The following is a 72,089-nucleotide window of genomic DNA, read 5'->3' as shown; positions in this document are numbered from 1 at the left end:
TATAACTCTATGCACGCTTAACATTCGCTTTACCTAGTGAAAGTGCTTTATATCGACTAGAGGGGGGGTGAATAGGCGATTTTTGTGAAAGTCTTCAAAACGTGGGAGTTATGAAGACATACAGTGAAGATTATGCCTATTACTATGCAGCGGAAGTTAGATTACACTAGGCCAGCCATGGTCAGGTATTCAATAGAGTGAAAGCACAATGACAAACAGCTGCAGTGTAATAAGGATCAGGTAGGAAGAAGTTATGAAGCCAAACAGATCATATATTCACGTTGTGAAGACAAAAGATAAAGCAAGCATGCAATGGCTTCATAATGAATAATAGTAAGTCAAAGGAAGTGAAGATGAAACCAGTGACTCATTGAAGACAATGATATGTTTGACCAGTTCCAGTTGCTGTGACAACTGTACGTCTGGTTGGAGCGGCTAGGTATTTAAACCAAAGGACACACAGTCCCGGACACCCAGTCAAGGACACTTAGTCCAAGACACCCAGTCCTCACCGTTTTCTCCTTGAGCTAAGGTCACACAGACCTCGCCCAATCACTCTGGTAAGTCTTCAAGGTAGACTCCCAAACCTTCACAGACTTCGTTCACTGGCAATCCACAATGTCTCTTGGATGCTCAGAACGCGACGCCTAACCTTCTGGAGGATGCACAGTCCTCAAGTGTAATAAGTCTTCAGATCACACAGACAAGAAGACTTAAGTGATGCCCAATTTACTCTGGCTCTGGGTGGTTAGGGCTTTTCTCCTCACTAGGAATTTTTCTTTCGAAGGCTTCGAGGTGGGTTGCTCTCAAACGACAAAAGCCATGCACTGAAATCTGAGCAGCCAACCGTTTATGGTTGTGGGGGTGGACTATTTATAGCCACTTGGCAACCCGACCTGATTTGTCCGAAATGACCCTGGGTCACTAAGGAACTGACATGTGTACCAACGGTCGTATTTTGAACTCACACGGCAACTTTACTTGGGCTACAAGTAAAGCTGACTTGTCTGACTCTGGACAAGATTTGCTCTCATAGTCTTCGCTCGAAGACATAGGATTTGAGTTAGGCATCACTTCAGTCATTCTGTCTGGTTCTCTTGGACCCCACTTAACAGTACGGTGGTTCCTACGACACAACATAAATGAAATGAAACTACGAAGGATCTAAGTCTTCGAGTTCCATAAGCTTCATAGGGAGTCTTCTCATGTCATTGTCTTCAATATGAATGTCTTCATAAACCACCATTGTCTTCAACGTCTTCGTACATTTTTAGGGGTCATTTCTGGTGGTAAAACCGAATCAATAAGGGACTTCTACCTGTGTTTTCCTGCAATTCTCACAAACACATTAGTCCCTCAACTAGGTTTGTCGTCAATACTCCAAAACCAACTAGGGGTGGCACTAGATGCACTTACAATCTCCCCCTTTTTGGTGATTGATGACAAACTAGTTGAAGTTTTCAACGGGGAACATAATTTGTGAAATTGTAAAGGAATTGTCTTCATAAGTTGCAAGGGCTCCCCCTGAAGATGTGCATATAAGTAATTTGCTTCTTGAATGCAAATGCACATGGCAGGTTGTACTTGTGGAGATCCACTTCAACTTATGATGAGAATCCATTATGCATGTGAAAGTATATGAAGATAATGACATGCATAATGAAAAATGGACGTCTGCAGAATGAGATGAGTGCGGAATTTATCGTCGCACATGCGGAATTTATCTTCGCAAAACGAAGTGACAAACAGGTAGCAGACGACCATCAAGGCTAAGTGTTACAACTCAATGAAGCAAATGTAGCAAAAACGGGAGTTGTAAGCACGAAGCAAAATGTAGCAAAGTATGAAGGCACCCGCCCATAGTGACCCGCTTGAAGACTATAAACATCATATGCTTCTCCCCCTTTTGTCAGTGATGACCAAAAAGGTTTAAAGACATAGAGGTTTCTACGCGTTCCCAGGCATAGCAGGGTCGGTGGAGTTGTTTGGTGGCGGTGCAGAGGAGCTTGGTGCAGATTCGATGCATGTTGAAGCAGGTGGAGATGATGTCGCGTCGTCTTCTTCTTCAATAATCCGGGCAGACACGGTGGCAGCAGAAGAAGAGAACTCTGACTCTTCAAGTGATGGTGTGCTTCGCATCACAGCTCTTCTTGGAGGCGTGGAGTCAAATTTGAATCTCTCTTTGAAGCCATCCTCATGCAGGTCAGCTTCAGAGCTCATCATGGTGAGGCCTTTCCAAGTGCGGCGACAGGTCTCGTGTGCCACAAATGCATTTTTGGTTGCCAGATTTCTGATGCGATTGACGTCCTGCATGATGCTTCTCATCTGCCTCTTGAGCCAGTCGTGATGCCTATCATGCTTTTGGTGGAGAGCCACAAGAAGCTCTCGGTCATTGAGTGCACGAGCGCGCTTCTTGGGTCTCTTTGCAGCTGTGCTATTAGTGGCTTCAGTTGATGCAGGGGCACGTGTGGTGCCAGCCATTGGATACACTCGGGAGAGAGCTTCAACACCTTCAATATTTTGAGTGAAGCTCTGGTGTTCTGCATTCTGAAGACTTAATGGTTGCTTGGTAGGCTCTGGATATATTGCTTCAGCAGATGTGTCCACATCTGGCAAAAATATCCTATGGTTGCGTGCTGAGGGTTGATAGGAGATTGCAGAGTGAAGCTTGATCAGCCTCATAACCCAAGGAGCATAGAACTTTAATCCAAACAATTCTGAGGCAGACGCTGCAAGTTGACGGATGAAGAGATCCTGTGCGTTGAAGCATTTTCCATGAAGAATGCAGAAGATGAGAGTCTTCATAGCACCTTCAATTGTTGCATATCGAGAGTGTCCCTTAACGGGCCAGAGAGTCCGCCTTATGATGTGATATATTGTTCTGGGCAGGTACTCTAAGTCTTCAACGAAGAACCGAGTTGGATAGGGTGTATTAGGAGGTAAGGGCTTCATCATTGAGAGCATCTGACTCATATCTGGCTCAGGACGCTGAAATATGCTCTCAATTGCTTCAGCATGGAGTTGGCAGCCTTCTTCAAAGAATTCGCCAGGAGTGGGAAGGCCGGTAAGCTCAATTATGTCGAAAGCATTGGCTTCATGATGGACACTGCCGGTCATCCACTCCAGGATCCATGTCTTCGGATCTCTGTTATAGCCTTTGATATGCAGGGTGGCATAGAACTGGAGCAGAAGCTCTTCGTTCCAGTGCTCTTCATCGGTGATAAACGGCAGCAGACCCACTTGCTTGAAGCAATCCAGTGCTTCTTCCAGACCAGGCAGACCAGCAACAGCTTCAACCTCAAGGCGCTTGTGAGGAAAGATGCGGCCTTGGTTGTATAGGATGCATGAATAATAGCTGCGCTGTTGATGGCTCCAGAACCTATCTGATACAATCCGTTCCCTTGAATAAGGGTTCTTGGAGCAGTTGAAAAATGTGTTGTCTGCCCTGAAGCTGTTGATGTTGAAGGAGCCAGGAGCTGATGCAGGACCTAGGAACCTTGGCAGTCGTGGGATCGGCTTCTGGACCTGGGGCCTGTGCGCAACATGATAGTTGAATTGGGGTCCCGCAGCAGACTCAGGCACAGAAGGTTCAGGAGCAGTGTCTTCATTGTCTTCTGAAGCTGTTGTTGGGGTGGGCTCCACATTTGCTTCGGCGTTGTTTGTGGCAGCCTCCACACGTGTAGTTGGAGGGACGAACTCAGGCACGTTCTCCTTGAGAACTGCTTCTTGTTGATGCGGTGAAGTTTGAGCTTTTGGTATTTCTGCATGCTCTTCGGCTGATGCAGCCGGAATGTCGTCAGCAGCCTGAGCCCTTGGCCCTCTGCGAAGCCTACGAAATTTAGGCAACGCCGGTGGAGTTGCAGTGGGCTGGGGTTCATTATGTTCCTCCTGTGGGCGATCTGCCCACGATGCATCTTGTGTGATTGGCGTCAATGGATGACCAATGCTGATCAGTTCGCTTGTCTCAAGCTGAGGAAGGGCTGCATCACCTTGAACATTGTCTTGGAGACCAATGTCTTCAGCAGCATTGGGGTCGGCTGCTGGAATGTCTTCAGCGTGCGGAGCCTCTATGAAAGCAGGCTCATGCACTGTTAACTGACGATCTGCGTCAGGATAGCGGACGGAGAGGGGTTCAACTATCAAGGGCTCTGTGGGAGCAGCCCGAGATTTCTTGGTCTTGCGCTTCTTGATAACGGGGTTAGAAGGAGAGGCTTCAGATTGTTTTCTCTTCCTAGCTTCAGCCTCTGCAGTCCGTGTCTTCTTGAGTTCTAAGGCGGTTGATCGACTCTTTGGCTTCGAGCCAGTCGTTGCAGTGGGGAAGACAGTCGGAGCAATTTCTGACCTTGGCGCCTCTGGTTCAGGCACAGCAGGCTTCTTTTTCTTCTTTGCGGCCATCCTGGGGTCAATGCCTGGACGCCCAAGTGCCTTGCGCTTCTCGGCCTCATTGTAGGCCTGCACGCAACGATCAGCCAGAGTCTTCATGCGCTCTCGCGAGCCTTGAGCTTCGGCACGCGTCTTCAGGAAGTTCTCTTTCATCTCGTGCAACATGATCTTGAAGTTTTTCACTTCTTGCACGCTAAGCTTGGCCACGTGCTTCTTGAACTGAGCCTTTTCGAAATCAATTTTCTGCTTCAGCTCAACAATGCGCTGAGCAATGGCCAGTTCTGAAGCAATTGCGCCTTGGAAGGCAATGCTGAGGCCTATGGGCAGCTGCAGATCATCGAAGCTCATATCTGGAGTGTCAAACCATTCATCAATGAAGCTGTGGATGATGGCGACATCAAACAGAGGCAGATTGTTGAAGATTTCAGCCTCCTCCTTGCTCTTGATGAGCTACTCAAGAGCTTCATCTCCAAGATCTTCATCGCTTGACAGATCAATGGTTTCGCAGCGCAGAATGGCGGCAGCTGTGAGCTCTTTGCCTGTGTGTGGCTGGGGCTCCTTATCCTTCAGGGGCTTGGAGATGCGTGATACATCTTCAGATTGCACACTGACTTCAGGAGGTGCAGTTTTCAATGGCTTTGCCCTTGAGATTTTTGAGGCAGGGGCCGGCTTCGAAGCTTTTGGTTTCTTCTGCTTTGGCTTCGGCACAGCAGGGGCTTCATCAGACCCAGTATCTGCTGGAGGGTCATTCACGGCAGTCCCTTGGACTAGGATGCGGGTGATGAGGCCTGCAAGATTGGCATACGGCCCGATGATATTGGGATCGGCGTCGCGTGTGCCATCTGCCCTTGGTTCAGAAGGACCAGGGTTGAAGTCTAATCCCAGCTTCTTCTTGTTTTGCTTTGCAGAGTTCTGAGCAAATTGGAAGTTGCGCTTGAACAGATTGTCATCGCGACACCAGAGAAGTGATGACGGATGAGCTTCAGCTGGCTGTGGTCCTCTCACCATGCATGGATAGAAGCCTTGAGCAATGGCTTCGTCTCTGAACCTGGGTACGAGATTTTTGTATAATACGTCTCCCCACGGTCTCTTGATGGCGCACTTTTCGGCATACTCCTGAGTGACGAAGCAGTATTGAAACCATTGCTCTGCCCAATATCTTCGAATCCATTGGATTCGTGTCTTGCGCTGACCATAGCTTTCTTCAGGATCAGTTTTGTACATCTCTGCCAACTCATCAGGCAGATCTTTGGACGTTTCACCACGTCTCTGTCTGCCTCCCTTCCTTGCTGCTGTTTCTGAAGCCATGAATCTTAACTTGGAAGGCTTCAAGACGTTCAAAGTCTTCAAAGGCTTCCTTTTGCTTGACCAACAAGAACTGGCTTCAGGAGAGTTGATGTGATGCTGCAAGTACTCTGCAAATGAATGCAGACTATGAGAACCAAAGGATTCTCCCACGGACATGTACCTGTGACAGCATTAAGGTGCGAGGGAAGGGGAAGAGGTCATATGCATTCTCAGAAGATTTTGAAGATAAATCGGTTTAGAAGACATTGACCTCATCGTGCGAAGACATTCACTTATAGATAAGAAGTTGGTTCCAGATTTGTACGAACCCATAGATCAGTACAAGTGAGGAATCTAACTACTTTATGAAGCACAAGTGAATATACTAGGCATGTTATGAGTTGCAGCGAGAGATCTAACTGGTGTGAAGAGAAACTTCTTATGGTTGAAAGTGACAGAACCACGAGATCAAAAGAAGCTGTAAAAAGAAGTTTTATTTACCCCACTGGAACTGCTAGACGAAGTGGGAGTTGAGGCCAAGCAGTTCGATCCTCCGTGCCCTAACTTGGCGACGGAAGACACCTACGGCGACGGCGGAGAGAGCGATGTCCGCTGTCGGCGTGAAAACGGCGTCGGAGAGGTTGCGGCAGTGAAGCGCTTCGTCGCCAGCGTTGTCGAGAGCTAGCGGTGGCGCTAGGGTTCGTGCGAGGGTGGAAGAAGAGATAATGACCGCAGTGAATCGTGTATTTATAAGGATATAGGCGGCACTGCGCTATTACTCCAGTGCCCCTGGCGGTTCGCATTTGAGGCACGTGTGGCCAGTTAGAGGATATTGGGGTTTGTTCCACGTTCCACGCACGCCTAAATTGTCGGGCGGTCGTTCCTGCTTCTCCGGATCTTATGTGGAGGAATGAGCATAAAAAACGGACTTTTATGGTTGTCTCTATGTCTTCGGCTGGCAAGGACACAGTGAAGACATTCGACAGTTTCAACAGAATGCATATGACTTGGAGAGATAGAGTTTGAGATAGACAGCATAGAGAGGTTAGGGTCCGATCACATTCACTTAGTTCAAAAAATTCAACCAAGAAGACATAGCTATAAGTGAATGCTGTAGAGGACAGAACACTAGTATATATATATATATATATAATCAACGCAGTGAAGATAATCATGAAGACATATTGAGATTGAAGCCAAACCAAATGTGAAGACATTGCGAGGTAACGCCATGAGTGAAACACTTCAAAATAGAACGTTTGGTGGTGGCGTTACCCACCGTATAGGAAGTATTAGATCCAGACACGGCGCACAATTATCGTGGCGCTCCGAAGTCAAATTCCACATTAATGTATTCACACTTAGAATGTACGTCTTCATTGATTGAAGATATACGTTACTTTGTGTGTTGTACATCTAAGTCATCAATATGCATAAGTGTTAGGATGTGTGCCTGATCACAGGACATTTGAGGATTCCAAGATATTTAGCTCACACCGTAACTTGCAAAACCTCTTCTCATCCAAGGGCTTGGTGAAGATATCCGCCAATTGCTCTTCAGTGTTGACGTGTATGATATCAATGTATTCCTTCACAACATGATCTCTGAGAAAGTGATGACGAATTTCAATGTGCTTTGTCTTCGAGTGCTGAACTGGGTTGTTGGCAATCTTGATGGCGCTTTCGTTGTCGCAGTAAAGTGGCACTTGCTTCAGATGGATGCCATAATCCTTGAGTGTTTGCTTCATCCACAAAAGCTGAGCGCAGCAAGATCCAGCAGCAATGTATTCTGATTCAGCAGTGGAGAGAGATACACAGTTCTGCTTCTTTGAAGACCAACATACAAGTGATCGTCCCAGAAAGTGACATGTGCCTGATGTAGACTTGCGATCAACTTTGTCACCAGCATAATCAGCATCCGAAAATCCAATCAAATCAAACTCTGAGCCCTTTGGATACCATAATCCTAGAGTTGGGGTGTGAGCCAAATATCGAAGAATTCGCTTCACAGCTAAGTGATGCGACTCCTTTGGTGCCGCTTGAAATCGAGCGCACATGCAAACACTAAGCATGATATCTGTCCTAGATGCACATAAATAAAGCAAAGACCCAATCATGGAGTGGTATACCTTTTGATCGAACTCTTTACCATTGTCGTCAGGACCTAGATGATGTTTGGCTGGCATTGGTGTTGTGAAGCCTTTGCAATCTTGCATACCGAACTTCTTCAGGCACTCTTTAAGATATTTCTCTTGAGATATGAAGATGCCGTTGCGTTGTTGCCATATCTGAAGACTGAGGAAGAACTTCAGCTCCCCCATCATGGACATCTGATATTGCTCTTGCATCATGTATCCAAACTCTTCACTGTACTTCTGATTGGTGCAGCCGAAGATAATGTCATCCACATATATTTGGCACACAAACAGTTCACCATCGTATGTCTTCGTGAAAAGAGTGGGATCCAGTGAACCAGGTATGAAGCCTTTGCTCTTCAGAAAGTACTTGAGTGTATCATACCAGGCCCTAGGGGCTTGTTTGAGGCCATACAGTGCCTTGTTGAGCTTGTATACCATATCAGGATGTTTTGGATTTGCAAAGCCAGGTGGTTGTGCAACATACACTTCTTCTTCAATCTTGCCATTGAGAAATGCACTTTTCACATCCATTTGATATAGAAGTATGTTATGATGATTTGCATAGGCCAGCAGTATGCGTATGGCTTCAAGCCTAGCCACAGGAGCAAATGTTTCATCGAAGTCAATGCCCTCCACTTGAGTATATCCTTGAGCAACGAGACGAGCTTTGTTTCTGACAACTTGACCATGCTCATCTTGCTTGTTGCGGTATATCCATTTGGTGCCTATTATGTTGTGCTTCCGTGGATCAGGACGCTTAACCAGTTCCCATACATTATTCAGCTCAAACTGTTGAAGCTCTTCTTGCATAGCTTGAATCCATTCCGGTTCCATGAAGGCTTCTTCAACTTTCTTGGGTTCTGATATTGAGACGAATGCGAAATTCCCATAGAAGTTTGTTAGCTGAGTTGCCCTTGAACGAGTGAGTGGACCAGGTGCATTGATGCTGTCAAGTATTCTGTCAATCTGTACTTCATTTGCAACACGAGGATGTATGGGGCGAAGACTTTGCTCTTGCTGATCTGCGTTGTCGTTTGGAGGAATGTCTTCATGCTGAGCATTGTCTTCATGCTGAGCATTGTCTTCATGTTGATCAGGTGCTGAGATGATGAGTTCTTCTTCAGGATGAGCTTCAGAAGGCATGATCTCTCCAGTTCCCATAAGCTTGATTGATTCACTAGCTGGGACTTCATCTAGCACATTTGGCAGTTGCTCTCTTTGTGAATCATTTGTTTCATCAAACCGCACATCCACTGTTTCGACCACTTTGTAATGGAAGAGATTGAAGACTCTGTAGGAGTGTGAATCCTTTCCATATCCAAGCATAAAGCCCTCATGTGCTTTTGGTGCAAACTTTGAGGTGTGGTGTGGGTCCTTGATCCAGCACTTTGCGCCAAATACTCTGAAGTAACTGACATTTGGCTTCTTGCCAGTTAGGAGTTCATAAGATGTCTTGTTCAGAAGCTTGTGAAGATAAACACGATTGATTGTATGACATGCAGTATCAATGGCCTCAGTCCAGAATTTTCTTGGAGTCTTGTATTCATCTAGCATTGTTCTGGCCATCTCAATGAGTGTTCTGTTCTTGCGTTCGACGACGCCATTCTGCTGTGGCGTGTATGGAGCTGAGAATTCATGTGTGATGCCCAAGGTATCCAGATATGTATCAAGGCCAGTGTTCTTGAATTCAGTGCCATTGTCACTTCTGATGTGCTTTATCTTGGCGCCAAAATTGTTCATGGCTCGATTGGCGAAGCGTCTGAAGACATCCTGCACTTCAGTCTTGTAAAGGATTATGTGTACCCAAGTATATCTAGAGTAATCATCAACAATGACGAAGCCATAGAGGCAAGCTGAAGTAGTAAAAGTTGAGTAGTGAGTGGGACCGAAAAGATCCATGTGAAGCAGTTCGAAGGGTTGTGTAGTAGTCATGATTGTCTTCGAAGGATGTTTTGCCCTTGTCATTTTCCCTGCTTCACAGGCACCGCATAAATGATCTTTTTTGAACTTGACGCCCTCGATGCCTATGACGTGCTTTTTCTTCGCAAGAGTGTGGAGGTTCCTCATGCCAGCATGCCCAAGCCTTCGATGCCAAAGCCAGCATTCTGAAGCTTTTGCAAGAAGACATACTGCAAGTTGTGGTCCTGCTGAGAAATCTACCACGTACAAATCCCCTTTCCGATACCCTTCAAACACTAGAGATTTGTCAGATTCCATCAGCACCAGGCAACGATATTTTCCAAACATTACAATCATATTCAAATCGCAAAGCATTGAGACAGACATTAAGTTGAAGCCAAGGGATTCAACAAGCATGACTTTATCCATGTGTTGATCCTTTGAGATTGCAACTCTACCTAGACCCAATACCTTACTTTTACCAGTGTCAGCAAATGTGATGTGACTCTTGTCGGATGGACGTAAGGTTGAGTCCATAAGAAGACTTCTTCTGCCAGTCATGTGATTTGTACACCCACTGTCAATAATCCATTCTGAAGACTTTGAAGTCGCTGGTATCGTACCCTACAGTGCAGTTAGGGGGATAGGCTTCACGAAGAGAGTTGTGAAGCATAAACATTTGACGAACCAGTGGGTTATGAAAACTTAGATCTAGATTAGGACTAATAGGGAGAGTAGCATGCGATTCAGGAGCAAAGTACATAATGATGCCATTCGGGCATTTTATCTTGCGCCCTACAAGATTTTTAAGGTCCCCAGCAATAGCATCAGAAGATTTTGTTTTTCTGCTGGAGACCTTTCCCTGCAAAAGAGAGTTAAGCTTTCTTAACCACCCACATCTTCAAGGGTGGCTTAGAAGCAATAAGTCTAAGTGCAGCATCTGAGAATTTTGGCTTTGGAGCCCTAGCAAACAGTCTAGCAGGGGGACAATAATACTCATAGGAATAAGCAGAATAATTTTTGGTCATATGAGCATGACGGTTCGACGAACCGCTCTCATATTCATATGCCTGAGTATGGTTTCCCTGCAAAACATTTGTGTTAGTGTAACTCAGGTGAGTCCTCTGTTTGTATGAAGCCATTGGACCGTATGAAGCCTTTGGTCTGAGGTTTGTCTTCTTTAAGTGAGGTGTCATGAAGACATTCACAGGAAGATTTTCCAGACACTTTTTCGGAACCCAGATCTTCTTCATAGGCGGTCCATTCCTGCAGTTAGTACCAATGTACCTGGCAAATACTTCACCATTCTGACTCTTAAACAGTTTGTAGTTTGCATCAAAGGATTCATCAATGATAATGGGGTTGGCACAAGCGAAGCCAGATAGATTCGATGGATCTGTTGAGGATTCCTTTGCAGCAACCCATGTGGTTTTGGGGTACTGCTCAGGTTTCCAGTAAGAGCCATCTACATTAATTTTCCTCACGAACCCAACACCCTCTTTCCTAGGGTTTCGGTCCAAAATCTGCTTCTTAAGGACATCACATAGTGTTTGATGCCCTTTCAGACTTTTGTACATCCCTGTTTCAAACAATGTCTTCAACCTAGCATTCTCATCAGCAATAGCAGTGGTATCCTCAGCAGAGGGGTTAGTTACCACATCAACAGTTGAAGATATTGGAATAGCAGTAGAAGTGGAACATTCGGCAACAGAAGTAGCATTATCACGCTCAATGCATTTAAGGCATGGTGGTTCAAATCCTTCCTGAGCGGAACTGATCTGTTCGGCTCGAAGTGACTCATTTTCCTTTTGAAGATCTTCATGATCCGCTCTCAACTTCTCAAGATCTTGCTTCTTTTGAAGATAATCATAGGAAAGCTTTTCATGAGTAGTTGAGAGAGTCTCAAGACGATCTTCAAGTTCCTGATACTTAACGTGAAGATTTTTTATGTCTTCAATTAAGGATTCAGAACGAGTCATTTCAGCACCCAACAGATCATCGCTTCTGTCTAACAGTTTTTGAATATGTTCCATAGCTTTCTGTTGTTCAGTTGCAATTTTAGCAAGTGTTTTGTAGCTAGGTTTTGAATCACATTCAGAGTCATCGTCACTAGATGTTTCATAGCGAGTAGTGCGTGTGTTTACCTTGGCACCGCGTGCCATGAAGCAGTAGGTAGGAGTGGAGTCGTTCTTGTCATTTGCGTCGGTGTCGGTGATGCAGTCATTGTCTTCAGTGTTGAAGATGGACTTGGCGACGTATGCTGTAGCCAGACTCGCAATGCCAGAATCAGACTCCTCCTCAGACTCCACCTCTGCATCTTCAGATGCGGACTCCTCCTCTGAATCCATCTCCTTTCCAACAAATGCACGTGCCTTGCCAGATGAGCTCTTCTTGTGTGATGAAGACTTCGATGAAGACTTGGAAGAAGACTTTGAGTATTTCTTCTTCTTCTTGTCGTCAGAATCATATTCCTTGCTCTTCTTCTTCCTTCTGTTCTCATTGTCCCACTGTGGACACTCAGAGATGAAGTGTCCAGTTTTCTTGCACTTGTGACATGTTTTCTTCTTGTAGTCATGAGCAGAAGCTTCATCATTCCTTGAGCTTGATCGTGAAGATTTTCTGAAGCCTTTTTTCTTGGTGAATTTTTGGAACTTCTTTACTAGCATTGCAAGTTCTCTTCCAATGTCTTCAGGATCATCATAACTGCAGTCAGATTCTTATTCAGATGAGGAGACGGCTTTTGCCTTCAAGGCGCGAGTTCGCCCATAGTTTGGACCGTATATATCTCTTTTCTCAGAAAGCTGAAACTCATGTGTGTTGAGCCTCTCAAGTATGTCAGACGGATCGAGTGTCTTGAAATCAGGACGTTCTTGAATCATCAGGGCCAGAATGTCAAATGAACTATCAAGTGATCTCAGCAGCGTCTTGACGATTTCATGTTTGGTGATCTCAGTGGTGCCGAGGGCTTGAAGCTCATTTGTGATGTCAGTGAGCCGATCAAAGGTGTGCTGAACATTCTCATTGTCATTTCGCTTGAAGCGGTTGAAGAGGTTGCGAAGAACACTGATTCTCTGATCTCTCTGGGTTGAGATGCCTTCATTAACCTTGGAGAGCCAGTCCCAGACTAGCTTGGATGTCTTCAAGGCACTCACACGGCCATACTGTCCTTTGGTCAGATGACCACAGATGATATTCTTGGCAGTAGAGTCCAGTTGAGTGAACTTCTTGACATCAGCAGCAGTGACACCTTCTCCAGCCTTGGGAACGCCGTTTTCGACAACATACCATAGGTCGACCTCAATGGCTTCAAGATGCATGCGCATATTATTCTTCCATTAGGGATATTCAGTTCCATCGAATACGGGGCACGCAGCGGAGACTTTGATTATCCCTGCAGTCGACATAGCTAAAACTCCAGGTGGTTAAACCAAATCACATAGAACAAGGGAGCACCTCGCTCTGATACCAATTGAAAGTGCTTTATATCGACTAGAGGGGGGGTGAATAGGCGATTTTTGTGAAAGTCTTCAAAACGTGGGAGTTATGAAGACATACAGTGAAGATTATGCCTATTACTATGCAGCGGAAGTTAGATTACACTAGGCCAGCCATGGTCGGGTATTCAATAGAGTGAAAGCACAATGACAAACAGCTGCAGTGTAATAAGGATCAGGTAGGAAGAAGTTATGAAGCCAAACAGATCATATATTCACGTTGTGAAGACAAAAGATAAAGCAAGCATGCAATGGCTTCATAATGAATAATAGTAAGTCAAAGGAAGTGAAGATGAAACCAGTGACTCGTTGAAGACAATGATATGTTGGACCAGTTCCAGTTGCTGTGACAACTGTACGTCTGGTTGGAGCGGCTAGGTATTTAAACCAAAGGACACACAGTCCCGGACACCTAGTCAAGGACACTTAGTCCAAGACACCCAGTCCTCACCATTTTCTCCTTGAGCTAAGGTCACACAGACCTCGCCCAATCACTCTGGTAAGTCTTCAAGGTAGACTCCCAAACCTTCACAGACTTCATTCACTGGCAATCCACAATGTCTCTTGGATGCTCAGAACGCGACGCCTAACCGTCTGGAGGATGCACAGTCCTCAAGTGTAATAAGTCTTCAGATCACACAGACAAGAAGACTTAAGTGATGCCCAATTTACTCTGGCTCTGGGTGGTTAGGGCTTTTCTCCTCACTAGGAATTTTTCTTTCGAAGGCTTCGAGGTGGGTTGCTCTCAAACGACAAAAGCCGTGCACTAAAATCTGAGCAGCCAACCGTTTATGGTTGTGGGGGTGGACTATTTATAGCCACTTGGCAACCCGACCTGATTTGTCCGAAATGACCCTGGGTCACTAAGGAACTGACACGTGTACCAACGGTCGTATTTTGAACTCACACGGCAACTTTACTTGGGCTACAAGTAAAGCTGACTTGTCTGACTCTGGACAAGATTTGCTCTCATAGTCTTCGCTCGAAGACATAGGATTTGAGTTAGGCATCACTTCAGTCATTCTGTCTGGTTCTCTTGGACCCCACTTAACAGTACGGTGGTTCCTACGACACAACATAAATGAAATGAAACTACGAAGGATCTAAGTCTTCGAGTTCCATAAGCTTCATAGGGAGTCTTCTCATGTCATTGTCTTCAATATGAATATCTTCATAAACCACCATTGTCTTCAACGTCTTCGTACATTTTTAGGGGTCATCTCTGGTGGTAAAACCGAATCAATAAGGGACTTCTACCTGTGTTTTCCTGCAATTCTCACAAACACATTAGTCCCTCAACTAGGTTTGTCGTCAATACTCCAAAACCAACTAGGGGTGGCACTAGATGCACTTACACCTAGAACAAGCATGAAACTATAAGTACTTTATAGGTGTAATGGGATAGGTTTGCAAGATAATAAAGAACACGTAAATAAAAGTTATGGCTGTTTAGATAAAGAAACAATTAAGTTAGTTTTAGTAGAGAGCTTTTTGTAACAAGAAAGTTATTTTTCCCTAGGCAATCGATAACTAGACCGGTAATCATTATTGTAATTTTATATGAGGGAGAGGCATAAGCTAACATACTTTCTCTACTTGGATCATATGCACTTACGATTGGAACTCTAGCAAGCATTCGCAACTACTAAAGATCATTAAGGTAAAACCAACCATAGCATTAAAGTATCGAGTTCTCTTTACTCCCATACACAAACAACCTACTTACTCGGGTTTGTGCTTCTGTCACTCACGGCACCCACCATAAGCAAATCATGAACATTGCAAACCCTACAGCGGGGATCCCTCACGCCTCCGCGACACGAAGAGCACGATAGGACAACACCAATAATAAAACATACAACTCAGACCAATCACGATCATCAATCAACCCATAGGACAAAAATGGATCTACTCAAACATCATAGGATAGCCATACATCATTGGGAAATAATATATAGTGTTGAGCACCGTGTTTAAGTAGAGATCACAACATGGAGAAGAGGTGTTACACCACTACATAGAGTGGGAGAGAATTGGTGATGACAGCGGCGAAGTTGTTGGTGTAGATCGCCATCAAGATGATGGCCCCGGCGGCGTTCCCGCGCCACCAGGAGAGGGGGGAGAGAGCACCCCTCCTTCTTCTTCTTCCTTGGCCTCCCCCCTAGATGGGAGGAGGGTTTCCCCTCTGGTACTTGGCCTCCATGGCGGCGGAGGGACAAGTGTAGGATCGAAAGTATGTCTAGAGGGGGGTGATTAGACTACTTGACCAAATAAAAGCTTAACCTTTTCTCAATTTTAGTTCTTGGCAGATTTTAGCTATTTTAGGACAAATCAAGCAATCATCACATAATTCAAGCAAGCATGCAAAGAGTATATTGGCAGAGGAAAGTAAAGCATGCAACTTGCAAGAATGTAAAGGGAAGGGTTTGGAGAATTCAAACGCAATATGAGACACAGATGTTTTTCCCGTGGTTCGGATAGGTGGTGCTATCCTACATCCACGTTGATGGAGACTTCAACCCACAAAGGGTAACGGTTGCGAGAGTCCACACAGGGCTCCACCCACAAAGGGTAATGGTTGCGCGAGTCCACACAGGGCTCCACCCACGAAGGGTCCACGAAGAAGCAACCACCCACAAAGGGTCCACGAAGAAGCAACCTTGTCTATCCCACCATGGCCATCGCCCACACAGGACTTGCCTCACTAGCGGTAGATCTTCACGAAGTAGGCGATCTCCTTGCCCTTACAAACTTCTTGGTTCAACTCCACAATCTTGTCGGAGGCTCCCAAGTGACACCTAGCCAATCTAGGAGACACCACTCTCCAAGAAGTAACAAATGGTGTGTAGGTAATGAACTCCTTGCTCTTGTGCTTCAAATGATAGTCTCCCCAACACTCAACTCTCTCTCATAGGATTTGGATTTGGTGGATAGAAGATTTGAGTGGAAAGCAACTTGGGAAGGCTAGAGATCAAGATTCATATGGTAGGAATGGAATATCTTGGTCTCAACACATGAGTAGGTGGTTCTCTCTCAGAACATACGAGTTGGAATGGTGTATGTGTTCTGATGGCTCTCTCCTCGAATGAAGAGGAGGTGGAGGGGTATATATAGCCTCCACACAAAATCCAACCGTTACACACAGTTTTCCAATCTCGGTGGGACCGAATCAACAAACTCGGTCGGACCAAAAATGTAAACCTAGTGACCGTTAGAGATTTTCGGTGGGACTGACATGCAACTCGGCAGGACCGATATGGTTAGGGTTTGGGCATAACGTAATCTCGGTGAGACCGATTACACAAACTCGGTGAGACCGAATTTGGTAATTAGCTAACCAGAGAGTTGGTCAGGCAAACTCGGTGGGACCGATTTGCTCTTTCGGTGAGACCGAAAAGTTACAAAGGGGAAACACTGAATTTACATTGCAATCTCGGTGGGACCGATTCGCTCTTTCGGTGAGACCGAAAAGTTACGAAAGGGAAACAGAGAGTTTGCAATCCCATCTCAGTGAGACCGAGATCCCTATCGGTAGAACCGAATTGCTAGGGTTTGGCAGTGGCTAATGACAAGTGAAACTCGATGGCGCCGGATAGGAAGAATCGGTAGAACCGAGTTTGGCTTAGGGTTTAGGTCAAATGTGGATATGGGAAAGTAGTTGAGGGTTTTTGGAGCATATCACTAAGCACATGAAGCAAGAGGCTCATTAAGCAACACCTCATCCCTCCTTGATAGTATTGGCTTTTCCTGAAGACTCAATGTGATCTTGGATCACTAAAATATAAAATGAAGAGTCTTGAGCTTTTGAGCTTGAGCCAATCCTTTTTCCTTAGCATTTTGAGGGTTCCACTTTCACATCCATGCCATGCCAATCATTGAGCTTTCCTGAAATAATCATCTTGGAATAGCATTAGCTCAATGAGCTATATGTTGTTATGAATTACCAAAACCACCTAGGGATAGTTGCACTTTCAATCTCCCCCTTTTTGATAATTGATGACAACATATAGATCAAAGCTTCGACAAATGATAATAAGCATGAAATATATCGTTGCTTTGAGAAGTATGTGATAAGTAAGAGCTCCCCCTAAATTTGTGCATATTTAAAATTTGCTTTGGACTGCAAATGCACAAGGAGTTAGAGTCATGGGTTACTCTTCCATGTCACATACATCTTGGTGGAGCGCTTAAAATGATAAGAATGAAATACATGCACTCATCACCAAGAATAATGAAAGATCACATAAGATAGATAAGATAATAGCATTAAGCAAGCATTAAGTGTAGCTTATGATCAAGCACATGATCATCAATGTCTCACAAATAATGACGTAGTATCTCAAGCACTCAAAAGCAAACAAGTTTGAAAAACCACCAAATAAAGCAAGAGAGAAAAGCAACACTCTCTCTCGAAGCCTATGATCTATACATTTTTCTCCCCCTTTGGCAACAAGTTACCAAAAAGTTCCTAGAAAATGCATAGTACTAGATCGACGCTCAGGCTTGATCTTCTGGTGGTGGTGGAGTCCGGATCACTCCAAGGACGAAGGCTTCTGTAGATGCTGAAGTAGACGCTGGAGTTGGAGCTGAAGTAGATGCTGGAGCTGGTGGAACTGAGGCTGTAGCTGGTGCTGAGGTGGTGGCTCTTGTGTCAGCAACTGGCATGGCAGACGACCTCGGACCTCGTGGCACTCTGGCAAAGGCATGAGTGGTAGTCCTGCCTCTCCTCTCCTGCATATCATCTTGGAGCTGCTCCACTGCAGTCTGAATCTCCGCTACCTTGACATCCAATTCATAGAACTTTTGTTCCATGATTCTCTCTAGGCTTTCCTGGTTTTGAGTTAGGGTAGCTAGTCCTTGCTCAATCCGCAGGGTGGATGCAATCAGGTAACCAAGCTGCTCTTGTTTGTTCTTCAAGAAATACTCAGATGCCTCCTCTTGAGTTGGCATCTTGGCAGCTTTCTCCTTCCTTGCCTTCTCCTTGTTTGCGTATGCTTGGGCAGATGATGGCTCATTCTCAGTCATGACAACTTGATTGTCCTCAAAATCTGGACGGATGGGCAGGTGTTCCTTGTCCAATAAATATATGCCCGTGCCCATCTTGGAGTTAATGAGTTCCTGGATCTGAGGGGCATATCCGCAACTCCTCTTCTGATCTGCTGCAGTCCTTTTGATAGTTTCCACTATGAGGCTCATCACCTTGAACTTCTGAGGTACATCAAATACATGTAGTAAGTTGATAGCATGGCCTCTGATCATCTTGTGATCTCCAGACTTGGGCAATAAGGTGTGCCTCAAGATCCAATTGATAGTTGGCAGCCCTGACAGAAGGTAATGCACAGACCCAAATTTGAAGGTGTCAAGAGCTTCATTGGGAATTTCCTTGTACATATTGGACATAGAGTTATGGTCCATCTTCTTCTTGGCATATATGTCCAAGTCATCATCATGCTCCTCTGGGGCATTAATGATCTGTGCCCACTCAGCAACTGTGGATTGGTACCTTGTACCCTCAGACATCCATGTGATCCTCCCATCTGAATAAAAATGTGCTGTGGAGTAGAACTGCATTATAAGCTCCTCATTCCACTTTGTGAGCTTCTGCCCAACAAAGTCAGCTACTCCACAAGCTATGAAGCTGTCTTGCACTCCAGGATAGTGCTCCTCATTGTCCTTGATGTACTACCAGTCAACCCATCTCATATCACAGACTATTGGCTTCTTATCAAGCAGCACTGTCTCATAGAAGTCCTGCTGTTCCTTAGTGTGGAATCTGTAGTCAACAGCAGTCCTCCTCCTTGAAGCATACGGGTCTGCTTATCTCCACTTCCTCAGCCCTGAATCTCTCCTGAGCTTCATGTCCTCAGCCACAGGATGCGCATCATTGTGGTCTGGGATCTTGGGCTTGAGCTTTCTCAGAACTTGCTCTTCATCCTCTTCTTCAGCAACAGTCTCAGGCACTGGGGCCTTGTTCTTCTTAGCTGCAAGAATGCTCCTTGTATTCCTCTTTGGTTTTGGCTTGGAGGCAGCTTTGGGCTTAGATGCAGTAGCCCCTGATCTTATGGCATCACCCATCAGCTTGGGTGCCTTGGGTGCTGGTGCAGCTACCTCTTCTTCCTCTTCCTCTTCCATGATGGAAGCCTTTCCTAGCACTCTGGCTACGGTCTTCTTGACCCTTTTCTTTCTTTTCTTTCCCTCAGCAGCAACTGGCTCTTTGGGTGCAGGCTTCTCAGTTGAAGCTCTTGCCTTTGACATGGGCTGCCTGCCTGTTGGCCTTTTGATTTTCAGCCCTGGCTTTGTGCCTTGAGCTGGCTCAACTCTCTTTGATGTGGCCTCTTCCTCTGCCACATAATCTTCATCTTCGGAATCAGAAGTTCTCTTCTTCCTCTGTCTGGTGGCAACTTTTGGCAAGTTGCTAGGGGTGCTCCTACTGCCCTCATTTGAAGAGCTGGAGGGACTAGTGCCCTCACTCATGTGCACCTGCTGCTCTGACATGTTCTGGCTGTCACTTTGATCAGACATGCTGCAAACTCTGACTGCTGACCCTGTGAACAGTTTATAGATGAGGTAGAAAAGATGAGCATCACAAAATGCAGAGATTTTTGCAAAAGAATGATCCAAAAACTTAGTTTTAGTTTCCCACTGAAATCATCTCGGATCTACCAATTTTCAAACTCGGTGATACCGAAGCAGTTTTGGAACCTAAACTAGTGAACTCGGTAGGACCGAGTCACAGTTCGGTGGCACCGAGACTGCTAGGGTTTCACAGAGTTCCAAAATCGGTCACACCGATAAGTAATTCTCGGTCAGACCGAGTCTCACTTGTGCAATGTCATAAGCCAAATCGGTGGGACCGAGTTTTTCAACTCGGTGGGTCCGAGATGGTTTCGGCGGAAACCTAACCCTAAAATTTTCGAATCCAAGCTAATCTACGGGCGTATTGACTGGATAGGAGTGTTTCAATCGTGGCAAGAATCATGAAGAACACAATGTGCTAGGAATCGGACGGGGAATAGCACTGTGATCGAGTCCATACCCTAGTTCGGCGGAGACTCGCTACGGCGGCAACGGCAGGGCAGAATTCCCGTTGACAGCGACGAAGACCAGCGACTGGAGGCGACTGGCGGCGAGAAGACGATCCGGAGACCACGTTGGCAGAGCAGGCTATCGCGCGGGCGAAGGGGTTCGGAGAAATTTCCAAATTTTGCCCGTGACTATATATAGCCCGACCCTATCGGTGTGACCGAGTGGAACAACTCGGTGGCACCGAGATTCATAACTGCAGGCAGTTACTGAAACTCGGTGTGACCGAAATGTTCAAATCGGTTGCACCGAGATCGAAAACCTAGATCAACTTAATGATCTCGGTAGGACCGAAAGTGGGGTATCGGTCAGACCGAGAATCATAAAGAGGTTTTGGAAGTTTAAGTCTATGACGAATCGGGGACTCCGAGCGCTCCTCACATAGAGTGGTTCGAATCTGACTTGATCAAATTTTGTGATGCAACATGAATAGAGTTTGAGACGAGAAAAGCATAGATAGCTAGAGGAGGTACTTAGGCATTCTTGTCCATCCACTTGGAAAAAGAAAATAAAACCAAACAATCAAAACAACAAGTGGATGTCCTCGAATGAGCAAAATATGCAACCAGCATGCTCACACAATAAGATGGCAAATGAAATATGTGGCAAGGCATGCACAACCAATTCTAGCATCTATCAAGCAATTTGCGATGACGAGGTCATCTATATATGAGTATATTGGCTTAGGAGTCAAGTGAGAGCACTTGATCATAGGTCATACTCATCGTTTAAGCTCAAGTGGGGTTACCACTTTTACATAAAGCATTGTTGCGTTCACATCTTTAGAGTTGCTTTAGCTCAAGTCTTAGGGTAAATCTCCCCCTAGATGTGATATCCCCCCTAAGAGGGATGAACTAACCTTGGGTTTTGTCGATGATGACTTCATGTAGATGTTGAAGATGTGGATGCTCAATGTTGATGTAGATCACTTGGAGCTATCCATTTGAGTGAATTGCACTTTCAATACCTACATGGGTTAGTCCCACAAGGAACAAACAAGGATATCCATAGACATAGAGTGATGCACACAAAAGATGATGTCCATGAAAACTTTTAGGTTACCTTGTCCCTTGTCTTACCAACAAGAGGGTTTGTGACTCCTTGAACTAGTGCAAGATGTGGAAGTTGATTGCACTTGTTCTTGCCAAAATGATAAGAGTGAAGTATGTTGGCGGAGTCACCCTCAAGAACTCTCTAGTTCTTCTTCTTTTGGATCCACATCATCTTGATGGGAATCCTTGGAGTTGTAGTCGTACTTGATGAAGTGGAACTTGAAGTAGTCTTGGGAATCCACTTGACTAAGGTCTTAGGAGCTTCTTCAAATGCGTCAATTTCCTCTTGAAGCTTGTCCTTGCCTTTTTGCTTGTAGTCTTGTGGTGGAAGATCATCTTGAGCTTGTGTCCCCTTGAAAGAAGTATACTTCTCTTGTTGAGGAACAAACTTTGTCTTGGGGTATTGATCTTCTTCCCACTCAACTCCATTGGCATTGAACTTTCGTTCAAAACCAACACCTTGATTCTTCCGGTGCATTCCTTGCTTGCGCACAATTTCCTCGAATTGCTTACTCCCGGCAAGGCTTTTGTACACTCCTTTCTCTATAATTCCCTTCAATAAACTATTTTCTTGCTCAAGTGTAACTTGGCTAAGAGAATCATTAGTGGAATCAAGAGAACTACTAGAAGCAACAATATTGGATTTAGCATGATCATTGTTACTGCTAGAGGAAGAATCTTTCTTGTTCTTGTTACTAGACTTGACTTGAGGCATGTAAGTGGATAAGAGTAAACGCTTGGCAATGTAAGAAGAGCTTTTCTTGTGGAGATCATCATTGATTGCTTTTAAGAACTCATGCTCTTGCTCAAGATTGAGCTTTTCAAAGCGTAATTTCTCATGATCTCTTAAAAGTTCTCGATGATCTTCGAAGATAGTTTCATGAGCTAACTTAAGAGTGTTTAGTTCTTTAGTTAGAGCCTCAATCTTCTCCTTATCATTGTCATTCGTTTTATCTTGATTAGCATGTTTAATTGACATTTCATCATAGTATTCATCACTAGAGTTGTCAACAAGCAAATCATCACCTAACAAGTCATCTTCATCACTATTGAAATCAACATACTCGGGGTGTGTTACCTTAGGACCTTTGGCCATGAAGCATCTTCCAATTCCTTCATTTGGTGAGTCAAATATGTCGTAGGAGTTGGTTGACACAAGTGCTAGACCGGCAACACCTTCATCTTGAGTATCTTCGGAGTCGGAGTGATAACTTCTCTCGGAGTGGCTGTCGGAGTCGGAGCCGGATACCCATTCACCAACATGATCTTGATGTCTTCGTCTTGTGTAGCTCCTTGATGATTTTTCCTTCCTTTCCGAATCCTTGCTTCTCCGTGAGTATCTTCGTTCATAACGATCATCTCTACTCCTCCTCTCTCTTGGTGGTGATTCTTTGCTTCTTCTTTTTGGAGAATCTTCTCTTCTCTTGTAGGGAGCCGTACACTCATTGGAATAGTGTCCGGGTCTTCCACAACTGTAGCAGTTTCGCTCTCGACTAGAAGATCTTTTGTCATTGTAGGACATTGACTTGAAGCTTCTATCTTTGCTTCTACTCTTGTAGAACTTGTTGAAGTTCTTCACCATTAAGCTCAATTCTTCATTGAAGTCTTGTTTCTCACTTGATGATGTAGGGGCTTCACATGAGGCTTTATAGGCACCACTTGATTTGTTGTGAAGTTCCTCTTTATCCTTAAGTGACATCTCATGAGCAACAATTCTTCCAATCACCTACGTTGGCTTGAGATCTTTGTAATTGGGCATCATTTGGATCAATGTGCACACGGTATCATATTTTCCATCCAAGGCTCTTGGAATCTTCTTGATGATGAATCTGTCGGTCATCTCTTCACTTCCTAAGCCGGCAATCTCATTTGTGATGAGAGCAAGCCTAGAGTACATTTCAGCGACACCTTCACCATCCTTCATCTTGAACTTGTCAAGTTGGCTTTGAAGCACATACAACTTGGATTCCTTGACGGAGTCGGTACCTTCGTGCATATCAATCAAAGTGTCCCAAATTTCCTTCGCATTCTCAAGACGGCTGATTTTGTTGAATTCTTCGGGGCATAATCTGTTGAAGAGAATATCACAAGCTTGAGCATTGTATTGCAACATCTTCAACTCATCCGCGGTAGCTTCATGATTTGGTTCTCTCCCATCAAAGAAGTCACCTTGCAAACCAACACACACAATAGCCCAAACGGCGGGGTTATGTCCAAGAATATGCATTTTCATTTTATGCTTCCAACTAGCAAAATTAGTACCATCAAAGTAGGGACCTCTATGGTGGTAATTTCCCTTGCTAGACGCCATACTCTCCTAGGTTGTGAAACCAAGGCTATGACCACCAAAGCTATGGAGATCAAAGCAAATGGAGACCAAAGCTCTGATACCACTTGTAGGATCGAAAGTATGTCTAGAGGGGGGTGATTAGACTACTTGACCAAATAAAAGCTTAACCTTTTCTCAATTTTAGTTCTTGGCAGATTTTTGGCTATTTTAGGACAAATCAAGCAATCATCACATAATTCAAGCAAGCATGCAAAGAGTATATTGGCAGCGGAAAGTAAAGCATGCAACTTGCAAGAATGTAAAGGGAAGGGTTTGGAGAATTCAAACGCAATATGAGACACAGATGTTTTTCCCGTGGTTCGGATAGGTGGTGCTATCCTACATCCACGTTGATGGAGACTTCAACCCACAAAGGGTAACGGTTGCGAGAGTCCACACAGGGCTCCACCCACAAAGGGTAATGGTTGCGCGAGTCCACACAAGGCTCCACCCACGAAGGGTCCACGAAGAAGCAACCACCCACAAAGGGTCCACGAAGAAGCAACCTTGTCTATCCCACCATGGCCATCGCCCACACAGGACTTGCCTCACTAGCGGTAGATCTTCACGAAGTAGGCGATCTCCTTGCCCTTACAAACTTCTTGGTTCAACTCCACAATCTTGTCGGAGGCTCCCAAGTGACACCTAGCCAATCTAGGAGACACCACTCTCCAAGAAGTAACAAATGGTGTGTAGGTAATGAACTCCTTGCTCTTGTGCTTCAAATGATAGTCTCCCCAACACTCAACTCTCTCTCATAGGATTTGGATTTGGTGGAAAGAAGATTTGAGTGGAAAGAAACTTGGGAAGGCTAGAGATCAAGATTCATATGGTAGGAATGGAATATCTTGGTCTCAACACATGAGTAGGTGGTTCTCTCTCAGAACATACGAGTTGGAATGGTGTATGTGTTCTGATGGCTCTCTCCTCGAATGAAGAGGAGGTGGAGGGGTATATATAGCCTCCACACAAAATCCAACCGTTACACACATTTTTCCAATCTCGGTGGGACCGAATCAACAAACTCGGTCGGACCGAAAATGTAAACCTAGTGACCGTTAGAGATTTTCGGTGGGACTGACATGCAACTCGGTAGGACCGATATGGTTAGGATTTGGGCATAATGTAATCTCGGTGAGACCGATTACACAAACTCGGTGAGACCGAATTTGGTAATTAGCTAACCAGAGAGTTGGTCAGGCGCTCTTTCGGTGAGACCGAAAAGTTACAAAGGGGAAACACTGAATTTACATTGCAATCTCGGTGGGACCGATTCGCTCTTTCGGTGAGACCGAAAAGTTACGAAAGGGAAACAGAGAGTTTGCAATCCCATCTCAGTGAGACCGAGATCCCTATCGGTAGAACCGAATTGCTAGGGTTTGGCAGTGGCTAATGACAAGTGAAACTCGATGGCGCCGGATAGGAAGAATCGGTAGAACCGAGTTTGGCTTAGGGTTTAGGTCAAATGTGGATATGGGAAAGTAGTTGAGGGTTTTTGGAGCATATCACTAAGCACATGAAGCAAGAGGCTCATTAAGCAACACCTCATCCCTCCTTGATAGTATTGGCTTTTCCTGAAGACTCAATGTGATCTTGGATCACTAAAATATAAAATGAAGAGTCTTGAGCTTTTGAGCTTGAGCCAATCCTTTTTCCTTAGCATTTTGAGGGTTCCACTTTCACATCCATGCCATGCCAATCATTGAGCTTTCCTGAAATAATCATCTTGGAATAGCATTAGCTCAATGAGCTATATGTTGTTATGAATTACCAAAACCACCTAGGGATAGTTGCACTTTCAACAAGAGCCCCTCCGAGATTGGATCTCTCTCTGTTTCCTTCTGTTTCTACGTTCCCAGATTCTGGCTTTCACCGTTTCTTAAATTCCTGGAGATCCGTAACTCCGATTAGGCTGAAATTTTGGCATGATTTTTATCCGGATATTAGCTTTCTTGCAGCCGAAGAAGGGCACCAACCGCCTTACAGGGTGGCCACAAGCCCCCTGGCCGTGCCCTGGGTAGGGGGCGCGCCTCAAGGGCTTGTGGGCCCCTCAGGCATCGTATCGCGTTGATTCCTTTTCCCCAAATCATATATATTCTGAAAAAAAATCTTCAAAAGTTTTTATCGCGTTTGGACTCCATTTGATATGGATATTCTACGAAACAAAAAACATGCAACAAACAGGAACTGTCACTGGGCACTGGATCAATATGTTAGTCCCAAAAATAATATAAAAAGTTGCCAAATGTGTATCAAAGTTGTAGGATATTGGCATGAAAAAATCAAAAATTATAGATATGATGGGACGTATCAGTGTCGTACGTTCGGTACTTGATCGGGCAGATCGTGAAGGTGTATGACTACATCAACCGTGTTGATAAACGCTTCCGCTTTTTGATCCACGAGGGTGTGTAGACACACTCTCCCCTCTCGTAGCTATGCATCTCCATGGATAGATCTTGCTTATGCGTAGAATTTTTTTTTGTTTTCCATGCAACGTTACCCAACAATTAGAGTGTGCAGAAATGCGTCATCAGTATGACACCTGTTGTTTGCTGATGATTCTTTGATTCTAATGAAAGCAAATACTTTAAATGCAGCTTCCTTACAGCATGTTCTGGATACCTACTGTCAGTGTTCGGGACAATTGGTGAGCTTGTCGTAATCTAGTGTCTTTTTCAGTCCAAACATTCCTATTGTATCTAGGACTGAAATTTGCCAACAGCTAAACATTGACACTGAAGCTTTATCTGACAAGTATCTCGGGCTTCCAGCAATGGTGGGAGCAGATAGAAGTGAGTGTTTCATACACTTTTGTGAAGAATTAAAGAAAGGCTAAGAGGGTGAATGGATAAACAATTGTCCACTGGTGGCAAGGAAATTCTTACTAAATTTGTAGCCCAAGCAATCCCGTTTTTGCCATGTTAGCTTTTAGTATACCTAAAGTTATTTGCAAAGAGATCACTAGTTTGATTGCTTAGTTTTGGTGGGGGGATGAGGAGGAACACAAAAGGATGCATTGCTACACTCAGTGGAAACTGTGCTATCAAAAAAAATGAAGGTGGGATGGGCTTTAGGGACCTCCACTCTTTCAATTTGGCAATGCTCTCGAAACAATGTTCGCGACTTATAATGAACCCAGATCCTCTTTGTGCCTGAGTTTTGAAAGCATGATATTATCCAAATGTAAGTTTACTCCAAACAGCGCTGAAGAATGGAGCATCCTTTACATGGCAAAGTATTATGAAGGGGCTAGAAACCTTTAAGCTGAGATATATTTGGCGCATCAGAATTGGAGAGAATATGAATATATGGAGTGACCCTTGGGTGCCAGCCAACCCGGATAGGAAGGTTATCTCAAACCGAGGTCAAACTATTCTCTCGGTTGTCAGTGATCTCATCGACCCTCATATGGGAGCATGGGATGAGCCCCTGATCATTCTATTTTTAACCATGTCTACATCAGAAGGATCATGCAAATCCCAATTAATCACAATGCATTTGATGATTTTATTGCCTGGAACCTAGATCAGAGGGGTGTTTTTTTAGTTCGTTTGGTGTACCGATTACAATGGATTCAATCTTTTCGGGTGCATGCAAATGTATTGGCACGCCCAGCTGGATCAAACTAATCAAAAGTATGGCCTACACTGTGGAAATTGCAGGTTCCATGTAAGATTCAGATTTTTTTGTTGGCATGCACTTCATAGAATTACCCCCCTAAGATACATACTCACTAATAGACGTGTGGGTACCAATGGCTCATGTCTGATTTGTCACCAAGGCGCGGAAGATGTACGCCATCTGCTTTTTTACTGTACACATGCCAAGGAACTGTGGATCCAGCTGGGTATACTGGACATTGTTGAAGAAGTGAAGTTAATTGATTCGCTCTGGTTCAATCATACTCGAATACCTGATCCCTATAAAGCCTAATTTGGATGTCAAATAGCTGATAGCAGTTGGGGCTTGGTACTTATGGTGGGTGCATCGTGAGCTCACCCATGATGGATCACCGCCACCTCCCTCGAGAAGGCCTATTTCGGTCCTGGCAATTGCAAACAATTTTCATCAAGCTAACTTAAAAATTCATGGTGTACAGGAACATAATAAATGGAGTAAGCCAGAACCCAAGTTTGTGAAGCTAAACGTGGATGCCTCGTTCCATATGGATGAAGGTGCAAGAGCCACTGTAGCTGTTCTTAGAGACGGTAAGGGTAATTTTTTGGCGGCACAATGTTTATTTATACCTTATGCAGCAGATGTGGTGACAACGGAGGCTATGCCTATGCGTGATAGACTAATCTTTGCAAACTCTCTGGGGTTCCCTCGAGTGGAAGTTGAGTCTGACTCCTTGACAACGATTGATTACTGTACTGGACAGACAAGATGGTGGGACGCCGCGGCGGTGATCTTTGCGGAATGTGTGGACGTGTCTTCGTCAATCGGGAAGGTCAAATTTAAACATTGTTATCGTTCTTCTCATCAAGCGGCGCATGTGCTAGTTAATCAGGGTTTTCGTAATAAGATTTCTAGTAGTTGGACGGTGGAGCCTCCGAACTGCCTAGTTCACAACCTTGTGGACGATGTGATCCCTATTTAATTTTTAATAAAGCTAGTCATGATGGCTTTCCTAAAAAAAGTACTTCCTCCGTCTCCAAATAGGATATATAGCTTTTTCTCATATCAAACCATGCCAAGTTTGACCAAATTTGCACGGAAAAGCACCATCGACTACAATACTAAATGGATACAATATAAAATATATTTTATTATATATTTAATGATAGTAATTTGTTTTTATAGTTGTTGATAGTTTTTTCTATAAACTTGATCAAACGTTACACCGTTCGACTTGAGACAAAATTTATAGACCTTCTGCAGATGGAGTGGAATAGGGACATGTAACACCCCGGATATGACTTTCCCAATTTGTACTCCAACTCTTGCCGTTTCCGACGTTAAGTTATTTTATTTTCTCGGGTTCGGGTTTTTGTCTCCGTGTGTTGTTATCATTGTCATGCATCTCATATCATGTCATCATGTGCATTGCATTTGCATACATGTTCATCTCATGCATTCGAGCATTTTCCCCGTTGTCCGTTTTGCATTCCGGCGTTTCGTTCTCCTCCGGTGGTCATTTCTACCTTTCTTTCGTGTGTGGGGATTAAACATTTCCGGATTGGACCGAGACTTGCCAAGCGGCCTTGGTTTACTACCGGTAGACCGCCTGTCAAGTTTCGTACCATTTGACTTCGTTTGATACTCCAACGGTTAACCGAGGGACCGAAAAGGCCTCGTGTGTGTTGCAGCCCAACACCCCTCCAATTTGGCCCAAAACCCATCTAAACCTGCTCCATCATCTAGAGCGTTCGATCACGATCGTGTGGCCGAAAACCGCACCTCATTTGGACTCTCCTAGCTCCCTCTATGCCTATATATAGGTCCTCCTCGAAAATCCGGATCCTCCCCCGTCCTAACCCTAAATTTCGGATCTCCGCCGCCGCCGGACACGTCCGGACGGAGCCGGACGCATCCGGATCCGCCACCGCCAACCGCCGCCTGCCACGTGGCGCGCCGCCACCCGCCGCCGCCGAGGCCCGCGCGGCCCAGCGCCAGCCCCCGTGGCCCGGGTCTCCTCCGTCGCCGCCCGACCCTTCTCCTTCCTCCCGTGCCGCTCGCCGGCTCCCCGCCGCCACCGCGCCGGCGCCGCACCTCCGCAGCTCTGCCGCCTCGCCATCACCGCCCGAAGCCGCCACGCCACCTCGACGCCGGCGCTCGCCGCCCCGGCCACCGTCGCCCGTCCTCGCCGCTGCCGCCGCAGGGGAAGGCCGGCGACCCCTCCGTCGAACTCCTCCCTCTCCACCGACGAGCTCGTTCCCCTCCGGCGAACTCCGGCGCCGATCTACTACAGTGCCCCGACCGTGCCTCGTTTTCCATGCAAACCCTAGATCTAAGAGAGGTTGATTTTTTTTCCCTAAGTCCCCGGAATTTCCTAGTCCAAGTGCCCATGTTCATAGCATCGTATCTCCTCATCCGTAGCTCCGATTTTGGCATATAGCATATCAAAATGTTCATCTGAGAGAGTACATCATTTCATTCCATTGTATCATTTTCATTTGAGTTCATCTTGATGCCCGAAATGCTGTTAGAAGAGGGCTACTTGAGATAATTGTCAGATCTGCTGCTCCATTTAGCTTTTTGTCATTTTTGCCATCATTATTGTGTGCATGATATGCCCTGATGTTCTACATATGTTTTGTTAAGGGTTTTATCATCTTTCTAGAGGTGCAACCCATATATTTTTGTGATGTATGTGGTGACTAGCACGAGCTTGCAAAGTGGTGCACTTGGTAATTCTGTTTTCAGGGACTTAGCATTTTCACTAAGTCCTTGATCTGTTTATTCATGTTGCCATATGTTCTTGTTGTTTCTTAGTGATCCGTGCCTCTTTTGAGGATGATCAGTAAGGATGTTTTGTTAATCTTGTAGTGCTCTATCCATCCATGTCTTTGTTTGCAATTATGGAGCACCCTAGCTTGAGTCAATCGAGCTCTACTTTTACTACTTTGTGAATCTGGGCAGATTGTCAACTTGTTTGCAATTTTGCCGATGATGTTGTAGTTGATCTGTGCATGCTATGCTATTGTTCTTGCCATGTCTAGCTTGCATTTTGTGTGTTCTTGATAGATGTATGCTTAGATTGTCATGTCTTGCTCCGTAGTGAGTGCATCGAGCTCGTAAACATGCCTACTTGATATCTGTTTTCAGCATGCTCCAGTTTTCACTAAGTCTGTTATCTGATTATGTTTTTGCCATGTTCACATGCTTGCAATTGTATTTTCTGATCCCTTTTGGCTCAAGGTCACTAAGGGACTTTTGTTAAGACCTTTGAGTAGCTCCATGCCATGCTTTACTTTGCCATGTTCAGGTCCTGTAGCATGTAGTTTTATTGCTCCGAAGAGTGCTACCTGATCTGAAATTCCAGACAAGTGTTAATTTCACTAAGTCTGAGATCTGTTTGCCATATGCATTTTTGCCATGCTTGTTTGAACCTGTTAATGGATAATTTGGCCGTAGCTCAGTGCTACACTTTTGTTAAGCATCTTGAATGCATCCCTGCCATGTATTTTGTTGTCATGTTTGGGTGTTGTAGCATGTTCATCTCATTGCATTTAGATGACTACTTGTTGTAAATCGCAGACCGGTGTCGTATTTGTTTTGCTCGCCATTTCCAAACCGTAACTCCGATTCCAGCGTTCTTTATATCGTTTTCAAGCGATTTCATCTCATCTTTCCAGTGGCACACTTGGATTCCCAAGTCAAGGCCAGATTCATGCATTCCTTGTCAATTCTTGCATATGCATCCCGCATCACATCCCGCATAGCATACCACCCTTGCATCATATTGTTTGATCCTTACACGTGGTTGATTGTGTCCTTGTTGCTTGTTTGTCTTGTTTGGGTAGAGCCGGGAGACGAGTTCGCTAACGAGGAGCCCATTGAGTTTGCTTTCGAGGATCCAGTCAACTCTGACAACTTTGCAGGCAAGATGATCATACCTCGAAATCACTACTATCTTTGCTATGCTAGATTGCTCGCTCTTTTGCTATGCCAATGCTACGATGCCTACCATTTGCTTTCAAGCCTCCCAAATTTCCATGTCAAACCTCTAACCCACCATGTCCTAGCAAACCGTTGTTTGGCTATGTTACCGCTTTGCTCAGCCCCTCTTATAGCGTTGCTAGTTGCAGGTGAAGATTGGAGGATGTTCCTTGTTGGAACATTTATTTACTTGTTGGGATATCATTATATTATTTTGTTATCTTAATGCATCTATACACTTGGTAAAGGGTGGAAGGCTCGGCCTCTCGCCTAGTGTTTTGTTCCACTCTTGCCGCCCTAGTTTTCCGTCATATCGGTGTTATGTTCCCGGATTTTGCGTTCCTTACGCGGTTGGGTTATAATGGGAACCCCTTGATAGTTCGCCTTGATTAAAGATTTTCCAGCAATGCCCATCCTTGGTTTTACCATTTGCCACCTAGCCCCTTTTTCCCTTGGGTTTCCGGAGCCCGAGGGTCATCTTATTTTAACCCCCCCCCCCCGGGCCAGTGCTCCTCTGAGTGTTGGTCCGAACCAGGCAGCCTGCGGGGCCACCTCGGGGAAACTCGAGGGTTGGTTTTACTCGTAGCTTGAGCTATCTGAGTGTGCCCTGAGAACGAGATATGTGCAGCTCCTATCGGGATTTGTCGGCACATTCGGGTGGTGTTGCTGGTCTTGTTTTAACCTATCAAAGTGTCTTGAAGAACCGAGATACCGAGTCTGATTGGAACGTCTTGGGAGGAGGTCTATTCCTTCGTTGATCGTGAGAGCTTGTCATGGGCTAAGTTGGGACTCCCCTGCAGGGATTTGAACTTTCGAAAGCCGTGCCCGCGGTTATGGGCAGATGGGAATTTGTTAATGTCCGGTTGTAGATAACTTGAACCTTAACTTAATTAAAATGAATCAACTGAGTGTGTTACCGTGATGGCCTCTTCTGGCGGAGTCCGGGAAGTGGACACGGTGTTGGAGTAATGCTTGCGCAGGTTGTTCTCTAGTTTCTCGCTCGCGCTTTGCCTCCTCTTCTCGCTCTTTTTTGCGAACAGGTTAGCCACCATTTATGCTAGTCGCTTGCTGCAGCCCCACTTACTTTTACCTTGCCTTACCTATAAGCTTAAATAGTCTTGATCGCGAGGGTGCGAGATTGCTGAGTCCCTGTGGCTCACAGATTACTATTACACCAGATGCAGGGCCTAATGATTCCGCTCCAGGTGACGCGCTCGAGCTCAAGTGGGAGTTCGACGAGGACTCTCAACGTTATTATATTTCCTTTCCTGATGATCAGTAGTGGTGCCCAGTTGGGGGTGATCGGGACCGTGTCGCATGTTGGGTTATCTTTTATTTTGGCGCCGTAGTCGGGCCATAAGAGTTTGGATGTTGTAATGTTATTTATGTACCTTGATTGACGTGGCGAGTGTAAGTCAACTATGTTATCTCTCTTTTATTATTATATTACATGGGATGTGTAAAGATTACCTTACTTGCGACATATGCCTTCAATGCGATTATGTCTCTAAGTCGTGTCTCGACACGTGGGAAATATAGTCGCATCAAGGATGTTACAGGACATTAGGCAAGCGACCAATGAACCGTCAACCATTGGGCCGACTCCATATCCCCGAACAAAGCAGAGGGGCGGCGAGTACAGGTGCCTGCTAGAGTGGTCTCGCCCATTACCATCCTTAAAAAACTGATAATTTTGAAATAAAATGTTCACTAAATGATAAAATGTTTGTGGATTCAAAAAATGTTTGCGATTCTGCAAAAAAATGTTTGCTTATTCAAAAAGTGTTTGAAATTTTGAAAAAAATGTTGGTGAAACAATAAATGTTCGTGATTTTTTAAAAAGTTTTTTTATTAAAAAATGTTAATGTAATTGCACAAATTTTGGCCAACTCATAAAATATTCATGAATGAAAAAATATCCTAAAATTCAAAAAATATCATGACTTACAAAATAGTTTATTCATTCATAAAATGTTCATTAATTCAAAAATGGTCGTGCATTCCAAAATATGTTTGTTAAACCAAAAAAATGTTCATGAATTTCAAAATTTGTTCCACTAATTTCCAAAAATGTCCGTTGATTCTAGAAATGTTCGCCGATTCAAGAAAATTATATGAAAAAATGTTTGCAAATAGTATAAAATGTTCATGAATTTAAAAAATGTTTCAAAATTTATAAAAGTGTTCACGAAGTTGAAAAATGTTCACGAGTTTATTATTTTTTCATGATTTCACGAAATGTAGAGTGATAGTATATCTCAGTGATGCAGCAAAATGTGGTCGTTGCCATTGAAGATTATGAATTATTTTCCCCGTTGCAACGCACCAGCCCTTTTGCTAGTTTGTATTATATTATATTTGGCGAACTATCCATCTAGCCGACACGTAGACCTTTTAAATCAGAAAGAGTCCATGAAAAAAATAAACAGAAAGAGGGAAATATGGGACATGGAACCAGAAGACACAGGAAAAACGAACCACAGTCAGTGAGGCAGACAAAAGGTATGAATGCGAGCTTCCATGGAACCAGAGGCCCAGAAACGAAGAGAGCAAAGCCAACCCGAGCCGGTGCGAAAGTGTGCTGCCTACTGCCGGGGACATACCTAACAGATCCAGCACGTCCACCGTGAGTCGGTTCCGATCGGCTGTTTCCACGGAAATAGTATGGTAGGCGATGGATTTCCCGGCAGAGAAAAAGGAAGGAACGAAGCCAAGCCAGCCCTCCGCCTCCGCCGGGGACACGACGCGGCCCCGCTCCTCCTTCCACCCCCCGTCCTATAAAGCTGCGAGAGTCTCGGCGCGGTCCTCCTCCCCACACCGTCCGAAAATAAGCAAGGCAATGGCCGGCGAGCATCAGCAGAGCCAGGGCGCGGCCAAGGCCCTGTCCAAGGGCTCGCCGTCGCCGTCGTTCCGCCTGCGCAACGGCAGCCTGAACGCGGTGCGGCTGCGGCGCGTCTTCGACATGTTCGACCGCAACGGCGACGGCGAGATCACGGTGGACGAGCTGGCGCAGGCGCTGGACGCGCTCGGGCTGGAGGCGGACCGCGCCAGCCTGGCCGCCACCGTCGGTGCGCACGTGCCGCCCGGCGCCTCCGGGCTCCGCTTCGAGGACTTCGAGGGCCTCCACCGCGCGCTCGGCGACGCGCTCTTCGGCGCCCTCGCCGACGACGCCGAGGAGGGCGGCGCCGGCGGGCAGGACGAGGAGGAGATGCGGGAGGCCTTCAAGGTGTTCGACGTCGACGGCGACGGCTTCATCTCGGCGTCGGAGCTGCAGGAGGTGCTCAAGAAGCTGGGCATGCCCGAGGCCAGCAGCCTGGCCAACGTCCGGGAGATGATCTGCAACGTCGACCGCGACAGCGACGGCCGCGTCGACTTCGGCGAGTTCAAGATCATGATGCAAGGGATCAACGTCTGATCTGACGCACGATCGATCGGCTTTTACGATTACACACAAGCGATGCATGCATCGGCCCGCCGTTTATGTAGTAAGCTCGATGATGAAGAACAGCCCTTTCTTTCTTTATGTTCGTCCACGATATGCTCAGATGCAATGCAACCTCTGAAGCTCCAAGAAAATGGAGAAGATAAGAGATTGCAAGATTAATTAATAGGTTTCATACATACGATCCCCAAAGGTTCAGATTACAGGGCCGTTGAGCATTATTTTTTGTGTGTCTAATCATGTGGTGTTGTAAACTTTTCATGAACTTTTTTTAACATATAGTATAATCATATACGCATGTACACTCACCCTATGGACGTACGTACACACATCCTATTTCTAAGAGCACCTTACCCGGCCGACACAATATCTTAGATTGACAAAGTCGACACAAACGCCTCTTAGTTGACAGAAACGTCTCCTCTAAACAAACATTGTCGAAAAAATTAAAATAACATTTTTGCTAAAGCACATCTAGATGTGCCATAAGTATTGCATATCTAAGTCCTATGTCATTGATCTTGCGTTGAGATTCGTGTGGATATTTTTTTTTCTTTTTTCTTTTCCTCTTTATACTTGATTCACTCACTCAGATGTGCAATAACTAGAGCACATCTAGATGTGCCCTAGACACACCCTTAAAATAAATTCAAAAAAATGTGTGCACAAGTGCCAAGTTTAGGATTGGGTGGGCTGGTTTAACCCCAAGAAACCTAACCATTTGGCTACGCTCCGGTCGCCGACGATAGAAGATATTTCAGAAAATTAGCAAAATAGGACTTGGTTCTTACATAGCCCGATCACTAGCACGAGCCCTTCCCCACTTCCTTCATCGTAGGAATCGGCCTAACATTGTATCACGTAGTTAGAAAAAGGACATGCTAAGGTCCAGCTATACCAACGCCTCGAAGAAGTCGTCATGGTAAAAGCCTTATGTAGATAAAAAATATTGGAGTCGAACCATTTTTTAGACTAAATTACGCCATGTTCGGAACAACGGTGAAGAAAACACCACAACGACAACGGGGAACATGAACACACATACAGCGATATATCGCATCATATAGACACCAAGGAGAGAAAATGAGACCATAGCCTGGTCACTACCGCAAAATGGTTGAGGAACCTCACCCAATTCCACTGTTGACACTAGCGGAGCAACCCAAGATATAATTGGTGGTTTTGCTATTCTTTGCAGCCTATTCAAAAGCTGAGAGTTACCCTTGTGCTTATTTTGAGTTCAAATGATTTCATAGGCTCGCCTGTGTTTTAATTAAGATTTTAACAATCATATTTTGGCTAATATTGACGAAAAATAGATTTGACTAACCATCGACGCAAATCCTAGGATTTCACCATACTAACAAAAAAAATGGCACTGCTGGTTATTCACTATAAGAGCCCCAATTGGTGCCGAGCATTTCTATCTCATCACATGCCATATTCCAACCAAGCTTTACCCCTTTCCCACTAATTGCTCGACGGAAATATACCCAGTTCTTACACACCAAAAGCTCAAGGAAGATGGAAAGGAGCGATAGCGAGTTGTGACACTAGTAGGAAACCCACTGATATGCATTCACTCTCAAAACACATCGATACCATATAGCATCGAGAGGTAAGATCTTCTTCCAGCCATGATTGTTGATTATGCCCACACAACATGAGTCAAAAGTCATTGCATCCAAGATGATGTGCTAGACGGAGGGAGCGATGAGATCATGGAATTACGCCATCCCGACTTTGAACAAAATATGCTTGAATGAGAACAATCGACTTACCTTTGGTCCATACCCGGTTAAAAACGTTTGATGCACCAATGAAAGCTCATTTGATTACACACATATCCCCTCCAGGGATTATAGGGCATTACCATGTTTGGCATACTATCATTTGACTTGCCCAATATCTTAACATGCACAAAGGTCAAAATTACATGGTGACCAAATATTGGTATATGGACAGATCAACAACTAGGAACTTAAGCACTCTTGTTCCTCATGACAACTGGATCAACTAGATTAACTCAGGTACTCTTGCCCCCTTCAATCTTACCCGATGTGGCCTCTTGTTCCAGCATGTGAAAGTATAAGAGGTGTCGAGAGGGAACACATTGATATGGTTGTATACCAAATCGAACGATAAAAGCTAGAGGAAGGAGATAGATTCAAGATGGTGGTCTCAGAAGCTTATTCATGTCGTTAATTACCTTAAGGCTTGAGGTTTAATGATTGTTGTCAATTTTCAACAGAAAAGTGCATTGCCAGGGTGACGGTCGAGATCCGATCTACGTCCCCCAGCATAATGCATGGATTAGCATTTGTGGTTCGAAGGACGGGTCGAAGCCTCGAAGGAGTCGCGTAGATGATTCTATCTATGCTTTGGTCTGTCTATGCCAGAAGGGAGGGGCCTTGCATCTACATTCCGTGTTTTTCATATATTGCGGTTTCTTCAACAAAAAAAACAATGAAGTTGTCTTGTCCAAAATCCACATGATAGCTCCTTTAAAGGAAAGACTTTGACTAGCACGATGATGTCGAGCGTCCTTCACACGACGCCATGATTTGTGAACACGGATTTCAAAGAGGAAAAAAACCCAGAGTTGGATGCAAGGAAGAAGCAAGTGGAGCACCATGACAATCAACCTGTTAGCATACACCTGGTACAATCATCAATAGATAGTAACATAAAGTAGTAACATGTCCATGTTACTATTCTATGTTACTACCTCTATAGTGAGGAGTAACATATGTGTGGTAAGATGCAACACTTTATTTATTAGGCTATAGACTCATCTTGCTTTGACATGTGTGATGTTATTCATACTAATAGTAACTAGCTATGTTATCACATGCTTTTTTTTCATTTATTGTTTGCCACATTATCTATTTTATCTAGATATTTGTGTGCGGTGTGCCGACACTGACGCCACGGACGTTTTACCCAATTTCTCTTCCTCTAATGATAATTCCGGGGTCTTTTTTACCATAAAAAAGAAGACACAGAGGACAATTCGTCTCATCGCCTGGGCCCGAGAATGGCCAGGCATTCCGTTGGGAAGTCAATCCCGTCTCGCACGGCACGACTGCGACCGAGGGCGACGGGACGGAGATCCGACGGCCCCATCCCAAAATAGAACGATCCGACGGCCCAGATCCCCCCCATCCTGTCCCCCGCCTCATAAACCACCTTCTTCCCCCCTTCCATGAGAGAGAGGGAGAGGGAAGGCGAAATCGAGACGCGAAATCCCAAACCCAAACCCTCGGCGACGTCGCCCGCGAGCGAATGGGGGCGGCGGAGGCGCCGACCCTGGCCGGGGCCGGGGGCGAGCTGCTGGAGCGGAGGGTGATGGCGGCGGTCAAGGCGTCGGAGGCGCGCGGGGACCCGCCGCTGCTGCGGGCGGTGGAGATCTCGCGCCTCGTCGCCGGGGAGCCGGGGGCCGGGGTCCCCAGCGCGGACCTCGCCGGGATCCTCGTCTCCAACCTCTGCTTCGCGCACAACTCGCCCTCGCTCTGGAAGCTGCTCGACCAGGCCATGTCGTCCCGCCTCCTCTGCCCGCTCCACGTCCTCGCGCTCCTCACCGCCAGGTCCGTGCCAGTGCCCGCCCGTTTTACCTGCCCTTTTGAAGGATATGCGAGAGTGACTCTCTGGCGGTGGTTTTTGCAGGGTTCTGCCGCAGCGTCGGGCGCAGCCGGAGGCGTACCGGCTGTACCTGGAGCTGCTGAAGGGCAACGTCACGTCTTCCTCGCTGTCTCTCCTGGCCGGGCCTAATCGTGACAAGTAAGGGTTCAGCTATGCAATGTTTGAACGGGAAGCCCGGTTCAGATTTCTGCTATCAGTGATCTGTATGTATGCTGCTTGCTAGTTGCTGCTCAGTTGCTCATACATGGTTACTTTGGCTCCCAGGATAACGAAATCCATCGACGCTGCTCTGCAACTGTCTAAAACCTACGGGGTTGCTGGAACGGACTTTGGGCATGTTGTCATCCTGTTTGTGTTGATTGTGATCACCAAACTGATCGACTCCGTGCTGGAGGATTGCGGTATTTCATCTGGAACGACTCTGGAGCAGGAGAGTGTATATCCCAATGAAGGGCCACAGCCCATGGACATGGATGTCAAGGGGGTCTCCGCTGTGAAGCAAAATGAGCAGCGTGAACAGCTACGTCGAAAGAACACCGTCATGGCTTTGGAAGTGTTGCATATGATGGCCGCTGATAGGAAGATTCAAGCATTTCTGCGCTTGATATGCCTTAACATGTATGTCTTGAACAAACTTATTAACATGTCAACTTTGTAGATATTCATACCCATGGGCATTCAGTTTTGCCTGCAGCCAATCATCATATTTTGACACCTGTTACCTTGTTGGGTTACCATGTGAGGATAAGGGGATGATTAGGTCTTCTTTTACAATCAAATATAACAAACAGAGTAGGCACAAGTATTATAATTAACCATAGTAATTATGTCAAGGTAAAGCTGCATTTCTGTAGGTTGTTCCGACTCCTTTTCCACTTTGCACAGATAGTGACTACTCAAATGTTAACTTACTGCTCCATTAGCTATTCCTTTTTTATTTCCAATTTGTGAACATGCTCTAAAGAACTAGCCATGGGCAGGGGTGCGTGGACGTTAGCTATCCACGTGCCAGAGCTATGACTAGGTTTCGAGATCTTATGGGTTGCAACTCTAGCCTACCCCAACTTGTTTGGGACTGAAAGGCTTTGTTGCTGTCGTTTCTGTAAACATGCTCCATTATTATGTGTTAAGAATGTAAGACTTTTCTTATATATAAATTCACATCACCTTGCCTAACAACTACACCAAAAAACAACTTGTCAGTCAATTTATTCTTTGGTGTAGCTAAGAATCAACATTACAATTGGCTAGTTTGTGCTAATTAGACAATTTTCTAGGTTAGGCCTGACAAATTCAGTGCTCTGAGCCAGAGGCTGACACTGATTGAAGCTCACAAGATGGCACTCGAGAGATTATTGCCTACTAGTCATAAAATTGATGATCTGGTGATGTATATCTGGAGAGTGAGCAATCTAGATTACCAACCAAACAACAAACGGCTTGTGGGTGTTCTTGGTAACTTGAGATCCAGCAATTCCATGCTGGGCCAACTTACAGGAGCTGGGAGAGCTGCCTGTTGGATTATATTTGATATTTACATGGAGAATGCAATGGATGGGAGGCATCTAGGCGGTATATCTGCTATCGAGATTATAAAAGGTACTCCCACACGATCAGCTTATATTGACTTGAATTATTTCACCTTTTTATGGCCCTGTTTGGTTCGGCTGTGGATTTCTAAAAGCAGCTGCGAAAAATCTGCTGTGAAAAAACAGCTGTGGAAAATCTGATGTGAAAAAAATGTAGTCATTTGGCAAACCAGCCGATACAGCTTTTTCAGATTTTGGCCCGCAGCGAAATCAGATTTTGGAAAGCACGTCCTGGGCTGCTTCAGCTTTTGGTTTAGATTTTGGCAGCGGATTTCTGGAATCGGATTCTGCTGGGTTCGCCCTTTGGTTCAGATTCTGGTGCGCGGCAACGGAATCCGTCGATAAAAGCTGAACCAAACAGGGCCTATCTGTGTTAGACTGTTAGTGTCTGAAGATCTTTTTACATATCTGCGCTGTCGTCTTTATATAGTAACCGACAGTGTGAATTTTGATCATAATGTTTAGATCTTCCAATTTTATTATAGGTGTGGCATGGTTTTCATTGACTAATACCATATTTGCCTTGATTCAGAAATGTCCAAGACAGCCCAAGCAATTAATGAGGCAAGTTGGCAGGAAACTTTTAAAGCTCTTTGGATTTCTGCCCTTCGTCTTGTACAACGGGTAATAAACATTTCCTTTGATGTATTATCATGGGTGAAATCATATCACTTAGTTCTTTGTGGCCTCACACGCTAATGTCGTTGCTAGGCTAGAGAACCTCTAGAGGGTCCAATTCCTCATCTAGACACAAGATTATGCATGCTATTAGCTCTTATTCCACTAGCGATTGCTGCAATTCTCAAGGAAGAAACTGATGCATGTGGAGCTGAAGGAAACAAAAGTCTGCCCCGAAGACTAGGACTTGTATCTTCTCTTCAGGATTTGGTGCAATATTCAGGACTTCTTGTACCACCTTCATCGTTGGTGAATGTGGCCAATGCTGCGGCTTCAAAAGCTGCAATATTTAGGGCCAACTGTAAGGTTGGTGGCAACCCTGGCATGATTGGCCAGAGTGACTCTTCGACGAAAGCTGGTACCTGTACCTTTTCTTATTATGCTTGATGGTTGTTACAGTTCAATAATATTCACTGAGGTTACTATTTGTGACAACTTTTGTGTATATGCAATCTGTCTTGGCATTTCTGAAAAATGTTGCTTGTGAGTATTTGTGATTTTTCCTGTTAGGCATATTTTTCCTGTACTTCTTTTAACAATGTCATGTCCTTCTATTATAGTTCAATCTAAGTAGAGTATTATATTTGTGCTAGCAATTTGGTCATGTTTTGTAAACTAAACTGACTTCTGACTGCTTAGTGGATCCTGGTAGTATTCTGTTTTATTATTTAGTTGCTAGCTGTTCTTTGATTTTATATTTTCATACTGTTGCACTAATACTTTGAAAACATATTTATCTCTGGTTGTCTTAGCTTTTAACCCCCTACTACCTATATTTTTTCAGTTGGAAACATGCTACATCTTATAGTTGAAGCCTGTATTTCGAGGAATTTGATCGACACAACTGCTTACTTGTGGCCTGGTTATGTTGTACTACCGGGGCATTCGAAGGATACATCTTTACCCCAGGAATCACCATGGGTAAACTTCATGCAAGGAGCTCCACTATCTGATCCACTGAAAAATGCTCTCATTGCTACTCCTGCTTCAAGGTATATGGAGCTAAATCTGGAACCAAAATAGAACTTTTAGAGGCGAGCATTGAATTGAACAGTTTTTTCCCACTCCACCGAGTATTTTAAAGCAGTTTTCTTTCTGTATTGCATCTTTGACAAAGCGAAGTTAAAACACATTTCTTGAATATTATTCTACCAGCCATTAGTTTCTTTGTTCATTATACTTCTCAATTCACCCCAGCACTTCCCTGGTCCTACTTATCTGTATATCATGTTAGTTCTTTGATTTGTAGTTCTGTTTTGTCTATTCAGTGTTGCGGAACTGGATAAACTGTACCACATCGCATTGAATGGTTCAGAACAAGAAAAGTCAGCTGCAGCTAAAATTGTGTGCGGTGCATCACTTGTGCGTGGGTGGAATATTCAGGTAATTTACTTTTATTTATTGTTAAGAGTTTCCAACATGCTTACATTTTGCCAATTTGCCATGAAAAATTACAAGTTCATAATAACTAATCAAAATTCTTTAAGGTCTTATGAAAATATTTAGTGTTTTTTGACGAGTTGATCTCCACAACAGTATACGGAGTAATATTGAGTTGACTTGTCCATGCTTTCCAAATCCACTATTTACTTTATGCTGATTCTGGTAAAAATCATATCTTAGTATCAGTGATTGTTCATTAGCGTTAAGCAAAGAGTTCAGAAAATGGCCCCAAACTTCATGGCTCTAGTACATATTTCTTTGCTGTATTAGAAAAAGCAAGGCTAGCCTATATTTCTCAATATAGGACAAGTTTATGTTTTCAGCGTAGAAATATTCTGAACTGCACATTTTCTAATTTGCTACGTTGTTGAAGCTTTTTGTTACTTACTAGATACATCCGTTTGAGTGTCATCTAATTCCGGACGGGGGGAGTAGTTTTCTGGGTCTATTCTTGTGAGCACATGGAAATGGGTCTGAAAATTCTATCTGGCAACTTTTCCTTTAAAACATCTTATTTATATTCTACATGTTTTCTTCAGGAACATGTTGTCCGCATGGTGGTCAAGTTATTGTCGCCTCCTTTGCCCTCAGATTCTTCATTACAGGGGAGCATGAGCCACTACCTTAGTCAGAAGTCTACCTTAAATGCAATCTTACTTGGTGTCTCATATGTCGATGCTGTCCACATCTTTTCTTTATATGGAATGGTAAGCAATGCACTGTCTGCTTGACTGTAATATTCTTGCAACAATCCATTGTTAACATATGAAATTGGTGGCGGAGTCTGTATTTTCTGTCCAGAGCGCATCATAAAAATATGTTCTTTTTTTGTTTGTCTTGAAAGTAGAAAAAGAAGCGAGTTCATCAGTAGTCAGAAGGGCAATTTGCTGGTGCCCAGGGGAACTGGCATCTCCATTTGCTAAAGCCTAACTACATTGTTTAGCAAATTCCAAAAGCTTGAACAATGCCTCAGTGTCACATTTTGTCACTGATATAAAAAAGAAGACAAGTTTACCATTATAGTGCATGTGGATATAAATTAATGTCCGCATGCAATATCTTGGTTCCTGTTCTTGTGTCATTTTCAAAGTTGGCACCTCATATGCTTATCAGCCCTTCTTTAAGATGCATTGATGGCAAATCCATGTTCTTACCACTTTTCTGGCATATCTGTTCTAAGACTTGATGGCTGCAGTTGCTCTGTAGGTTTTGAGATGCACCACATAAATTTGTGTGCCTCTGGATTAGTTTCTTGATGTATATTGTTATGGCCATACCCCACTATGTACTAAAGCTTTAATATTGGTACGCTACTGTCTGCACTGTGATAACCCATAATGCTGCATTCTACTCCCTCCATAAAGAAATATAAGAGTGTTTAGATCACTAAAGTAGTGATCTAAACGCTCTTATATTTCTTTACTGAGGGAGTATCAAATAGATAGATAGCTACTTTTTCACTTTTCATGTGCTCTAGAATAATGTTGTCTGCAGTCTATATGTTTGTGCTGTTTGTTAGTTCACAATATAATAACCTTTTGTCATACAGGTTCCAGATGTTGCCGCAGCTTTAATGCCACTCTGTGAAGCTTTTGGGTCAATGCCACCCCCATCTAACCACAGGTCTACCATTGTTGATGAAACGTCGGTTTACTCGGTCTTCTCTTGTGCATTTCTTTGTCTTCTCCGGTTGTGGAAATTTTACAAACCCCCTCAAGAGTATTGTCTTGCTGGCCGTGGAGGCTCGGTAAGGTTGGAACTTACCCTGGACTATTTGGTGTTAATGCACAATAGCCGTATTGAGTTCCCAAATTCATCTGCTACTAGTACTAACTCTGGCAGCAGTACGGGCTCGTTCGATGAGGTCCCAACCCAACCAATTTATATTGACTCCTTCCCCAAGCTAAGGGCTTGGTACATTCAGAATCAAGCTTGCATAGCCTCTACTCTTTCTGGACTTGGCAATACAAATCCTGTCCATCAAGTTGCAAACAAAATTTTGAGTATGATTTGCCGGAAAATTACTAAAAGCGGGGTAGTATCTGGTAATCTTTCATCTGCTTCCAGTAGCAGTGTCAGTGGTTCCTCTCTAAGTACATCTGACGATTCTTACCAAAGGCCGACACTTCCAGCATGGGAATTTCTAGAAGCAGTTCCTTATGTTCTTGAAGCTGTTCTTACAGCTTGTTCTCACGGGAGGATTTCCAGCCGAGACATGACTACCAGTGAGCAACCTCCTTGCTTCCATTTTAATATATTATATTGATTTTCCAGTCCTATGGGGATATGTCTTAATCTCATTCATGTGTTAATGTGCCATTGCATTGCAGGTTTAAGGGATCTAGTGGACTTCTTACCAGCTTCTCTTGCTGCAATTGTTAGCTACTTCTCAGCAGAAATTACACGAGGAATATGGAAAGCTGTGCCTATGAACGGAACTGAATGGCCCAGCCCTGGTGCTGCTCTTCACTCCATTGAAGATGAAGTAAAGGAAATCCTTGCATCTGCTGGTGTTCAGATTCACAGCTGCTATCCACGTACAACCTGCTTCCTATTCTTATGCATCAATTTAGTTGCATTAGTTCATACTATGTGTGATAACCTTCAGGTTTTCAGCACCATCATTGCAGAAAATTTGCCCCAATATCTTTATTGCTCTATGTGCTTATAGAAATTTTTCATTTTACTCTTGCAGGTGGTGTGCCGCCAATGCTTCCTTTACCAATGGCTGCACTTGTCAGCTTGACAATTACGTTTAAGCTGGATAGGAGTCTCGACTACATTCACGGGATCATTGGTCAGGCACTGGAGAACTGTGCAGGGGGTAGTTCCTGGCCAAGCATGCCCATCATAGGGGCCTTGTGGACACAGAAAGTGCGAAGGTGGCATGATTTTATTGTCCTCTCATGTATTCGGTCTCCGTTTGGCAGAGACAAAGATGCGGTAGCACAGCTCATCCAAGGTTGCTTCTCATCCTTTCTGCGCTCATCCCCATCCAGTGGGTCTGATATTACTGCAAGCCGTGGAGTTGGAGCTTTAATGGGAGAGTCAATCACAGGCCACCAAGGTCTTCATTTTCCCATGGCCCCTGGATTCATCTACCTGAGAACTTGTCGAACATTCCATGATACTTACTTTGTGAGCGAGATGATCCTCAGGCAAGTGATTGATTGTTCCCACAAACTTGCAAATGGATGGTCTTCCAATGGGCCTCCACATTTAAAATCAGGTCGACCGCCACTGTCTGGTGCTGCATCCATGGCTTCTCAGGTTGCCATGCTTGGTGCGGGGCTGCTGTGTGTTGCAGGGGGCCCTCTCCTGGTCCAGGTGCTATATGAGGAGACCTTGCCGACGCTACTGCTATCAGCTCAGGAACAGATGTTGGAAGACCCTGGACCAGTGGCCAGCACACTTCAAGGTTATGCCATGGCCAACATGCTTTTTTTCTGTGGGAGTCTACTCTGGGGCTCAGAAAAGACTTCTCCCATCATGAAACTGTCATTCCTCTCGAGAAGACCGCGAGTGGTGGGCACCCACATGGATTTCATCGCTGGTGTTCTGGATGGGCACATCCTGCTGGGGTGCGACCCAGGCACGTGGAAGGCGTATGTATCGTGCTTTGTATTCCTCGTGGTGAAGTTTGTCCCGACATGGCTACGGGACATAAAACTGGACACGCTGAAGAAGATTGCTGCGGGGCTTCGAAGTTGGCAGGAGCACGATCTTGCCCTATCACTACTCGAGCGAGGAGGACCAAAGGCAATCTCTGCTGTAGTTGAAACCTTGCTACAGTGATCTTGCCTTGTGTAATTTTTTGCCCCCAACCTAACTTGTAGGAGCCATTGCAGTCTCAAAGCCTGAATTCCGGCTGGTGAGCCATCAGGCCAGCAAATAGTCGTGTTCATCTGTGGAGTAGTGTCAGGTCATCTCGTATGGTCTCTTTGCTGGATGTTTTACTGAAGCATGTAAGTTCAAATTCTCAGAGCCGACGACAAGTATCCTGGGTAAAGTACCCCAGCTATAATAACATGTGTAATATAACATGGGGCACTGTACGTCTACAATTAATTAGCCCCTCCTTTTAGAAGAAAATTTGGCCCTCTTGGAGGCTTAGATTTCCAGTTTGCCTGCGAATTTTGGTAGGTCGGCTATGGAGGCTCTGAATCTTTGCGATATCATAGTGGTATGGAATCTCTGTTCAACAACATTGTACTCCCTCTGTCTGGAAAAACTTGTCCCTCAAATGGATGTATATCTAGCACAAAGTTAGTGCTAGATACATCCATTTGAGAGACAAGCCTGAGACAAGTTTTTTCGACAGAGGGAGTACTGTTTTAGGTTTTGACATCTGACTGTTTTCCCATTCTTATATGTTATCTCCTTATAATATGTTATTTACAACGTTAACGTAGTGTTATTCATGAGAATAATACTCTGAGTTCTCACTCGGAGAAAAAGAGTTGATGAATTTTGAGCACTGAATTTGGGGATGCAATCTATTTTCCAGTGTTGAATTATATAAATGTAACGAGACAGTTCTTCATGTAAGCCATGTGGCAAAAATGTTCGAATTTTGTATTACTTTTAAAATGTTCGAACCTGGTATTACTTTGCGTCGTCAACATAATCCTATATCGACGAGGATACCCACGAGTGGTTTGTGACTTTGTGAGCAAGTTTTAAGACCCCACGGAACGGATAGTCATTTTGCTAGCCTTCATAAGGAGCAAGAACCGCCAAATGTGTTTCTAACAAAAAAGAAGTGCCAAATGTGAATGCAACCACTTCCGTGAAAGCAATTTTGAAGAGAACAAAGGATTTTGGCATCAAGGAAGGCGATTTATTGGTGGAAGGGGGAAAAACAAAATCAAAGGTCTACCAAAAAAGTAGAAAAATCTTTACATATTGGAATAGAAAAATCTGAAACACACCGAGGAAAGAAATGGAGGGCATCCAGAGTTCCAGAGAGATGAGCAATTTCACGTCAGCAATGGACCGGCGGTGATGGGCGCTTTTACCATTGGCGATGAGCAATTTCAATTGTTTGTGATGAACAAATCCATAGTACCGGGGAGGGGGAGGGGCGCAAAGCATTTTGTACTCGTATCAATGATATGCTTTGTGAGAAGCAAGGAGCACTACGTCATAATTGAATGGACTATGCCACCAGCCCACCACCACCAAGAGACTTGGGAGTGCAACCCTCGGCCAATCTCCCACATCATCTTCGAGTCAGCAGCAGGCTCCCACAAGAATCCTTGACGACGCGCACATGCAGCAAGATCAGAGGGTATGGGGAATGGTCACGCAGTCAGGCCACCACGACGTGTACGTGAGTGAATCATCAATCTCTCCACGGTTGGACATCCATCGGCTTTCAGGTTTTGTGCCGTCTTCTGTCAGGCAAATAAGCTTAAGCTGGGGAAATTTTTGCATCTAACGAGCCGTGCTTGCAAGAACAAGACCCGGTCTAGACGTGATTTTCTTTTTCAAGAAAAGTAGCCGTGAAGATCATCGGTACAGTTTAGTGGGTGGTCCGCCTTGTTGAGCTTGGCATGGAGGTGGTGTAGTTGATCGACGTCGCAACGGGTTGCGCCGTGCTCCTCCTCCTTGTCGCGTGTTCCGGTAGAGCTTTGTGTTGATGATGTGTCGAGACTATGGTAGAACACACATGAATAGCGATGTGAACATTAGTAGGAGACACAAAATGTCGGGTACAACTTTTCTCTTCATTAAATATATCTCCAAATAGAATAAAATTGTATAATTATAATATTCCTATGAATATAGAAATTTGTGCTCAACTTATATGCGCAGGATTCCATGTCCTTTGGCTTGGAAAGGGAGCAAAGAGGAAGACCACACGGGGCCAGTTTCAACCTTCTTCGCTACGCTCCGGTCCACATTAATGAGCGAGCTTTGCAATAGCTATGGACAAAACCAAATATATTTACTCCGCGTATTATATTTGGGTCAGGTCAAATTTTATAAAGTTGGATCAAATTTATTTTAAAAAATATCAACAACTACAATACCAAGTATATAAACTATGAAACTACATTTCATAATGTATCTAACAATATTGATTTCGCATTGCGAATGTTGATTTTTTTTATAAGTTTGGTCAAAGTAGAGATATTTGTAACTTCGAATAAAACTTATATGCGGACTAAAAAGGACCGGAGGAAGTACTACGTTGATGTGACATGCAGTAATTACCCTCCCCCAAGTTGGAATCATTTTTTGCGACAAAGGGCACTCGTTATTGACTCATAATATCGCATCAAGCGGATAGACACAACAGGCACACACTTGGCCTCTGCACAACTAGGACGACACAACCAAGAAAGAAAGAATGAAAGAAAGAAAGAAAGAAAGAAAGAAAGAAAAGGACCCATAAGGGTCAGGCGAACAATCTACATAAGCAACACATCAACTACTACAACCGTCTTTGACAACACCCGAACGATGAGAAGGTTCCCCCAATAACGGTACCTCCAGCAAGGAAATGATGCATGAACACCCTCATTGCCGGATCGGACCACATAGGCCAGATCATGGGGTTTCACCCAGAAGAGAATGACCGAGTATTCCCCCATCAGTGCTTTCAACAAGGGAGTGTAAACCACCACTGCCAGGTACAAGCAATGAACGCCAGACCTAGGGTTTCACACAGGAACTCGAGACCTGGTATTCACCACCATAGACGAAGTCCTCTGTGTTGCTGCCACCAACTTGCCAGTGAAAAAGTCATGCTGCAATGTCCCCATCAACATCGGAATTGCGGATCAAAGTGAACACCACATATCGGGAATTTGCTGAGATGGCAAATCTGACCATGCAAACAATGACCGCGCATGCTAGCACCTGGCATCGATGTGGGGAACACCACGATCACTGAAGCACGGTAGATATCTAGTGAAGAATGGCCGCTGTCGGTGTCAAAACCGGCGGATCTCGGGTAGGGGGTCCCAAACTGTGCGTCTAGGCCGGATGGTAACAGGAGGCAAGGGACACGAAGTTTTACCCAGGTTCGGGCCCTCTCGATGGAGGTAAAACCCTACGTCCTGCTTGATTAATATTGATGATATGGGTAGTACAAGAGTAGATCTACCACGAGATCGGAGAGGCTAAACCCTAGAAGCTAGCCTATGGTATGATTGCTGTTGTGTATGTTGTCCTACGGACTAAAACCCTCCGGTTTATATAGACACCGGAGAGGGCTAGGGTTACACAAAGTCGGTTACAATGGTAGGAGATCTACATATCCGTATCGCCAAGTTTGCCTTCCACGCCAAGGAAAGTCCCTTCCGGACACGGGATAGAGTCTTCAATCTTGTATCTTCATAGTCCAGGAGTCCGGCTGAAGGTATAGTCCGGCTATCCGGATACCCCCTAATCCAGGACTCCTTCAGTAGCCCCCGAACCAGGCTTCAATGACGATGAGTCCGGCGCACAGATTGTCTTCGGCATTGCAAGGCGGGTTCTCCTCCAAATTCCGTGTACCTGTTGACTAAAGTCTGGTTTCTTGTAGATGTTGCGCTCCTTGGCTTCTACACCCAATAATGGCCGCTTCCCACGTGTCAAACGAATATGAAAAGTCTGAGTGTTTTTACATTCACACCCCTAGCCGCGTAAATGAGCTGACCTATTTAAGGGGACGAGGATTTAGATCCAAACCACATCTTCCCCCCTTCGCGAGTGTTCATCAGAGCGCATTCGACAAAGGTCCATTCCACCATGGCCAGCCGTCGCGACTCCTCCTCTCGCCCTTCCAGCCCTCAGCCTGGATATTGGGAGAGATGCTCCATCCCGCATAGCAAGCTAGTGACGCTCCAGACCAAGGGATTTCTCCCCCCGGCCTATATGGTCCCGGTTCAAGCCGGCCTTGCCATCTATAATGGCGGAGAGCAAGCGGAGAGTGCCCCTAATCCCTCCAAAGGAGAGCGGGTGTGCCTCATCCCTTATTTAATAAGGGGGCTCGGATTTCCAATCCATCCATTTCTCCGGGGGCTCCTGGAGTTCTATGGCCTCCAGCTACACAATCTCACGCCTGCCTCCATATTGCATATCGCGGGCTTCGTAGCCCTCTGCGAGCTGTTTTTGGGTATCGAGGCTCATTTCGGGCTATGGAAAAGGTTATTCTGCCTTGTGCCCCACTCTAAGGAGGGGTCAATGTATCAAGTGGGCGGAGCCGAAGTGTGGCGCATCGCCGGGACCGGATATCTGTTCGGAACCCCAAAGAAGGCGTCCGAAAACTAGCCCTCAGAATGGTTTTATATAGAAGACGTCCTGCTGCCGGATCCTGTCCGGATCGGCCTCCCTGAATTCGACAGTGCTCCCTTAAAGAAGCGCCTAAGCTGGCGTCCACGGAGCCCTCAGAGGGAAAGTGACAGGGACATCATTTACCTGATGGGCCGAATAAGATTGTTAGCCCATTCCGGACTAACCATGATCGGGGTTATGGCCGAATGCATTATGCGGGGGGTGCAACCGCTTCAGTATAGAAGCCACCCCATGTGGGACTTCAATGGGGAGGACGACGCCACCCGCTACGGCCGTAAGGGGCCGGATTCAGCTAAAGCTCTACTAAAGATCTTGTCCACTTTGTATAAGGGAGAAGAGGAGGAATTTCTCCGCGTCAACCCACAGGGTGGATTCTCTATGCACAATCCCCCAAGCTGGGTAAGCGGTCGTATTTACTTGCCCATCCGTTTTGTATTCCCATTGTTAAATATTCAGTCTGACGACTTCAATGCAGGAACTGCGCCGGGCTGTTAAGGAAATAAGCAGCCCTCCTCCACAATCCGAGGACCCAGGATGGTCCCTCGACCCGGCCTCTCAAGAGGATCCGGACATATCTGTGGAGCTGATTGATGGAGTGTTCCATCAATTGAGCAAGGACAACGCCTTGGTGGCCATTACAGTCGATTACCCAGGGCTAATCCCGGCCTCCTAGGTAACTGAGATCGAAGTCCCAGTACCCCGAATAGGTGTCCGCCCTCTCGTGTTTTCAGTTTCCTGATTACAACCGAACTTTGTAGGGAAGGTTTTTAAGGCGGAAGGCCGAACCTGCGGCGACAAGCCAACGAGGGGCCGCAGGGCCCCGTGGGCAGAAAAGAAGTGTAGTCCGGACCGAGGCGTCAGCGCAAAGGTATGGCGCCCCCCTTATCCCAGGTGTTATACCTTTGAGGCACATTGACACTCGTGCTCTCTTCAGGACAAAGAGACCTCGCCGGACTATATCCGGAGAGGCTGCCAATCGCGCCTCCACCAGCCAGGCTCCAAAGCCTGGTCCGGAGGCGGAGGCGAACGCAAGACGCATGCCAGACGCTCCTCCGACGGCGGATGTGGACGGGTTGTCTGCCACCAACTCTGAGGTGGAGAGTGCCATGAATCACAGGCGTCGCCGGACAATTCTTCGCGACGCTTGTTTCTCCCAAGGGATGTTAGATGCCTTCAACTCGGGAGATGCGTACCTCCGTGCTGCTCAAAATGGTCTAGCCAGAGCCACGGAGCAATATGTAAAAGACATACGGGTAAGAAATTTTTGGTAATTATATATATATACCAGTAGCCCCCGAGACTTGAAACAGTTAGAATAACTGATTTAAGGATCATTTGTTATGCAGGTTCTTACAGAAAAGAATTCCCTACTGCCCAAGGAGCTGGAAGAGTGCAAAGCCCAACTTGAGGCCGCACTAGCCGCGGCAGGGGAGCCCAAGGAGACCCCCTCTGGTAATATACACTTCGAAAGATAAGTATTTTGCGAAGCACGGTATGGGTGCGAATCTGACAAATGAAATTGCAGATGGCGCCGGATTGAATCTGGAAAGGCAACACCTCCTACGCCAGCTAAAGGCTGGTGAGAAGGTGCTGACAAAGGTGAGGCGGGAGAAAAATGATCTCCAAGATGCCAACACCAAGCTGGGCGTCGAGCTGAAAGATGTTCATGCCCAGCTGTCAGACTCCGTGAAGGAGAATCAGCGGCTTCGGCGCGGCATATTTAGTAAGTGCTTGAATGAACCTTTGGAAGAAAGTTCGGCGGGGAAGTCGACTAACAGAGCAATGTCTGTAGGTGTGCTAACAGGTCGTCCTGCAGAGGAGATGCCCGGTTCTACGGGTGACCTTCTTCCCGAGCTCTCGCAACTGCTCGATCGAGTTCGGCAGGCGATGCAAGGCGTCGCCCAGGCCCTGTGGCCATCCGTCTCCATGCCCGAAGGTCTTGGAGAGCTTGCGGAGAAGCTAAAGGGAGCACGGCGGCGCTTCCGATTATGGAAGATATCGGCCTGCCGTCAAGGCGCTAGGGAGGCCTGGGCCATGGTGAAGACGCGGTACGCAAAGGCTGACCCCAACCACATGGCTGAGGTCGGTCCTATAGGGCCCGATGGAAAGGAGATCCCTGTAAGCTTAGTATACGGCCAAGTAGAGTTGGCCACAAAGTATTCCCAGCAGGACTGTAAATTAGACAGCCTGTTAGATGGTATTGAAGAGGAATACAATCAGTCAAAATGACTATGTAATTTAATTGACATTTATAATGCCTTCTAGCCGGATTGTAGATCATTTGTCATGGCCGACCTTTTCGCTTCAGCCTCGGGACCTGACAGTCCGGAGTGTGTCCGAATTCCCATGCGGTTATATAGGAACCGGCGAATGCATGGAGACCAGGCGTAGGGGTCATTAGTGCGTGAACAAACAAGTGCTCGACTAGTTATGTTATATTACATGGTTAGTAAGAAACATCTTCCAGGGAGAATAGTTCCGTTAGGGGTTCCTTTCCCTGGGAGGCATGCCCTAAGGTGCATGTCCATGCTGCGAAAAGAAACGCAGGAAAAACATCTGGGGGCGTATAGATAAAAATAAAAAAAGATCATCTTTAGTTCACCGACCGAATATTCCCTTAAGAACGCTAGCTTTCGGCTTCACCCAGTCTGAGATACACGTCCGGCTGACCCGACAGTAACAATCATAGAGGTGCTCCCTTTACCACCTAGCCGAATAATCGGGAACGTAGGGGTAAGCACAGGAGCCAGGCAACCCAGCTTGGCCAAAACTTAAGTCATATCGATGCATATAATGGTGAATAAAAGGTACATGCGGAAGTGTGACACATGTGTTGGGCATGAAGCCCGTATGAATAAGCTTCTGTTTAAAGAAGCCCCCAGGTTTAATGAGCGCGGATAGCGCATCACTTTATGAGCCTTTAAAGGCTATAAGAGAGAGAGAGAGAAGAGAAATGTAAGACAGAAAATATATAAAAAATGGACAGAGGAAGGAGACGAACACAGAGTCCGGCGCTAGGCATAGAATCTTCGGAGACGGGCTGCGTTCCATGGGTTCGGCTCGAGTCGGTTATCCGATGCATCCCACAGGCGGTACGCTCCACCAGTCAGGACTTGGTCAATTATGAAGGGACCTTCCCACTTGGGCTTGAGTTTGTCCTTTTTCTTGTCCGATAGTCGTAGAACTAATTCACCAACGTTGTAATTTTTGGCCCGTACTTCTCTGCTTTGGTATCTTCGAGCCTGCTGTTGATAGAATGCGGAACGGGCTTTTGCCATGTCACACTCCTCCTCCAATGCGTCCAAGCTGTCCTACCGATCGAGCTCGGCTTCTCTTTCTTCGTACATGCGCACTCGAGGTGAGTCATGAATTATGTCGCAAGGCAAAACTGCCTCTGCGCCGTACACCATAAAGAATGGTGTGTATCCGGTGGCGCGATTCGGCGTGGTCCGCAGCCCCCAGAGTACAGAGTCGAGCTCCTCTACCTAGTGCGTGTTAGATTCCTTGAGGGACCGCACTAATCTGGGTTTGATGCCGCTCATGATAAGACCATTTGCATGTTCGACCTGGCCGTTAGTTTGTGGGTGATAGACGGAAGCATAATCGAGCTTGATGCCCATGTTTTTGCACCAGAGTTTTACCTCGTCGGCCGTGAAGTTCGTGCCGTTATCAGTGATGATGCTATGGGGGACGCCATAATGGTGTACAACCCCGGATATAAAGTCTATCACCGGTCCGGATTCGGCCGTCTTAACAGGCTTGGCTTCTATCCATTTGGTGAACTTATCCACCATGACCAGTAAGTATTTTTGCTTGTGGGTTCCGCCTTTAAGGGGTCCAACCATGTCAAGCCCCCAGACCGCGAAGGGCCAAGTAATGAGGATAGTTTGGAGGGCGGTGGGTGGCATATGGCTTTGGTTTGCAAAGAGCTGGCAACCGGTGCATCGTTGGACTAAGTCCTGAGCGTCTGCCTGGGCCGTCGGCCAATAAAAGCCTGTACGGAAGGCCTTGCTTACAAGGGACCGAGCTGCAGCGTGATGACCGCCGAGTCCCGCATGAATTTCAGCCAGGAGGTTCCACCCCTCCTCTTCGGAGATGCACCTTTGAAGGACTCTGGTAGTGCTTTTCTTATAAAGCTCTCCCTCGTGGACTCTGTAGGCTTTGGATCGCCGTACTATGCAGCGTGCCTCATTTTGGTCCTCGGGGAGTTCCTGCCTAGTAAGGTAGGCGAGGAATGGTTCTGTCCACGGGGCGATAACGGCCATTATTACGTGGGCTGAAGGTGTTATTTCATTGGCAGAGCCTCTGATTGTGTCAGAATGTTCGGTGTCGGGCAGTGCGGTTGGGTCCCGGCTGTTATTGTTCGGCTCCCCTTCCCATACTACGGATGGCTTGAACAACCTTTCCAAAAAGATGTTGAGGGGGACTACATCGCGTTTTGCGCCGATGCGTGCCAGGACATCTGCCGCCTGATTACTTTCCCGGGCTATATGGTGAAATTCAAGCCCCTCGAACCGAGCTGACATTTTTAGGACGGCGTTGCGGTAAGCTGCCATTTTTGGATCCTTGGCATCGAAGTCTCCATTTATTTGGGATATTGCGAGGTTCGAGTCCCCGCGCACCTCTAGGCGTTGAATGCCCATGGATACTGCCATCCGGAGACCATGTAAAAGGGCCTCATATTCGGCTGCGTTGTTGGAGTCCGTGTACATAATCTGGAGTACGCATTGAACTATGTCTCCTGTGGGGGATGTCAAAACGACGCCAGCCCCCAGTCCGGCCAACATCTTGGAGCCGTCGAAATGCATGATCCAATTTGAATATGTGTGGAAGTGCGTTATATCGACTAGAGGGGGGGTGAATAGGCGATTTTTATGAAAGTCTTCAAAACGTGGAAGTTATGAAGACAAACAGTAGAGATATGCCTATTACTATGCAGCGGAAGTTAGACTACACTAGGCAAGCCATGGTCAAGTATCAACAAAGTGAAAGCACAGTGATAGATAGCTGTAGTGTAATTAGGATCAGGTAGGAAGATACTATGAAGCCAAACAGATCATACACTCACGTTGTGAAGACAAAAGATAGAACAGACACGCAATGACTTCACAATGAGTGATCAGTAAGTAAAAGGAAGTGAAGATGAAACCAGTGACTCGTTGAAGACAATGACGTGTTGGACCAGTTCCAGTTGCTGTGACAACTGTACGTCTGGTTGGAGCGGCTAGGTATTTAAACCTTAGGACACACAGTCCTGGACACCCAGTCCTGAACACGCAGCTCAGGACACCAAGTCCTCACCGTATTCTCCTTGAGCTAAGGTCACATAGTCCTCACCCAATCACTCTGGTAAGTCTTCAAGGTACACTCCCAAACCTTCACAGACTTTGTTCACTGGCAATCCACAATGTCTCTTGGATGCTCTGAACGCGACGCCTAACCGTTTGAAGGATGCACAGTCCTCAAGTGTAATAAGTCTTCAGATCACACAGACAAGAAGACTTAAGTGATGCCCAATTTACTCTGGCTCTGGGTGGTTAGGGCTTTATCCTCGCAAGGAATTCTCTCTCTCAAAGGCTTCGAGGTGGGTTGCTCTCAAACGACAAAAGCCGTACTCTCAATCTGAGCAGCCAACCGTTTATGGTTGTAGGGGGTGGGCTATTTATAGCCACTTGGCAACCCGACCTGATTTGTCCGAAATGACCCTGGGTCACTAAGGAACTGACACGTGTCTCAACGGTCAGATTTCAAACTCTCATGGCAACTTTACTTGGGCTACAAGCAAAGCTGACTTGTCCGGCTCTGGACAAGATTCGCTCTCATTGTCTTCACTCGAAGACATAGGTTTTTGGTTTAGGCATCACTTCAGTCATTCTGACTGGTTCTCCTAGACCCCACTTAACAGTACGGTGGTTCCTATGACTCAACACAAAAGAAAAAGAACTACGAAAGATCTAAGTCTTCGAGCTCCATAGGCTTCATATCGTGTCTTCTTTTGTCATAGTCTTCAATGTGAATATCTTCATATACCACCTATGACGTCAATATCTTCATACATTTTTAGGGGTCATCTCTGGTAGTAAAATCGAATCAATGAGGAACTTCTACCTGTGTTATCCTGCAATTCTCACAAACACATTAGTCCCTCAACTGGGTTTGTCGTCAATACTCCAAAACCAACTAGGGGTAGCACTAGATGCACTTACAATCTCCCCCTTTTTGGTGATTGATGACAAACTAGTTGAAGTTTTCAACGGGGAATATAGTCTGTGAAATTGTAAAGGATAAGGAATTGTCTTCATAAGTTGCAAGGGCTCCCCCTGAAGATGTGCATATAAGTTAATTTGCTTTTGGAATGCAAATGCACATGGCAGGTTGTACTTGTGGAGATCCACTTCAGCTTATGATGACAATCCACTATGCATGTGAAAGTATATGAAGATAATGACATGCATAATGGAAAATGGACGTCTGCAGAATGAGATAAGTGCGGAATTTATCGTCGCACATGCGGAATTTATCTTCGCAAAACAGGGTGGCAAACAAGTAGTAGACGACCATCTGGTTTAAGTGTTACAACTCATAAGAACCAAATGTAGCAAAAAAAAATGAGAGTTGTAAGCAGGAAGCAAAATAGAAGGCACCCGCCCATATAAACCCGCTTGAAGACTATCAATCTCATATGCTTCTCCCCCTTTTGTCACTAATGACCAAAACGGTTTGAAGACATAGAGCCTCTACTCGTTCCCATGAGGAGTAGATGAAGTAGCAGGGTTGTTGATGTTATTTGGCGGTGCAGAAGAGCTTGGAGGTGCTGAAGCAGATGGTGGTGAAGTAGCATCGTCTTCTTCCTCAATGATTCTGGCAGTGACTGTGGCAGCAGAGGAAGAGAACTCAGAGTCTTCAAGAGATGGAGTCCCCAGCAGCACAGCTCTTCGAGGAGGTGTGGAGTCAAATTTGAATCTCTCAGTGAAGCCATCCTCTTGAAGATCAGCTTCAGAAAGCATCATCGTTAGCCCTTTCCATGTGCGGCGACAGGTTTCATGGGCAACGAAAGCGTTCTTGGTGGCAAGATTTCGGATGCGATTTACATCCACCAAGAGGCTTTTCATCTGTCTCTTCATCCAGTCATGATGCCTATCCTGCTTTTGATGAAGGGCCACAAGAAGCTCTCGGTCGTTGAGAACACGAGTGCGCTTCTTGGGTCTTGAAGCAGTGGCACTGTCAGTGGCTTCAGTTGAAGCAGGGTGTGGTGCACGTGTAGTGCCAGCCAAAGGATACACCCTGGAGATGGCTTCAACACCTTCAACATTTTGAGTGAAGCTCTGGTGTTCTGCATTCTGAAGACTCAGAGGTTGCTTGGCAGGTTCAGGATAGATGGCTTCAGCAGAGGTATCCATATCAGGCAAGAAGATCCGATGGTTGCGGGCTGAGGGCTGATACGAGATGGCAGAGTGAAGTTTGATCAGCCTCATTACCCAAGGAGCATAGAACTTTAAACCAAACAGATCTGATCCTGATGCAGCTAGTTGGCGTATGAAGAAATCCTGTGCATTGAAGCATTTGCCATGAAGGATACAGAATATCAGAGTCTTCATTGCACCCTCGATCTTGGCATTTGGAGAGTGTCCTTTAATGGGCCAGAGAGTCCGCCGGATGATGTGATAGATGGTCCTGGGCAGGTACTCAAGGTCTTCAACGAAGAACTCTGTGGGATAAGGAGCATCGTGGGGCAATGGCTTCATCATGGAGAGCATCTGACTCATATTTGGTTTAGGCCTCTGAAATATGCTCTCAATAGCTTCAGTGTGTAGCCGACAGCCTTGCTCGAAGAATTCGCCTGGAGTGGGCAGGCCTGTGAGCTCAATGATATCAAATGCATTGGCTTCGTGATGAACATTGCCGGTCATCCACTCCAGGACCCAAGTCTTCGGATCTCTGTTGTATCCTTTGATGTGCAGTGTGGCATAGAATTGTAGCAGGAGCTCTTCGTTCCAATGCTCTTCATCAGTAACAAACTGTAGCAGACCCACTTGTTTGAAGCAATCCAACGCTTCCTCTAGACAGGGCAGACCAGCAATAGCTTCAACATCAAAGCGCTTGTGCGGGAAAATGCGACCTTGGTTGTACAGTATGCAAGAGTAGTAGCTGCGCTGAGGATAGCTCCAGAACCTATCTGATGAAATCCTTTCCCTTGAATAGGGGTTCTTGGAGCTATTGAAGAAGGTATTATCTGCCCTGAAGCCATTGATGTTGAAGGAGCCAGGTGCTCATGCAGGACCTGGAAACCTTGGCAGTCTGGGGATTGGCTTCTGGACCTGAGGCCTGTGCTCAACATGATAGTTGAATTGGGGACCTGCAGCAGACTCAGGAACAGAAGTTGTGGGTTCAGTGGCTTCGCTGTCTTCTGAAGCTTTTGCTGGGGAGGGCTCCACATTATCTTCGTTGTTGGTTGTGGTAGCCTCAAGATTTTCATCCTCCGCTTGACTAGCTGGAGGGTCGGTCACAAGCACGTTCTCCTGGAGAACTGCTTCTTGGTGGAGCAGAGGAGTGGGCTCTTGTGATGCTTCTTCTGCGGTTGATGCAGCCAGAATGTCTTCAGCATAGACTTGAGGCCTTGGACCTTTGCGAAGCCCGCGGAACGCAGACGACGCCTGTAGGGTTGGAGTGGGCTGGGCCTCATAGTCTTCTTCCTCTTGAGGGCGATCCGCCCATGAAGCATCCTATGCAATTGGCGTCAGTGGACGACCAATGCTGATGAGTTCGCTGTGTTCTAACTGAGGAAGGGCTGCATCATCTTCTACATTGTCACGATGACCAATGTCTTCAGCAGCAATGGGATCAGCTGCTGGAATGTCTTCAGCTTCAGGAGCCTCTATGGAATCAGGCTCATGAACCGTCAGTTGACGTTCTGCGTCAGGGTGAACCATAGAAATAGGTTCAACTATCAAGGGATCTGTGGGAGCAGCCCGAGATTTCTTGGTCTTTCTCTTTTTCTTGCTGGGGGCAGTAGGAGAGGCTTCAGAGCTTTTCCTCTTCCTGGCTTCAGCCTCAGCAGTTCTTGTCTTCTTCAGCTCTGAAGCTGTTGACCGGCTCTTTGGCTTCGAGCCAGTCGTTGCAGTTGGGAAGACAAGCGGAACTGCTTCCTGCCTTGGTGCCTCTGGTTCAGCTGGAACAGTCTTCTTCTTTTTCTTTGCGGCCATCTTGGGGTCGATGCCAGGACGCCCAAGTGCCTTGCGCTTCTCAGCCTCATTGTAGGCTTGCACACATCTGTCAGCCAGAGACTTCATCCGCTCACGTGAATCCTGAGCTTCTGCACGCTTCTTCAGAAAGTTTTCCTTTAGCTCATGCAACATGATCTTGAAGCTCTTCACTTCTTGCACGCTGAGCTTGGCCATATTCTTCTTGAACTGAGCCTTTTCATGATCAATTTTCTGCTTCAGTTCAACAACACGCTGGGCAATGGCAAGTTCTGAAGCAATAGCGCCTTGGAAGGCGACGCTTAGGCCAACGGGCAGCTGTAGATCTTCAAAGATGATGTTTGGTGTGGCAAACCACTCGTCAATGAAGTTGTGGATGATGGCGACATCAAAGAGAGGCAGATTGTTGAAGATTTCTGCTTCTTCTTTGCTCTTGATCAGTTGCTCAAGAGCGTCATCTCCAAGATCTTCATCACTTGACAGATCAATGGCTTCACTGCGCAGGATGGCAGTAGCTGTGAGCTCTTTGCCAGTGTGAGACAGAGGCATCTTGGCCTTCTGGTGCCTTGAGACGCGTGATAAGTCTTCAGACTGCACACTGTCTTCAGGAGGTGCAGTCGCCAATGGCTTCGCCTTTGAGATTTTTGGTGAAGGGGCTGGCTTTGAAGCTTTTGGCTTCTTCAACTGCTTCGGCTTCGGCACTGCAGGCACTGCAGGCGCTTCATCAGACTCAGTGTCAGCTGCAGGCTCATTCACTGCAGTCCCTTGAACCAAGATGTAGGTGATGAGGCCTTCAAGGTTGGCATACAGACCGATGACATTGGGTTCTGCTTCTCATGTGCCATCTGCCCTTGGTGCTGAGGGACCAGGGTTGAAGTCTAACCCAAATTTCTTCTTGTTCTGCTTCGCTGAGTTTTGGGCAAACTGGAAGTTGCGCTTGAACAGATTGTCATCACGACACCAGAGTAGTGACGACGAATGTGCATCATCAGGCTGTGGCCCACGGACCATGCATGGATAGAAGCTTTGGGCAATAGCTTCATCTCTGGACCTGGGTACAAGATTCTTGTATAAGATGTCTCCCCATGGTGTTTTTATGGCACTTTTCTCAGCATACTCTTGGGTTGTGAAGCGGTATTTGAACCATTGTTCTGCCCAATAGCGTCGAATCCACTGGATTCGGGTCTTGCGCTGACCATAATTCTCTTCAGGATTTGTTTTATACATTTCTGCCAGTTCATCAGGCAGATTTTTGGATGTTCCTCCATGTCGCTGTCTGCCCCCCTTCCTTGCTACTGTTTCTGAAGCCATAAACCTTAACTTGGAAGGCTTCAAGACGTTCAAAGGCTTCAAAGGCTTTCTTTTGCTGGACCAACAGGAACTGGCTTCAGGAGAATGTATGTGATGCTGTAAGAATTCTGCAAATGAATGCAGACTATGAGAACCAAAGGATTCTCCCATGGACATGTACCTGTGACAGCATTAAGGTGCGAGGGAAGGGGAAGAGGTCATATGCATTCTCAGAAGATTTTGAAGATAAATCAGTTTAGAAGACATTGACCTCATCGTGCGAAGACATTCACTCATAGATAAGAAGTTGGTTCCAGATTTGTACGAATCCACAGATCAGTACAAGTGAGGAATCTAACTACTTTGTGAAGCACAAGTGAATATACTAGGCATGTTATGAGATGCAGTTTGAGAGAGATCTAGTTTGTGTGAGCAGAAACTGCTTGTGGTAGAAAGTGACAGATCAATAGGATCAACGGTGCAGTAAAAAGACAGTTTTATTTACCACACTGAGAACTGCTAGACGGAGCGAGAGATGAGGCCGAGCAGTTCACTCGTCCGTGCCCTAACTTGGCGACGGAGGAGACCTACGGCGACGGCGGAGAGGACGATGTCCGCGGTCGGCGTGAAGACGGCGTCGGAGAGGTTGCGGCAGCGAAGCGCTTCGTCGCCGGCGTCGTCGAGAGCTAGCGGTGGCGCTAGGGTTCGTGCGAGGGTGGAAGAAGAGATAGTTACCACTGTGAGTGTGTATTTATAGGCACAAGGGCGGCACTGTGCTATTACACAGGTGCCCCTGGCGATTCGCATCTGAGGAACGCGTGGCCAGTTTGCGGAAGTTTGGGGTTTGTTCCACGTCCCACGCACGCCTGGATTGTCGGGTGGTCGTTCCTGCTTCTCCGGATTTTATGTGGAGGAATGAGCATTGAAAACGGACTTTATGGTTGTCTCTATATCTTCTGCTGACAAGGACGCAGTGAAGACATTCAACAGTTTCAATAGAATGCATATGACTTAGAGAGATAGAGTTTGAGATAGAAAGCATAGAGAAGTTTGGGGTCCGATCACATTCACTTAGTTCAAAAGATTCAACACGAAGACATAGCTATAAGTGAATGTTGTAGAGGACAGAACACTAGCATATATATATATATATATATCTATAGTTAACATAGTGAAGATAATCATGAAAATATGTTGAGTTCGAAGCCAAACCAAATGTGAAGACATTGCAAGGTAATGCCATGAGTGAAACACTTCAAAACAGAACGTTTGGTGGTGGCGTTACCCACCGTATAGGAAGTATTAGACCCAGACACGGTGCACAATTATCATGGCGCTCTGAAGTCAAATTCCACATTAATGTATTCACACTTAGAATGTATGTCTTCATTGATTGAAGATATACTTCACTTTGTGTGTTGCACATCTAAGTCATCAATATGCATAAGGGTTAAGATGTGTGCCTGATCACAGGACATTTGAGGATTCCAAGATATTTAGCTCACACCGTAACTTGCAAAACCTCTTCTCATCCAAGGGCTTGGTGAAGATATCTGCCAATTGCTCTTCAGTGTTGACGTGTATGATATCAATGTCTTCCTTCACAACATGATCTCTGAGAAAGTGATGACAAATTTCAATGTGCTTTGTCTTCGAGTGCTGAACTGGGTTGTTGGCAATCTTGATGGCGCTTTCGTTGTCGCAGTAAAGTGGCACTTGCTTCAGATGAATGCCATAGTCCTTGAGTGTTTGCTTCATCCACAGAAGCTGAGCGCAGCAAGATCCAGCAGCAATGTATTCAGATTCAGCAGTGGAGAGAGATACACAGTTCTGCTTCTTTGAAGACCAACATACAAGTGATCGTCCCAGAAAGTGACATGTGCCTGATGTAGACTTGCGATCAACTTTGTCACCAGCATAATCAGCATCCGAGAATCCAACCAAATCAAACTCTGAGCCCTTTGGATACCATAATCCTAGAGTTGGGGTGTGAGCCAAATATTGAAGAATTCGCTTCACAGCTAAGTGATGCGACTCCTTTGGTGCCGCTTGAAATCGAGCACACATGCAAACACTAAGCATAATATCTGGCCTAGATGCACATAAATAAAGTAAAGAACCAATCATGGAGTGGTATACCTTTTGATCGAACTCTTTACCATTGTCGTCAGGACCCAGATGATGTTTGGCTGGCATTGGTGTTGTGAAGCCTTTGCAGTCTTGCATACCGAACTTCTTCAGGCAATCTTTGAGATACTTCTCTTGAGATATGAAGATGCCATTGCGTTGTTGTCGTATTTGAAGACCAAGGAAGAACTTCAGCTCCCCCATCATGGACATCTGATATTGCTCTTGCATCATATATCCAAACTCTTCACTGTACTTCTGATTGGTGCAGCCGAAGATAATGCCATCCACATATATTTGGCACACAAACAGTTCACCGTCATATGTCTTCGTGAAAAGAGTGGGATCTAGGGAACCAGGTATGAAACCTTTGCTCTTCAGGAAGTATTTGAGTGTGTCATACCAGGCCCTAGGGGCTTGTTTGAGGCCATATAGTGCCTTGTTGAGCTTGTATACCATGTTAGGATGTTTTGGATTTTCAAAGCCAGGCGGTTGTGCAACATACACTTCTTCTTCAATCTTGCCATTGAGAAAGGCACTCTTCACATCCATTTGATATAGAAGTATGTTATGATGATTTGCATAGGCCAGCAGTATGCGTATGGCTTCAAGCCTAGCCACAGGAGCGAATGTTTCATCGAAGTCAATGCCTTCCACTTGAGTATATCCTTGAGCAACGAGACGAGCTTTGTTTCTGACAACTTGACCATGCTCATCTTGCTTGTTGCGGTATATCCATTTGGTGCCTATTATGTTGTGCTTCCGTGGATCAGGACGCTTAACCAGTTCCCATACATTATTCAGCTCAAACTGTTGAAGCTCTTCTTGCATAGCTTGAATCCATTCAGGTTCCATGAAGGCTTCTTCAACTTTCTTGGGTTCTGATATTGAGACGAATGCGAAGTGCCCACAGAAATTTGCTAGCTGAGTTGCCCTTGAACGAGTGAGTGGACCAGGTGCATTGATGCTATCAATTATTCTTTCAATCTGCACTTCATTGGCAACGCGAGGATGTACAGGGCGAAGACTTTGCTCTTGCTGTTCACTGTCGTTGTTGGAAGGAATGTCTTCAGGCTGAGCAATGTCTTCATGTTGATCAGGTGCTGAAATGATAAGTTCTTCTTCAGGATGAGCTTCAGAAGGTATAATCTCTCCAGTTCCCATTAGCTTGATTGATTCACTGGATGGAACTTCATCTAGCACACTTGGCAGCTGCTCTCTTTGTGATCCGTTGGTCTCATCGAACCGCACATCCACTGTTTCAACCACTTTGTAATGAAAGAGATTGAAGACTCTGTAGGAGTGCGAATCCTTTCCATATCCAAGCATAAAACCCTCATGTGCTTTTGGTGCAAATTTTGAGGTGTGATGTGGGTCCTTGATCCAGCACCTTGCGCCAAATACTCTGAAGTAACTGACATTTGGCTTTTTGCCAGTAAGGAGCTCATAAGATGTCTTGTTCAGAAGCTTGTGAAGATAAACACGATTGATTGTATGGTATGCAGTGTCAATGGCTTCAGTCCAGAATTTTCTTGGAGTCTTGTATTCATCTAGCATCGTTCTGGCCATCTCAATGAGTGTTCTGTTCTTGCGTTCGACGATGCCATTCTGCTGTGGCGTGTACGGAGCTGAGAATTCATGTGTGATGCCTAAGGTATCAAGATATGTATCAAGGCCAGTGTTCTTGAATTCAGTGCCATTCTCACTTCTGATGTGCTTTATCTTGGCGTCGTAATTGTTCATAGCTCGATTGGCGAAGCGTCTGAAGACATCCTGCACTTCAGTCTTGTAAAGGATTATGTGCACCCAAGTATATCTAGAGTAATCATCAACAATGACAAAGCCATAGAGGCAAGCAGTAGTAGTAAAAGTTGAGTAGTGAGTGGGACCAAAAAGATCCATGTGAAGCAGTTCGAAGGGTTGAGTAGTGGTCATGATTGTCTTTGAGGGATGTTTTGCCCTCGTCATCTTCCCTGCTTCACAGGCACCGCATAAGTGATCTTTCTTGAACTTGACGCCCTCGATGCCTATGACATGTTTCTTCTTCGCAAGGGTGTGGAGGTTCCTCATGCCAGCATGCCCAAGCCTCCGATGCCAAAGCCAGCATTCTGAAGCTTTTGCAAGAAGACATACTGCAAGTTGTGGCCCTGCTGAGAAATCTACCACATACAAATCATCTTTCCGATACCCTTCAAACACTAGAGACTTATCAGATTCCATTAGTACCAGGCAACGATATTTTCCAAATATTACGACCATGTTCAAATCGCAAAGCATTGAGACAGACATTAAGTTGAAACCAAGGGATTCAACAAGCATGAATTTATCCATGTGTTGATCCTTTGAGATTGCAACTCTACCTAGACCCAATACCTTACTTTTACCAGTGTTAGCAAATGTGATGTGGCTCTTGTCGGATGGACGTAAAGTTGAGTCCATAAGAAGGCTTCTTTTGCCAGTCATGTGATTTGTACACCCACTGTCAATAATCCATTCTGAAGACTTTGAAGACGCTGGTGTCGTACCCTACAGTGCAGTTAGGGGGATAGGCTTCACGAAGAGAATTGTGAAGCAAAAACATTTGACGAACCAGTGGGTTATGAAAACTTAGATCCAGATTAGGACTAATAGGGATAGTAGCATGTGATTCAGGAACGAAGTACATAATGATGCCATTCGGGCATTTTATCTTGCGCCCTACAAGATTTTTAAGGTCCCCAGCAATAGCGTCAGAAGATTTTGTTTTTCTGCTGGAGACCTTTCCCTGCAAAAGAGAGTTAAGCTTTCTTAACCACCCACATCTTCAAGGGTGGCTTAGAAGCAATAAGTCTAAGTGCAGCATCTGAGAATTTTGGTTTTGGAGCCCTAGCAAACAGTCTAGCAGGCGGACAATAGTACTCATAATAATAGGCAGAATAAATTTTGGTCATATGAGCATGACGGTTTGATGAACCGCTCTCATATTCATATGCCTGAGTATGGTTTCCCTGCAAAACATTTGCGTTAGTGCGACTCAGGTGAGTCCTCTGTCTGCATGAAGCCTTTGGACTGAGGTTTGTCTTCTTCATGTGAGGTGTCATGAAGACATTCACAGGAAGATTTTCCAGACACTTTTTTGGAACCCAGATCTTCTTCATAGGCGGTCCATTCCTGCAGTTAGTACCAATGTACCTGGCAAACACTACACCATTCTGATTTTTAAACAGTACATAGTTTGCATCAAAGGATTCATCAATGATAATGGGGTTAGCACAGGTGAAGCCAGATAAATTGGATGGATCTGCTGAAGGTTCCTTTGCAGCAACCCACTTGGTTTTGGGGTACTGCTCAGGTTTCCAGTAAGAGCCATCTGCATTTATTTTCCTTACGAACCCTACACCCTCTTTCCTAGGGTTTCGGTTCAGAATCTGCTTTTTCAGGACATCACATAGCGTCTGATGCCCTTTAAGGCTTTTGTACATCCCTGTTTCAAGCAATGTCTTCAACCTAGCATTCTCATCAGCAATAACAGTGGTATCCTCAGCAGAGGGGTTAGTTACCACATCAACAGTTGAAGATATTGCAACAGCAGTAGCAGTGGAACATTCAGCAACAGAAGTAGCATTATCACGCTCAATGCATTTAAGACATGGTGGTTCAAATCCTTCCTGAGCGGAACTGATCTGTTCGGCGCGAAGTGACTCGTTTTCCTTTTGAAGATCTTCATGAGCCGCTCTCAATTTCTCAAGTTCTTGCTTCCTTTGAAGATAATCATAGGAAAGCTTTTCATGAGTTGTTGAGAGAGTATCATGACGATCTTCAAGTTCCTGATACTTAACGTGAAGATTTTTTATGTCTTCAATTAAGGATTCAGATCGAGTCATTTCAGCACGCAACAGATCATCGTTTCTGTCTAACAGTTTTTGAATATGTTCCATGGCTTTCTGTTGTTCAGTTGCAATTTTAGCGAGTGTTTTGTAACTGGGTTTTGAATCACAATTAGAGTCATCGTCACTAGATGTTTGATAGTGAGTAGTGCGTTTGTTTACCTTGGCACCGCGTGCCATGAAGCAGTAGGTAGGAGTGGAGTAGTCCTTGTCATTTGCATCGGTGTCGGTGATGAAGTCATTGTCTTCAGTGTTGAAGATGGACTTGGCAACGTATGCTATAGCCAGACTTGCGACGCCTGAGTCGGATTCCTCTTCAGACTCCACCTCCGCCTCCTCAGAAGCAGACTCCTCCTCTGAATCCATTTCCTTGCCAACAAACGCACGTGCCTTGCCAGATGAGCTCTTCTTGTGTGATGAAGACTTTGAGGAAGATTTGGAAGAAGACTTTGAGTATTTCTTCTTCTTCTTCTTATCGTCAGAGTCATATTCCTTGCTCTTCTTCTTCTTTTTGTTCTCATTGTCCCACTGTGGACACTCAGAGATGAAGTGGCCAAGTTTCTTGCACTTGTGACATGTTTTCTTCTTATAGTCATGAGCAGGAGCTTCATCATTCCTTGAACTTGATCGGGAAGACTTTCTGAAACCTTTCTTCTTCGTGAATTTTTGGAACTTCTTGACAAGCATAGCAAGTTCCCTTCCAATGTCTTCAGGATCATCAGAACTGCTATCAGATTCTTCTTCAGATGAGGAGACAGCTTTTGCCTTCAAGGCACGAGTTCGCCCATAGTTTGGACCGTAGATATCTCTTTTCTCCGAAAGCTGAAACTCATGTGTATCGAGTGTCTTGAAATTAGGATGTTCTTGGATCATCAGGGTCAGGATGTCAAAAGAACTATCAAGTGATCTCAGCAGCGTCTTGACGACTTCGTGTTTGGTAATCTCAATGGCGCCGAGGGCTTGAAGCTCATTTGCGATGTCAGTGAGTCAGTCAAATGTGTGCTGGACATTCTCATTGTCATTTCGCTTGAAGCGGTTGAAGAGATTGCAAAGGACACTGATTCTTTGATCTCTCTGGGTTGAGATGCCTTCATTGACCTTGGAGAGCCAGTCCCAGACCAGCTTGGATGTCTTCAAGGCACTCACACGGCCATACTGTCCTTTGGTCAGATGACCACAGATGATGTTCTTGGCAGTAGAGTCCAGTTGAACGAATTTCTTGACATCAGCAGCAGTGACACCTTCTCCAGCCTTGGGAACGCCGTTCTCGACGACATACCATAGGTCGACGTCAATGGCTTCAAGATGCATACGCATCTTATTCTTCTAGTAGGGATATTCAGTTCCATCGAAGACGGGGCACGCAGCGGAGACTTTAATTATCCCTGCAGTCGACATAGCTAAAACTCCAGGTGGTTAAACCGAATCACACAGAACAAGGGAGCACCTTGCTCTGATACCAATTGAAAGTGCGTTATATCGACTAGAGGGGGGGGTGAATAGGCGATTTTTATGAAAGTCTTCAAAACGTGGAAGTTATGAAGACAAACAGTAGAGATATGCCTATTACTATGCAGCGGAAGTTAGACTACACTAGGCAAGCCATGGTCAAGTATCAACAAAGTGAAAGCACAGTGACAGATAGCTGTAGTGTAATTAGGATCAGGTAGGAAGATACTATGAAGCCAAACAGATCATACACTCACGTTGTGAAGACAAAAGATAGAACAGACACGCAATGACTTCACAATGAGTGATCAGTAAGTAAAAGGAAGTGAAGATGAAACCAGTGACTCGTTGAAGACAATGACGTGTTGGACCAGTTCCAGTTGCTGTGACAACTGTACGTCTGGTTGGAGCGGCTAGGTATTTAAACCTTAGGACACACAGTCCCGGACACCCAGTCCTGAACACGCAGCTCAGGACACCAAGTCCTCACCGTATTCTCCTTGAGCTAAGGTCACATAGTCCTCACCCAATCACTCTGGTAAGTCTTCAAGGTAGACTCCCAAACCTTCACAGACTTTGTTCACTGACAATCCACAATGTCTCTTGGATGCTCTGAACGCGACGCCTAACCGTCTGAAGGATGCACAGTCCTCAAGTGTAATAATTCTTCAGATCACACAGACAAGAAGACTTAAGTGATGCCCAATTTACTCTGGCTCTGGGTGGTTAGGGCTTTATCCTCGCAAGGAATTCTCTCTCTCAAAGGCTTCGAGGTGGGTTGCTCTCAAACGACAAAAGCCTTACTCTCAATCTGAGCAGCCAACCGTTTATGGTTGTAGGGGGTGGGCTATTTATAGCCACTTGGCAACCCGACCTGATTTGTCCGAAATGACCCTGGGTCACTAAGGAACTGACACGTGTCTCAACGGTCAGATTTCAAACTCTCATGGCAACTTTACTTGGGCTACAAGCAAAGCTAACTTGTCTGGCTCTGGACAAGATTAGCTCTCATTGTCTTCACTCGAAGACATAGGTTTTTGGTTTAGGCATCACTTCAGTCATTCTGACTGGTTCTCCTGGACCCCACTTAACAGTACGGTGGTTCCTATGACTCAACACAAAAGAAAAAGAACTACGAAAGATCTAAGTCTTCGAGCTCCATAGGCTTCATATCGTGTCTTCTTTTGTCATAGTCTTCAATGTGAATATCTTCATATACCACCTATGACGTCAATGTCTTCATACATTTTTAGGGGTCATCTCTGGTAGTAAAACTGAATCAATGATGGACTTCTACCTGTGTTATCCTGCAATTCTCACAAACACATTAGTCCCTCAACTAGGTTTGTCGTCAATACTCCAAAACCAACTAGGGGTGGCACTAGATGCACTTACAATGTGCCGTACTCTTTAGGGAGTTCGGCCTCCGTCCATTCTGCGACGAAGTCGGCCAAGACTTGCGACTTGATGGCTCGCCGTGGCTTATAAGTTATGTCGAACAGGAGGAGCTCAATGGCCCATTTTGCAATCCGGCCCGTTGCGTCACGGTTGTTTATAATATCGTTAAGTGGTACTTCCGAGGCTACTGTTATTGAACACTCTTGAAAGTAGTGTCGTAGCTTCCGGGATGCCATGAATACTGCGTACGCAATCTTTTGATAATGCGGGTACCGTGATTTGCAGGGAGTGAGGACAGTGGACACATAATAGACCGGCTTTTGAAGGAGGAATTTGTGTCCGTCCGCTTCTCGTTCGTGACGAGCACTGCGCTTACAACCTGATGTGTTGCTGCAATGTATAATAGCATTGGTTCACCAATGTTTGGCGCGGCCAGGACTGGGTTTGTTGCCAGTATGGCTTTTATTTCGTCGAGTCCGGCCGTGGCTGCATCCGTCCATTTGAAGTGTTCGGTGCGCCGAAGGAGGCGGTAAAGGGGTAGGGCCTTTTCTCCCAAGCGGGAGATAAAGCGGCTTAGAGCCGCCACGCATCCGATTAACTTTTGTATTTGTTTGAGGTCCTTTGGGATATCCAGTTGCGACAGAGCTCGGGTCTTGGCTGGATTTGCTTCAATTCCTCTACCGGATACAATGAAGCCCAAGAGCTTTCTGTCTGGAACGCCGAAAACGTATTTTTCCGGGTTGAGCTTGATGTCGTATGTTCGGAGGTTATCAAATGTGAGCCTCAAGTCGTCTACTAGAGATTCAACATGTCTTGTTTTGACGACCACATCATCTACATATGCCTCCATTGTTTTGCCGATCTGGCTTGCCAGACATGTCTGAATCATGCGCTGATATGTTGCGCCGGCGTTTTTGAGCCCGAAGGGCATCATGTTGAAGCAGAATGGGCCGTATGGTGTGATAAATGCCGTTGCGGCTTGGTCTGGTTCTGCCATCTTGATTTGATGGTAGCCGGAATATGCGTCGAGGAAACACAATGAATCGTGTCCTGCGGCAGTGTCGATAATTTGATCAATGCGGGGGAGGGGGAAGGGATCCTTTGGGCAAGCCTTGTTAAGGTCTTTAAAATCAACACACAGGCGCCAGGATTTGTCCTTCTTTGGTACCATCACCAGGTTTGCTAGCCAGTCCGGATGTTTTATATCTCTGATGAATCCGGCCTCCAATAGCTTTGCTAGCTCCTCTCCCATGGCCTGTCTCTTAGGTTCGGAGGCCGAGGAATTTCCGAACTCAAAAATTTGGATTCCTGGATGTTGTCCAATGAATCCAGCCCGTCGCCTGACTCTAAGTTCAGGTCTTGAGTGATATCCTCCCCTCCGCGGGTATCTGGCTTGGAGGGATCGGGAATCCGGACGTAGCGAGTCCTTAAGATAGATGAAGGGTTGTCGCACTGTCCCTCTACCACGGCAATGTGATAGGTGACTTGAGGAGAGTTAATATCTCTCAGATCGGGTTTAGGCCCAATCTGGTCGTAATCTGTAGCGAATCCCAGGGCGGCGAAGCGATCCAAGAGCTCGTTTATGGAGGAGAGATCCATTGGATCTAACTACTCGGCAAGTTCCGAGCTGACATGAAGATTGTTTTCGATGGCTCGAGAGGTCATCGTCGGCGCAGAAGCCGAACAGGCGGTCATAAGAAAACCACCTAGCCGGAGGGTTTGGCCGACAGCCAAAGCTCCCTTAGCAATGGTGCCGTCTTTAAAGATGGGGCGAGGCATCCTTCCTGATGGCGACGACACAGAGGAACTCTCAATGAAAGCACCAATGTTGGTGTCAAAACCGGCGGATCTCGGGTAGGGGGTCCCGAACTGTGCGTCTAGGCCGGATGGTAACAGGAGGCAAGGGACACGAAGTTTTACCCTGGTTCGGGCCCTCTCGATGGAGGTAAAACCCTACGTCCTGCTTGATTAATATTGATGATATGGGTAGTACAAGATTAGATCTACCATGAGATCGGAGAGGCTAAACCCTAGAAGCTAGCCTATGGTATGATTGTTGTTGTGTATGTTGTCCTACGGACTAAAACTCTCCGGTTTATATAGACACCGGAGAGGGCTAGGGTTACACAAAGTCGGTTACAATGGTAGGAGATCTACATATCCGTATCGCCAAGCTTGCCTTCCACGCCAAGGAAAGTCCCTTCCGGACACGGGACGGAGTCTTCAATCTTGTATCTTCATAGTCCAGGAGTCCGGCTGAAGGTATAGTCCGGCCATCCGGACACCCCCTAATCCAGGACTCCCTCAGCCGCCGTGAGGGTGGAGGCATAATGTATCCTGGCATGCGAAGCTCGATGGCCAAATCATGTGCACCACCACCGAGCATCCACCACCATCCGATTGAGCAAA

General features: G+C 45.6%; 2 protein-coding genes across 2 annotated transcripts; both read left to right on the top strand.

Moving 5' to 3' along the window:
- Positions 1 to 33,929: 33,929 nt before the first annotated feature.
- On the top strand, positions 33,930 to 35,004 carry LOC125517608 (putative calcium-binding protein CML24). Its single transcript, XM_048682816.2, has one exon. The coding sequence runs from the start codon at positions 33,945 to 33,947 to the stop codon at positions 34,683 to 34,685; it is 741 nt and encodes a 246-aa protein (XP_048538773.2). The 5' UTR covers positions 33,930 to 33,944; the 3' UTR covers positions 34,686 to 35,004.
- Positions 35,005 to 37,897: 2,893 nt separating this feature from the next.
- Positions 37,898 to 46,269, top strand: LOC125513566 (mediator of RNA polymerase II transcription subunit 33A). The gene is made up of 12 exons (XM_048678696.2): positions 37,898 to 38,299; positions 38,379 to 38,492; positions 38,619 to 38,972; positions 39,637 to 39,953; positions 40,476 to 40,567; positions 40,655 to 40,979; positions 41,406 to 41,613; positions 41,890 to 42,004; positions 42,604 to 42,771; positions 43,614 to 44,289; positions 44,395 to 44,601; positions 44,760 to 46,269. Exons 1-12 carry the CDS (start codon positions 37,998 to 38,000, stop codon positions 45,857 to 45,859), a joined length of 3,978 nt encoding a protein of 1,325 aa, XP_048534653.1. The 5' UTR covers positions 37,898 to 37,997; the 3' UTR covers positions 45,860 to 46,269.
- Positions 46,270 to 72,089: the final 25,820 nt, after the last annotated feature.

The sequence above is a fragment of the Triticum urartu genome, chromosome 2A, assembly GCF_056163025.1.
Source record: "Triticum urartu cultivar PI428250 chromosome 2A, HENAU_Tu73, whole genome shotgun sequence".
Taxonomy (NCBI): Eukaryota; Viridiplantae; Streptophyta; class Magnoliopsida; order Poales; family Poaceae; genus Triticum; species Triticum urartu.
Note: the sequence above shows the minus strand (reverse complement) of the source record. Positions and strands in the feature narration are given on the sequence as shown.

Bases quoted from the DNA above. Each gene is read 5' to 3' on its own strand.
- LOC125517608 (XM_048682816.2), top strand. From the start codon at position 33,945: ATGGATTTCCCGGCAGAGAAAAAGGAAGGAACGAAGCCAAGCCAGCCC.
- LOC125513566 (XM_048678696.2), top strand. From the start codon at position 37,998: ATGGGGGCGGCGGAGGCGCCGACCCTGGCCGGGGCCGGGGGCGAGCTG. The intron at 38,493-38,618 runs GTAAGGGTTCAG...TTTGGCTCCCAG, and splicing joins GCCGGGCCTAATCGTGACAA to GATAACGAAATCCATCGACG. The intron at 41,614-41,889 runs GTATATGGAGCT...TTGTCTATTCAG, and splicing joins ATTGCTACTCCTGCTTCAAG to TGTTGCGGAACTGGATAAAC.